Source organism: Colius striatus, chromosome 7 (genome assembly GCF_028858725.1).
Source record: "Colius striatus isolate bColStr4 chromosome 7, bColStr4.1.hap1, whole genome shotgun sequence".
Taxonomy (NCBI): Eukaryota; Metazoa; Chordata; class Aves; order Coliiformes; family Coliidae; genus Colius; species Colius striatus.
In genome coordinates, this window is record NC_084765.1 from 6,012,766 (window position 1) to 6,084,854 (window position 72,089).

General features: G+C 45.1%; 1 protein-coding gene across 2 annotated transcripts; it reads right to left on the reverse strand.

Annotated features, from left to right (window-relative positions):
* Positions 1-10,543: 10,543 nt before the first annotated feature.
* Positions 10,544-30,336, reverse strand: BDNF (brain derived neurotrophic factor). Of its 2 annotated transcripts, none has more exons than XM_061999461.1 (2): positions 30,211-30,336; positions 10,544-11,949 (listed from the first exon to the last, which is right to left on the reverse strand). In XM_061999461.1, exon 2 carries the CDS (start codon positions 11,926-11,928, stop codon positions 11,188-11,190), a length of 741 nt encoding a protein of 246 aa, XP_061855445.1. In that variant the 5' UTR covers positions 11,929-11,949; positions 30,211-30,336; the 3' UTR covers positions 10,544-11,187. The 2 variants fall into 2 exon arrangements, with proteins under 2 accessions (XP_061855445.1, XP_061855446.1); XM_061999462.1 differs by lacking the exon at positions 30,211-30,336 and adding an exon at positions 29,347-29,590.
* Positions 30,337-72,089: the final 41,753 nt, after the last annotated feature.

The window sequence follows — 72,089 nt, forward strand, 5'->3', positions numbered from 1 at the left end:
CACCAGTTATCTGAACTGATAGAAGTCTCTCCCTGTAGGGCAGCAAGGCCACAAAAGGCTTGAAAACATTTGGTAGCCACAAGAAAGGAAAAAGTTCTCCAAAACATCATTCTGATTTTTCCCTGAGACTGCAGAAAAATAGACAGTTAAAACTTCCCTGATGACAGAGATCCACCAGCTTGTACAGTACTTCATGAGAAGTACAACTTTCCACTAGCTGCTCTCAGTGCCTGAGACACGCCACTTTTTTCAGTCCCAATCCTTTGAACTGCAGTTAGTTTCTAGCATTTTGACTCAGATGCCAGACCTTTCCCACGGTCATTTGGCTCACAGGTGCCAAAGCAGCCTCTTCTTCATGCCTCCCCTTGCCTCGTGTGTGCCTGGCTGCTTCCCTGCCAGCCCCACCATCATGTGGGGCTGTTCACTGGATGCCCGGTCCCAGCAGCTGAGCAGTGGGACAAACACATGCAAAGAGGTGAGCCAGCAAAGCCAGACATGCAGCAGCCACCCCATATAGCAGCCCACCCCATTCTGCTGCCTCCCTGTCCCGTGTCACTGGTTTTGCTGTGGTGCTGAGGATGCAGTGCTGTGAGAAACTTGCCTCTCAGTGTGCAAAGGTGGGATTGGAGACAATGTTCAAAATCTGTGGTGGGATATGTGTCTGTGGGGGTCATGACATTTGGGTTATGCTGGAATGAAGCTCAGCAAGGTCCGTGGGACTGCCACATCAGCCTGACACATGCTGCTGCCATCCCACCACCCAGCTGTGGGATGCTGGTGGAGCTACACTTCCTTTTGGCTGGGAGGCTTTCCTTATACACTGTCTGGGATCAGGAAAGCTTGTCTGGGTTTGATGATATAGCATTAGAAAAAGTCAGTACTAAAAAAATCTCTCTAACTGAAGGCAGATCTGCAGTAGCCACTGAGCAGTGTGGACTCCCAGGGGAAAAGGGCCCCTGTGGGGTTTGACAGGGTGCAGTTCCCACTGCAGGTCAGGCCAGGAGCCCTCACCTGCACAGCAGGCTTGGGTAGCCTGTCCTCCCCTTCCCTCAGGGGCAGAAATAGATGTCGGATACAGACCTGAAGCAGAAGGTCTGTGCTCTGTCTGGTGGGGGATTAAAACTGCTGGGTGGAAAAAGCTCGTTTGCTTCAAAGCAAAGAGAGAATTCCTGGCCTGCCGCACAGCTGCGGGACATCTGCCCAGGCACAAGGCTCTGTGGCTAGCAACCTGCTCAAAAATATATGGGCAACAACATCCAGAGCAACAATAACAAAGACAAAACCTAATGGGAAAGCAGAGCTGGGGAGCTTGAGTGTGCCTGAGGCCATGTGTCAAGTCTGTGGCACTGCTGGAACACAGGGGTTTCTCATCCCTGCTCAGTTCCCTAGGCTAGCTCTACCTCAAATACATGTATGTAAATCGGAAACAGATCACTGGCCTGACTTCAATTTACCAGAAAGCTGAACTCAAACAATTTTGGAGCACAAAGACCAAAGTAGTAAAAAGAAGTTAGACACATGGTTGTTTTTGGGCCCCAAGGATAAGATTTTCCCTGCTGTGCCCTCGGAGCAGTCTCCCAGAACAAGCGAGGTCTCGCTTGCTCCTTCTCTGGGGTCAGTGGTCACCAGGGCTAGAAACTACACAGGCACATGACATGGTGGGGTGTGGGTCCTCCTGGCAGCACTCCTTGCCACAGGGTGTTTTCACATTACTGAGCAAGCATTAAAATGCATTTCTGTGAAAGCCCACACCAAATGAGACCCCTGGTTGGCCACCCTTACGCTCCATTAGTTGCCAAGAGCTGATGCCCACGATGAGGACAGGAACCAGGCAGTTTCACAGCAATTCCACCCAGAATACTGGTCTTCATCCTAGGGACCTCCTGAGCTGAAAACTGCTATTGTACAGAAGAACTTTTACTAGGTTTATTCTCTATCGATTTATTGAGCTGCTCTTCAATCCTCCCACTAAATTTAGTAGGCATGGTCCTTTTCAAAGGCTAAATTAGTCTGTGTGATTAAGGAGAATTTGTCCTATTTAAAGGAGAAAAAAATGAAAGCTCCAAGAAAGATTTGTAGAGGTTTCTGGGTGTGCAGCTTTGTTCTGAAATGCTCCAACACATCACTGCATAGGTGGTCATTTTGGTAGTCTGGCACCAAACTGTAAATTATACTGTAGTTACAGCCCTGTGAAATACCTGACACATACTTCATTAAAGATGTTGCACCAATTCTTAGAAACCTTAGATATCTATTGTGTTATGAAGCACGTAACAGAGTATTGTGGTTCTAAAGGGGAATTTATGATGTGACCATTGAGTAGGGTAATGGATTGCAGACCCCTAATATCATCTTGGGCTATGAGAATGCTTTGTTTCAGGATCTCCTCATAGTAACTTCCTGCCTTGAAAGTTCAAGCAAGGCTTTAGATCATCAGCCCATCCACTGTATTATTTTCAGTGACAGGCAAGGCTAATTAGCTTGTATAGCTATTGTTTGCACTACTTTATCCTCATTATTTCTCTGACTTGCCATGCAGGCAACAATTATAAAGCCGTAAGGACATGCAGAGTTATGCCTGGAATCTCTGGTTTAATTTAGAGGAGGTACAGACAAGAGGAGCACTGCTACTGCTAACCACAGATGCCTACCTGACAGATTTATGAAGAGATTTCATGTGCTCTCCTTTCCCTTGTGTCTCATGCTGTGCAAGCTGAATTTAACAGCTGGCAAATCAGGTCCTGTGGTCCCTGTGCTCACCAGGCTTACCAGAATAAAATACCTGACTATTGAGGCCTCAATTCAAACAGTCACATGAAGATTTTTAGCTTTCTGGGAAGGTAATGATAACACACATTCTAAATGTGGGAACCCACGCTTCCCCTCCACTGAGCATTTGCCCTAGTTTCCCCTCGGAAAACTTAGTTACTGTCTAGCTCTTCAGGTGATGAATTTCCATTTCACTAGGCAGCTTGTTCACAACAAGGCTTGTGAAAACAGGAATGTGTCTCATTCTTACTGAAGCACTAACAGAGATGACTGGTTGTCCGAATTTAACTATGGAGTCATCTGTACCCCATCATGGCTTGTAGTGAGCTAACAAGACAGCCGCTGTTTTGTACCTACTGCATCTCTATCTAAAAATTGTGTATGGAGGCAAGACACTGGCCCAGGCTGCCCAGGGAGGTGATGTAGTCACCATTCCTGGAGATATTTAAAAAGATACATAGCTGAGGTGCTGAGGTACACAGTTCAGTGGTGGACTTGGCAGTGTGAGGTTAAGGGTTGGACTCGATGCTCTTAAAAGGCCTTTTGATTCAATGGCAAGCTGGATGCAGGTTTCTGTGTCCTGCCTTCCTATATGCAGGGTCTCATTTTGTTTCTGAAGCCCCATCCCTGTGACACCTCTACCTGCCATGGCAGCTCCTTGTCAGAGACCTACATGGCTCAGAGGTACGTACCAGCAGCCGTTGGTGAGACTGGATGAGCATGTCTGAACTTATATCCCCTGAAATGGGAGGTGAGTACTCTACACGAGCTGGCAGCAAGGAGAGGAAATTTTAAAGGAAAAAAGTGTAAGACAATAAACCTGTTGAGAATAGTTCAGCTGGAACCAAGTTAGACTTTCTTGTGCACCCTTCAGAATTAAACAGGCAGACTATAGAGTCTCTAAGATTGACATGTCAATTAAATCCAAGTGAATAGTGGCCAAAAGATGTAACCAGATGAGATGTGACTTGATAGTAGGTGAATCATAGAATGGTAGGGGTTGGAAGGGACCTTTAGAGATCATCTAGTCCAACCCCCCTGCAGAAGCAGGTTCACCTAGATCAGGTCGCATAGGAACATGTCCAGGTAGGTCTTGAAGATCTCCAAGGAAGGAGACTCCACAACCCCTCTGGGCAGCCTGTTCCACTGCTCCTTGTTGCTGCATCCCAACACTGGCAGGTGCTTGCTGTTAGCAGAGAGATCTGCATCTTCAGCACATCCATCTGACCATACCCTCTGGAGCAGTAGCTCCAACAGGGCACCTTAATCTACAAGGTGAAGTAGTGATTTCATTTTTAAATAAATGTACTCCTGTTGCATCTGAAACAAGTGTTGTTGCTCTCTAGGTGGCTGTGCCATGTGGGCATGTCAAGGACAGCTGTTTCACTTGTCCCCAGAACAAAGCAGACCAGAGAGGAAAAGAGATGGTACAATTTGGGCAGGAGTTGTCTGTGTGCTGTATGTTCAAGTAATTGTACTTCTTGTTGCTAAACAGGACTTTAGATTGTTGCTTATTCCAGCTCCAAAAGTTGACTGGCAAAGGTTGGGATGTCCATCCTACTACAAAACAGGGCAGCAGCACGTAAGATGCAATTGTCTCGCATCACATCATCTGTATTTCTGCTTTTGACAAAGCTCACTAGATTTGTTCATGTTCTCAAAGCTCTTTGTCCTACATCCTTCCATCCAATTTTACAGCTGCACTAATCTGTGAGTAAGTGCAGAGCGTAAAACTGGGAGTGAAGTGGCCTCATTGGGCTGCTTCACGGAACTAAGTGACAAAGCTGGCAGCACTAACTACTCATGCAACACAAACATGGCCATACATACCTGATATTATCTTTAAATAACAAATTCCCAAGACTGGGGTCCAAATATAATGAAAATCATATGAAGGACCTTGCTGGTGTCAGAGCAAAAGTCTCCCAGCAGAATAGTCTTTAAAGGTCAGAAAAAAATATAATTGGAAAGCTTATTATGATAATTTTAAGCCCTCAGTGTAGGTGCCAGTTGAAGGAATATTTAATGGAGTAAGTACCTACACACTTATGTAGAGTCCAAGTAGTTTTCAAGGGTATTATAACCAACATACCACAGTAAGAGAAGATAACTTGGTTTACATGTATGAACTGCAGCTTTAACTTGGAAATTCCAGTACTTTATAGACTTAAGCTAGACCAGATTGTTTTCTCAGGGTCTTTTTTTAATAAGTGAGAGGAGGGGAGGGAGTAAGGAAAGGATTATTTTCACAAGGAGAAACATTTTTAGAGTGCAGGCGTGTGAGTTGCCATTTCTGAAAGTGCAAAACTCTGCACTCCTGGCATGATATATTCCTTCCTTGTAACCCATCCCTTTGCACATCACCCAAGAGATTACTCCTATTAAATAAATCAAGAGTTTTTGGAGTTCGTGCTCTGGCATTCTTTACTGTGATAGGAAGGGAGTTTATTCAGGTTCAGAGGAAGATAAGCAAGAGAGTTACTTCACCCTGTGCCAATGGATAAGAGTAACATCTGTACCAGGAACTCGGGTTTCTCCTCACCGCTATCAATACATACAATTTTCTTCTGCAAACATCGTCACTCAGCTTTCCTGAGCCCATTTGATTCTAGCCATCTGCCTGACTCTGTTGGAAGGGCCGCCAAGCCTTCTCTGGTTGCAAGGTGCTACCAGTCCCAGGGTGGCAGGCAGGGCAACCCACTGCGTTATCATCTTGCCACATCAAGGGTTACAGGCAGCTCCCTGCCTCTTCCCACTGCCACCCAGGTGCTTTGCCCAGTTGGGAGAGGCAGAAAGGAGAGATTTAGATGAGAAGCCTTGCAGCTCTGTGCCAAATCCTCCTCCTCATCTCCCAAAATCCCTGTGTGAACAAACTGGCAACGGTTGTGCTGATGAGATCAGCAGTGCCTGCTGCAAACGGATGCTGCAGAGGGCTCCCGGCAGCAGGGAAGCCCCCGCTGCCTGTGTAGCTTCCCAGGCACCAGGGTCCACCAGGAAATGCCATCCCTCGGGTCCCCTGCAGGTTAGTCCCATGGAGCAGGGACCTGCAGCACTAAGTGGGGTGGCTGCAGTCCTCCATGGTGTCAATGACATAGCCCCAGCCCGATCAACAGACGCAAACCAGCAGTACCATGAGCTGTCTTACATCTAATACACATCTGTGATTTCAGTAGGGACCCTCAGTGAACTGAGCAGGTTGCAGGAAGGTTTTAGAGACACACCCTCACATAGCAAAGCAAAAACATGCTATCTACATGCTGTCTCTCTCAACAGAGGGTTAAGTATAGCAAAGAGCAGCTTACTTTCAAATGTTTTCTGTTACCATTTAACAGGATAAGATTTAAAAGACTTGATTGCCAGAAGCATCTCAAACTCCACAGGTCATTCCAAATCTTGCCTGGGAAGGTTGGACTCACCCATGGCATCTCCAGGTCTTCTCCTCTCACAAGTATCAACAAAAAAGACCACTACCACTTTAACTCCACAGATTTATGTCAGCATCACAGACTTAACTACCCAAAGTGGTAGCAAGTGGTTAAAAACCAAAGTAAGCACCCACTCAAACAAAAAAAAGTTCAGAAAAATCTTCTTCTCTTTCAAACCCTCCTCCCACCATCCCCCAGACCTCCCTAACTTTCAAATTACTTCACAAAAGGAGGCCTTGGTGCTCTTTATGTTTACTCCAAACAAGTGCATCCACTCTTTTTTAATTCCCCTGCCAGAAGGTGTCTCCTCGATGAGCTCTTCACTGGGAGAAGCAGCCCACAGAAGCAGCGTATTGGATGCACCTGGGACAAAGTGAAACTGATGTGTCCCCACCCCTTGATGCACTTCAATGGAGCCTTGATATTCTCTTCAAAAACCCTCTTTTACCGCTTGCTGTTGTTTTCTGAGTTATTTAAAAATCTAGCTACATGCCTCTATTTCTGCCTCAAGTGATAAAAGCTACGGAAGTATCTTTCTTTTCCCCTTCCCAGCCAGCATTCAGTAAAGGGGATGGGCAGGTTAGCTCCCATACCTTCCTCTCTACTTCCAACACGTATTTTGAGGGTGCCCATTTCATTCCCTAGGGAGTATATTTAACCAATATTTAACAAGCTAAACCAACCTCACCCATCTCTGTCCTGCCTCAGGGAGGAGGCAGGGACTGAGGGACAGGCACATGGTGTGGTCAGAACATGGCCCCGTCCTTCCATACACCAGAGATTTTAATATCTGTTGCTGCTTCCATTGGTGTGTTTTAAGACCACAATAAAGCAAGCAATGTGCATGCATGTGTGTTTGATAGAAATGATCATCTGCAGAAGCACCATTTCCTCAGCTCTTACAGAGATGTTGCTGGCACTGGGCTCTTGGGAAATTCGCAGCACTGGAATTTTTTTAAGAGCTTGGGTTTGTACTTTCCCCTCCCCCCTTTAAGTTATATAAAAGTTTTCTATTCATCATGAAGACTGATTGATTGTTCTAGGGGCTACAGGATAATGAAATATCCAAAGGCTTGGCGGCTGTAGTAGAGAATATTCTTTGAGAAATGCTAACAATATGTTAAATCCAAGGAATTCCATTCCTAGTGCTCCAGGGGCCAAAAATAAATTCAGTGCAGGGGATATAAATCTACTTGACACCATTTTAAAATCAGGTACATGACTGGACTGTAGCTATTGAGTTTATGTCTCACTTATCCCTTAGTTACTGAGGTTTGTAACCCCTCCCCCTCACTTCCATTATGCTCATTATTTTACAGCCAAAGAAAGTAATATTTAAGTGTCATTCATGGGTTTTTTTAGTCTGATGAGGACTTACGTGCCAGAATTAAATGGAAATACGTCATTCTGCAAGTATCCCCAGCTTTTATGGAAAGGAAATTCTTGCCACCCCTCCCCTCTCCACACTAACTGTCCGGCTGGGAAACAGGGGCCTGTCTGCCCTCCGAGTGACATTTTATTGCTAAAATAAAGTAAAAATTGGTTTAAAACAAAGAACACACATCTTTATAGTAAAACTCAAGTTTGTTTTACAATTAGAGAAAAGAGTCACATGGTCCCCCAAAAAACCCCAAGTTTTTTTTTTATATATATATATATATATTTTGAAAATATATTTAAAAACATAAAAAACTCTATAGTTAAACATATATTATGTTAATCAGTACACTTAAATATAGCTTAATTATATTTACAATATGACGCAGTTGCTTTGAAATTTTAATGCCAATTTCAGTTTTTCCCAAAAACCATAAAATTATATAAATATACAATAAATATTTATGTTACACAAGGTGAATAATAAGAGAACAAGGCCACAGACATTAACTTACAGTTGCAAGAGTCTTTACTTAACACAGCACTAGGCCTGCTGACATGCATGATATACCTTTGTCACAAACAGACCACAGCAAGAGTTTAATTAAGCGACATGAAAGAAAACCAACCTCCCCCCTCCCCACCCCCCATCTCTGTTTTAACTCAAACTGCCAAGCCTGTGGTCATGGGTGTATGAGTTTAGGCAGGTGAGAGCCATGGGACTGCAGTTGAAGTGCCAATTTCATGTTAGATCAATAGGCGCAGAATTGGCGCATTGTGGGGAATGTCACTCAAGATGGAGTTACAGGACATGGTTCTTCTGCAGGTTCTCAGCTCCAGCCCTTCATCTTCATCATCATCCCCACCACCACCTCAGACTGCCCTTCTTCCTTCTCAGCCTATCCTCCCACTGCTTTAATTCTGCTGCACCAGCACCACCTTTATCCACACCAGGTGAGGATTTCAGAGCCCAAGATACAGCCACGAGTAACTCTGGGAAATGAGGAACTTTATTCCTAGCATGATTTATGCAATAACACTTCTCTTTTGGAAACTCAATTTATTTGAACTGGGAACTGTTTTATTCCTGTATCTGAATTAGATTACTGTTGTGTTTCGGTCTCCATGCATGATCTGTTTGTTATTCACTCATTAGTCTCATACTTTCTCCTTTCTAAGCAACCAACCCTGGTTTTGAGGAGAGCCTCCATTACACCATCTCTTTCCTGTGGTTTAGGAATATTGCTGAGAGGGGCTTCTGAGCTGTTTGGGTTATCCAGTGCAAAGAATTACAATAAATATACAGGTACTGGCCTGGAAATTCTCCATTATTCCTACATTTAATTTGCATGAAGAGCATTTCAGTTACGTTTTGAGACATTTCAGTAAAGTGTTTGTTTTCATTTCTGATTTCTATGTGGGAGACTGAATATCTGCAATTGATTGGGAAGGCTGAAGTTTGGAGGTCAGAAAGGGAATCACCAACTCTTCGCACTCAGGGTTCAGCATGCACGTGGCCAGTGCAGGTGGTTTTCATTACACAGTTGGGATGGTTCTTGTTTGACAGTCAGTTTTCCCAGGGAAGTGAACCCTCATACTTCAAGTAGAAGAAACTGCTGCTTTTGAAGGTGTTTCTGTTAGCTTCCAGCATGGGTTTCTACTGGTAATGATATAAGCTCAGTATTAAACATACTCTTCAAAGAGAATTATTGAGGGGGATCATATTTGAAATAAGCTTTGCCCGGTCCAGGTTTTTAATTAAGTTTAATGGCAAGGCAGACCAGTGCAGATTCTGCAGCACTCAGAAGCAGTTCTATTTTGCAGTGTTTTCCCTCTTTGTTCAGCTACTTCTCTTCATCTACAGGAATTACAAATATAGCATCTGCCCCCCTCAGTGAGCTCACTAATGAGCTATTTCTGCCTCTCTGCCCACTGTAGTCAGTACAAGTGCTACACACAGCTCACAGGCTTACAACCTGCCTTTTTAGAAATACTTCTCTCAGGGTAGTTAGAGGGGTAGCACAAGGCTAAACACATCTATTATTAGAGGGGTAGCACAGGGCTAAACACATCTATTAGAACTCAAGTAATGTTAAGCCAACTCCTCCAGCACTTGCTCTTCACTTACTTTAAGAGTATCTTTTTATGCCAATGTTTGTTTTGTTAAAAGAAGGCTGGCAGCAGAAGCAGAGCCACAGCAACATAAATACCAACTGCTCTCAGGTAAAGGCACGTTTCTTTCTGCCTTGGTCCCTCTTTCTTCCCCAGCTTCCTGGAGCAGAGATGCCACTGCAGCCCCTCATCATACTCTGTGGGCCTGGGGCTACCTGAGGTGCTCTGGAGGGTCAGGGCAGAGGTAAGCAAGGCAAAACTCACTTACAGGATGCAAAGGGCTACATTCTATACCAGCTATGCTTTGGATAGCCTCACTCAACTCCAGTTATTTGTCCTTTAACTGGCTGAGCTATTCAGTCCCAAGACCAACCTGCTTTCAGTTCCACTATCACCTGTCCAGACCCTTTTTCTAGTGACATTTTTCTTGTGCTTCACCAAGACATTTCATCCAAGCACAGAGTCTTTTATTCCATTAAAATCATTGCTAGAATCTTTCCTATGTGACAAGCTCCAGTTGTATGTTAAGTGAAATATATAGAGATCACAACCAACATCCTTCCAGAGGGAGGAACGGGGGAGGAAAAAAAGAAAACCCAAACACAAACAAACATGGTATAAGCAAATGTAGGTCTCAAAAGACAGCAAATTAAAAAGAAAAAGAAGAAAACAACCCCATATGTTGCCATACAGTTAAATAAGTGCTGTCTTTAAGCCTGAAGTTCAACAATGTGAAGTGGAACATCACCATTCTTTTTCAGTTGCCTCTTTTTTTATTAGGATTTTTTTGTCAGTAGTTGGATTGCTATTGCAGACACCTTCACAACATACAAAAAAACAAATTGGTTTTTAATCCAGAATAAGGTAATGGTTGGCGCTTTTTTTTTTTGTTGTTTCCTTTTCCAATCTGATGGGAGTTCAAAAATAAAAGAGAAACAGTAAAACTATGACAACAGCACCTTGACATTGTTTTAATTCCAACGCTATCAGAAGTTAAAAGCAGTAAACAGATATAATACTAACAGGAATAAAGATACTTACTGTCTAAAATGTAAACGGAATGTTTTGGTTCAATTGATTTTTCTGAGAGAGGACAGTTTATCATCAATTCACAACTGAAGCAGCATGCAATTTTATTCTTTTTTTTTTTTTAAACATTTTATGTTTTCAATTCTTGGCAACGGCGACAAACCACAATGTTCTCAAGGAATGGAATGCTCAACTGTTTCGTTTGCTTCTTTTTTCTCTTTTTTTTTTGGATTTTTTTTTGGTTGGGTTTTTTTTTGTTGTTTTTTTTTTTAAACTTGTGCGCAAATGACTTTTTTTGTTCCCCTTCAGATCATGGATATGTTCAATAAATAGATTGTGGAACCACTGTACTGTATAAACTTCAGTTATACATGCAGTCCATAAAATTATTTTTTTCAACCGAATAATTTACCCTGTTATGTATATATACAAATAGATAACTTTGTCTCATTATAATCTATACAACACCAATCCACTATCTTCCCCTTTTAATGGTTAATGTACATACACAGGAAGTGTCTATCCTTATAAAGCGCCAGCCAACTCTCTTCTTGTTATCCATGGTGAGAGCTCTCACGTAAGACTGGGTAGTTCGGCACTGGGAGTTCCAGTGCCTCTTGTCTATGCCCCTGCAGCCCTCCTTTGTGTACCCCTTGGGGTTGCATTTGGTCTCATAGAAGTATTGCTTCAGTTGGCCTTTGGGGACTGGGACTTTTTCCAGGACCGTGACAGTCGCCCCGGACATGTCCACTGCAGTCTTTTTCTCTGCTGCCGTCACCCACTCGCTCGTGCTGTCACACACGCTCAGCTCCCCGCGGCGAGCCGGGTCGGAGTGGCGACGGACCCTCATGGACATGTTTGCAGCATCCAAGTAGTTTTTGTACTCCTCGAGCAGAAAGAGCAGAGGGGGTTCCAAAGGCACTTGACTGCTTAGCATGACTCGGGATGTGTACAAGTCTGCATCCTTGTTTTCCTCACTGGGCTGGATGTCCTGGTCCTCATCTAGAAGCTCCTCTATGACATGTTCAAAAGTGTCCGCCAGCGATGTCAGTCCTCTTGAACCAGCACTGGGCCCATTTAGGCTCTCAAGAGTCCCGTGGGTCCGAAGACCTGGGTAAGCCAAGCTGCCTTGTCCTCTTACACTCGCTTCTTTCATCGGGGCAGCTTTCATGCAACTGAAGTATGAGATAACCATAGTAAGGAAAAGGATGGTCATCACTCTTCTCACTTGGTGGAACTGTCAAGGACAAGAACAAGGGAAAACATATTTAGCTTACAAGGAACCCAGTAATCAAGATTCACCTGACTTGTCATGAGACATGCATTTTCTGCAGAGATCTGCCATATGCAGCCGCAACTCATTACCCGTGTGTGATAAAGCACCAGGACAAGGGTGTTCTTTGATTTAGAGCTTCAGATAAAGCACGCGCCGAAGCTTGGGCAACATTGATACCAGCAAGTCAGAGTTCTGACGTGCCAAAGTCTTCCTGCAGTAAATATTAGGTTAGATCCTATGCACACTCATTATTTATCAACCAATTACACCCATTTTAAGTAACAGCAAAAGAAGAACTGTTATTTAGCAATGCAACATGTGTGCAATAAAAGGCAGCCTCACAAGCATGAAAGGCAAGTCTTCCACTTCAAGTACAAATATTTGGTTTTTATGATCTCTCTACGCCAAAGATATTTCTTTGTGCTATCTACAAAAAAAACCCCACGCCAACCCTGAATGGCACCAGGATAAATTGCATTTGCATTTTGAAAGGAATCTTCAAAACACAGGAAGAGACTACATAATTCTGAGGTCTCAGAAGGTCAGTTCCTCATCTAAAAGTAGAAGGTATGTATGCATAAATATAGAACAAGAAAATGGTCCAGGACAGCATACTAAATTGGAGCTGGACAGATTGCTTCTATCATGTGAATGCCGTGGAGAGGGCCTGCTGGATTACAGGGCTGATAGGAGCCATGCTGAAATGACAGTACCAGAACGGCCATACCGTACTTGCCTAGAGTCCCACACTACCTGCCCTCAAGCAGCCAAAGCATCTATTTAAACCCATTTAGAGCCCAGAGCCCAACATGAAAACCAGCAGCATCACCAGCCCTACTGCCATACTGAAACACAACAGTTTGCCCACTTCTGTCACATTCTGCCTCAAGTTGTGGCCTGTGTTCTGGGCCATGCTTTAAGGACTATGTGTACGCTTGGCTCTGTCCTCATGGAGTGTGGAGGGGTAGCACCAGGAGAGTGTGCTGGTAAGAAATTCCTCACCAGGCTTGGAATCAGCAGTCCCAACAGCTTGGGCTGGTATGACTGCTCCTTCTCAAGCACTTTGCTAAGTCTCTGCAGATGAATATGTTCCTCAGGATGGAAATTGTTTCCTCTTCAAAAGCAGAGGACACACTTTAGGTACTCTTACAGCAAGAACCACCCCCCAGATCCTGCAGTGACAGAGAGCTATATTTTCTGTCTGATCCCAAGTGCTACTACAACATCCATCACATCCAGTTGTTATTTTTCCTCCTTCCGATCCCTGCTCTCACCAATTCTCCTTGCTAGAAAGCAGCAATGGCATTGTTCACATTTTTGAAGAAGCAGCTAATGCTTGTTTCAGAGCTTTTGAAGTTCATTCGGAAGTACCTCATACTTGGCAGAGCTCGTTGGAGTAAGTGCTATTTCTGTTTGCCAACAGGGTGCTATGTAAAAAGCCTTACTTGATCTCCTGCAAGTATGCTGTGGGAAACTAGTACTCTTAAGACTCGAACATGGAAAGACAATCTATCATAATACATACAAAGGAAATAAAATATGTACTAGAAAGGCAGCGCCCAAAATGTAGGTCTCAAAGTTTACTTAATGAAGCGTGTGTGGAGTGGGAAGTGTTTGGGTTTGTGTCCATGCCCCTCTCAGTCCCCCTCCCCCAACACTAAACAAGACTTTGGCTAAGAAACCTCTCCACCCCAGCACAACTCTTCCTTCATTCCTCCATCTCTCTTCCTGTTTAAAAGTGTTTTTGTGGCATAGATTTATTAACATTAAACAAACCTGACATCTGTGACTCACAGGAACATAGTGTTTGCTCTAACCATGCAGAACATTAATATTTTGCAGATTTTTTCATCCTAGGATTTTGAAAACATTCTACAGGGAGGAATATCAGATTTCTTCCTCAAAGGGAAAGAAGAAAGACACTACAGAGATGATTTACAACACAAGGAAGACTGCTATCAGTCTTCCTTTATCAAACAAGGAGAGACAAGACAAGAGGGAGAAAGGGTGGCTGAGCTAGCATACAAATGCAGAGCCAGCAGAACAGGCAACAAAAATAATAATATTCATACACACTCCCTCTTGTGAGAAGTATTTTATATAAAGTTAAAGGAAAAAAAATACCCAAACAGCCACATCATATTTGTGACCACCAGAGCAGTGAACAGAACACAGATCTTCTGGCTCCTAATCAAATTCCTGTTATTTTTACTAAAGTAGTGCCCAGAGGTCCCACCCAGCATCTTGACTCTGGGGAACAGACCTTGTCTGAGTGCAGAGTACCCCAAAGGGCCTTCCAGTTCAAAAAACAGAGGGTGCAACAGGAGAGGCACCAAGACAAGCACAAAGCAAAGAGAAGCTTGCACCCATGAGTTGTGTGCACCAGGTGGAGGCAGAACATTTGCTTTTCAAGTTAGATATGTGAACAAAGAAAGGATAGAAGGATTCCTGGACCAGGCCTCATCCTTCGTTATTGTCACTGGGCTGTTTACCTCTCACAGTAGCAATGAACTTGGAGGTATGTGAAATAAGAATAATAGTGGCTGTGCAACTTTACTTGCATGGTCATTTCTCTTGCAAGGAAGGAGATAGAAAGGTGCAGAGAAACGTCACCACTTGACTTCCACAAGCCCTCAGCATTTTCTGCCAATGGCTGGGTGGTCACCAGATCTAGCAGTACTTTACATTTTTGCCTTAAATTAATCCTTCCTTAATCAACTTTGCCTTCCATGTAGGAAGGAAACTGCTATCAATTTACATCTCATCTGATGACATACAACCACCGCTATTAGGTGGGTATCAAGAGATAATGTACAACTAGGCTCTGAAAACTAACAACTTGAACAACAGCCATTATTCCCATAACATACTGATAATACCTCCCCAAAAAGGTGTCTCCTTAAAAGTCACCCCTCCGCCTCCCATTTATGACAGTAAAAGAGAAAGTCAAAGCAAGCTCTAGCAGTGCAGACACAGAGAGTATTGCTAGCAAGCAGCCACAGATCAGACATCTACTTCTTTACAGAATGAGTCCTACACTAAGCTGAACTGTGTGAGCAGGACGTGAAAAGATTCTTCTCCCTATCTTGATAGTGACTCGATCAATACACACAGTCCTTGTCTTTGGCAGCAAAATAATATCAAGTGATTTAATACGAGGAAGTAGTATTTTAACACCTAGGAGATATCTTCATTTAGGCCATAGCAATTTCTAGTAACAGCTGCTCAAAATCTACTAGTTTAACATGCTAGAGCAGAGTAAGATTTAGATCTCACTTCATGGGTAGAAACACACAACCTTTCAGTTACTGTTGAGTGACTCATGAATGCACGGTTCACCTCCTTCTTAGTGAGGCACGACTAATATCCCAATGTAGCACCAAAAAGGTCATTGGGAATGCTTTGGATGGCAGCTTGCAGTCCTTTTCTTCTGCTTCACAACTATCAAGCCTTCATCGTATTGCAAAGATTAAAGATACCGCCTGTCCTGTTACATTGAAGTGCCTTGTAAACCCTGAACCCCATACAGGTTATGGCAGTCACCATTCCACCACCCCACATGGAAGTGGAACTGGATGGGGACATGAGAGAAAGCTGTATTTTCCTGTTTTCCCAGCATACTATTACTGAGCTGGGTACTGGACCTTTGCATGCTGAGCATGGCTGCTGCTCTGAGGCCTGACATGGAGATGCCACAGCACCAGATGCCTGATGCTGTCCTGGCAGACTAAGTAGCTATTTCCCATGGAGGCTCAGCAGCGTGGAGTATTTCTTAACTGGAAAAACCTTGCTGACACCTCATGTTCTGAGTGCATCAGTGCAACTGAATGCCAGACCAAATGGAGTAGCCACAGCCAGTTTGAGTCAGACATGCAGCTAGAAAAATACACAATAAAATCACTGATGACAGGGCATCAAACTGTAGTTCTATCTTGTATTCATCCTCTCACTTCTCAGTTGGAGGAAGATCAGATCTCTACTCACCACTTTCTAGGAACAACCACTAAAAGCTGCAGCCTGTTTGCACTCCTCCTGTTCAGCTATGTCACTTGGCATTAAAGATCACAGACTTCTCTAGGAGAGAGAATCTTGGTTCAATTGCTGTTCCATAAACTGTTGTGTACACCCTCTAAGTTGTATAACAGATCTATGGTAGCCTCTTTCAGACCTAGCCTGAAACAACTCCCCCAGGACACACAAGATGTCTGGCAGAAATCACCTCTGAGACCAGCTTCCCAAATGTCATCCATTCTCATGGCTGCAAGAACATCCCTCTCTCATGCAGCATAGCAAAGCAATGAAAAGAGGTCACCCACCACAGACCAGATCTCAGGAAGACATGACCCAGTTTGTACGTCAGTGAAGTCCACACAATTACAGCTAGAATAAGGGCGCATAATTGTGGCACTCGTCTCCACTAATGAGAAGGAGGCTCATTAAATGAAGGTCATGTCAATTATCTACAGCTAGTTTACATATGCAGTCAATTACTCAGCTCTGCTATTTATTTCAGTATTTGTATTTAATGAGGATTCACGAGTCAATTGTTTTATTTCATTATTCTAAGTTATTTAAGGCAGAAGGCCGGGAGCTTAACAGGTTGCATTTCCAGCAGAGGCACCTGAGGAACAGCTATGAACCTGCACTTGCTTTTCTGCATCCCGATATGTGCTGTGACAGTTGAAATAACTTTCAGTAGTGAATAGACTCAAAACGCTTTAATCTCCAGAAAGGAGTGTGCCGTAGAAGATAAAATTAGCAGCAAGAAGACATTCATTTTCTGCCTTGCCATTTTCTAAGACCTTTATACAAAAGTTCAATTTACTAAATAGTACTGAATGGCACAGGCATGGGTTCCTGCTCTACGCATCATTACCGGAGTGTGTGAACAGATACTGAGATGGGATACATGTCAGCACACGATTTGCAAAGACTAAATGTACTGAGAACAAACAGTATTAACCTTTAACACATGCATAACTGGATGTCTGACACACTCTGGTTATCCTTGCAGCTATTTATGCAGCAAACTATATAATTACTTTTTATTACTGAAAATAAAGCGCCCCCCCCCCCCCCCCAAATACACACACATACACACACATACACCCACAGCCAATTTGTATTCTTGTAAGTCAGTGCTTCATGTCGGGAAGCAGCAGCCCATTTCATTTTTATTCTCACATTGGTTTTCCCTGAGGTAATAAAATCTACTTAGACATAATGCCAGAGATGGCAGAGACTAAGAACCGTTCTGAAGACTAAGATAAATAGCAAGCAAATTCACGAGTAGTTTGTAAACTACAACTTCAACATGAGAAATTTGCTTTCATCTTATGTTGCTAAATATTGCCTATGGTGCAGCTTCTGAGGGTGAGGAAACTCCAGCAATGCCTACGTTGGCTCTGGAGGAGTACACACCTGTATAAAGCATTACAAGGGGGTTTTGCGGGGTTCCATGGTTTTATCACACTCTTTTTCCCAACACATGCAAAAATCATAACCTCTCCTGTCAAATAGAGGTGGGAAAGAACATGTCCTCACCAAAATAAGGCAAAATAACAATGCCATAATATCACATCCCTAATCTTTTACTGAGCTATGTAGTGGTTTCCTACAGACTTTCATCATACCTTTCTGGACACTCAAACAGCCATGCAAAGGGCATGCTTGCTTCAAAGCTCCGAGAGGGAATTCATCTTCTCCAATGGGTGCAGACCAGACAGTCTCCTTGTTACAAGTATTCTGATAATTAAATTGGCCAAGTGCAGGACTGCAAGGAGTTCCCAGAAGAATTTCTGTTGCACAGATCTCAAACCCATTCTGCCCATACCAGGAAAGAGGCAGGACGAGTTTTGGCAGTATACGCAAGCGAAGGAATAGCAGGCCAGGCTCACAGATGGTATTAGAGCTTTCAGAGAGGCAACATCCATGGAACAGAACAGATGTGCACTATTTTTATACTTTGACAATGGGAACTGGTTGTTGAGCCAGTGACACACATTCCGCCTTCCCAGCGGTTTATGCGGCATCCTGTGCACACAGGGCACTCACATGGCACAGGGGATAAACAAAGGAACTCAGCTCCAAAAAGGGACTGGTGGACATGCCACCATACTTTGCCAAACATGTTATGCTTTACCACAATGTCTTTTTGCTAACATTTCATGTTGAAATACCAAGGCACGCAGTGAAAGCCTTCCCCAAATAAGAAGCGCTACCAGCAGGTTCATTGGTGCTCATCAGGAGTAGCGTGGCTAAGGTAATGTGCCACAGTTCTGTTGCCATGCCAGAAATACTTTGCAGTAGGGACAAGACTTCCAAGCCTAAATCCCAAGCGTTAGCAATTCCCTCCTCAAAATTGACCTCGGGCTTCGAAAACCATATTAATCTGTTTTAATGTCAAGATACATTTGTGCCATTACCGTAAGCACTCAGATGTGACATTAGGCAATCTCTGTGAAAGTTCACCTATAGAACAGACTACCTAAAATCCCCCACAAAACAAGAGAAGCAACCACAAAACCGTTCCATGATACAATTACTCTGTGCCAAGATACTATCTGGTTCCTCCACAGAGGCAGATAATTACCGTTCTCTGAAACAGTTTGCTCCGATAGCCACTAGAGCTTTATATCACGCCAACTCAACTTGTGCATGGAAGAACGTCAGGGCAGAACCTCAGACCTTTGAGCAGCATCTGTGGTTTGTCTTCCATTTCACCGCGGCTCTTTGGTGTGAAATATCTGTGCTGAATCGTTACAGGACTAAGCTATTCTGCCAAGGACACACATGAAGCTCCTGCTGAAGTCAAGGATAATTGGCACCCGAGAGCAGGAACAGAACAGAGCACGTTGCGTGCAAACTAGTGTGAGTTGGATCCCTTGTGCTGTGATATGTGTCCAGCAGCCCTGGAACAACCCAGAAGCTGCTGTACCACTTGAGCTTGGATCTTACGAGTGCCTATAAACTATTGAACAGCATGTAAAACATCCTACGCACCCATCGGTTCTGCTGCAAGTGGCAAGCTTCCTAGGACCTATAGAACATTATGCACTCAACAAGAACAGAAGCTTAGCCAAGGAAAATCAATGGTTAAAAAGCATAAGCATCAGATGGAGCAGTTACCCATGGGTTTGGGTAGGCAGTGCTTTCTGTAGGGTAAGGGAGGACAGCAAGTGCTACACTTTTGTTGCAAGACTCTTACCTTTGCCGAGACCCTGACTGTGTGTGGCATTGCTGTAAGAGAATATCTTGCTTTGAGCCATAGCCAGTCCTTGAAACGAAGCAGATCAGTACGTTGTGATGCGCGTGAACCAGAAACTGGAAATGCCTGTTGTCAGAGCCCTGACAGGTATTAACAATATGCCTGCATTTGCTAGCGGTGTTATCAGTCATCTTTTGGCTGCCCGCCCTCGTGTGCAGATTTCTCTCAACACATGCTCAGTCCAGTTGTTAGCACGGTGTCTTCATGGAAATATGTTCCCTGGATGGGGCAAGGGATAACAGCTTACACTATGCTGAGGTGCCAGAGTAGCTTCTGGGAGTATTCGAGTCCAAAGTTACGTGGGAACAACCAGACCAGGAGCAGAAATTTAAGTTTACAGAGCGACTTCAATCTACATTAATGGAATAATGATGGGTTTGTATTGAACAATTAAATAGTATAAATCTAACTCACCTCACCGGGCAGCCAGCCCTGCCTGTGTCTTGCTGTGACAACAGCTTTATCTTTCGAGATAACATATACTTTTCATAGAATCACAGAATCATTGTGGTTGGAAAAAAATCTTTAAGATCACCAAGTCCTACCAGTCACCTCATACTGTCAAGCCCATCACTAAACTCTGTTTTCCAACAGTGTTAACAGAGCTGTACTGAAACACTTTGCAAGAAGAGCTGTTCCACCACTGATACTTCACTATGACAATGAAACACGGTATGGATTTTAAAGCATTATAGATTCCAGCCTTTTTCCTCCACCTTCTAGGCAGTTTCACGCTGAAACAAGACTTTTGTGATCACTATGCCTGGTTCTCCATCCCTAACCTATCTCAAAAATCTGGGGAGCAACTTCAACTGGATTCAATAGAATGATACAAATTTGACAGGCAGCACTATTTCCGAGTCACAGGTTGTAGCTAGCATGCAAGTTGCCAAGACCCACTCAAATAATCTACTCCCCCCCACTCCCTCCATCCTTAGTCAGACAAATGCCAGGGTAATGGCTTACCCACTTACAGATTTACAACACTGGGTATTGTTGCTTTCATTTCACAAGCCCCACGGAGGAAAAGGGTTTGGAATTGCTAGAAGGGGTGAGGAGGTGGATCTGGCAAAGAAGCAAGTGTCTGAAAATAAGCTTCATTAGTTGTACTGCTCAAGGTGCAAACATTTCATGGGACATAAAGAAAAACTTGCAGCCTTACAGGACAAATTAATTTGTCAAGCTCCTGCCTTCTCCCAAGAGTACAATGGTGTAATTTCTTTCACAGAGGAGTGTTACATTGCAGTTTCTGTGAATTACTCAGACATTGGGTCCTTTTCCTGCCCAATTAAAAATTAAGTTTACCTGGGTCATGACTTTTCATACTTGCCACCAGCTACAAGCAGATTGAAGCATCATGGGATGTGATTTCCACAGAAACTGTTGAGGTTCACTGAAGCTGCATATTCCAGTGAGCCTAATTCTGGTGGACACAGTCACTGTCTGCTGCAAATCCATAGTGCTCTGTTCATAGATTTATACCAGCTGCATAAGTGACTGAGTATTTATGTGGTCATAAAATCAGATGGGGGCAACACTTAAACTATGGCTAATAGATGCATCAGAAGAAAAATGTGACAGGTTTCAGCAAAACAGCTTCCTCACACTTGGGGCTCCTGAGGGATGGATGCATATTTGTTAATAATGACACTTTAAAGAGGAAGAAACAAGCTTTCTAGGTGTAGCAGACTAATTCCTCCCTTCCCCCATTGATATAAGCACATAAATAGCCCAGACATGCCTATAAACAGAAGTATGCAAAATTCAGCCCAACACCACCTAACCTTCCTCCCTCCACACTTGGGTGTCTTGTTTCAGACACACCACCCCCCCGCTTAGGAAAGTGGCTTTACTGCCAGTGTACTGTTCTCACTGTAAGAGCCCTTGAACTCCAAAGGGGAGGTTTGTATACAGGATTTCAGTCATTAAATAAACACTTCTCTAGAAAAACTTCAATACCTGTCCCTTCACATAGCAGATCCCACTGCCCTGCAGGGAAGGAGAGTCTCTCTTCAAATAGCTGGGAGTGGGAGGAGGAAAGAGAAAGTTGCAGTAAGAAACATTAAATTACCTAATTAGTCTGGTGAAAACAGCTCCCAAATCTCTGCATGACACGATTATCTAGAAATCACTATCCTATTCAAAACCAAAAGCAGAGCTGTCTTATCACAGATAATTAGTAGTTCTGTAGAGGAAAAAACACACTTAGACGCTGCAAGAGCAGAGAGACCTGGTACTTTTGCTGCTGTGACTTTCCACTTGTATGTTTCTAGGAGAAAATGCTATCAAAGCTTCCAAAATGCTTTGCAAATACTGAATCTCAACATAATTCAGTGGAGAAGCAGTGCCTAAGAAATCCCATTTTCCCCTTTTGGGTATGCTGAAGCCCAGAAAGAGGTTTCAACAACTTAGCCCTGATTTCACTGCAAGTCACTGTTGATGATGAGGATGAGAGCCCTGTTCCCAATCCCTCCCCTCAGCCACCACACAAGGCTGCCTTAACCATGTCTATCACACACATACTTTGCAAATCTCTCTATGGTAACTTAGATGTCTAATCCAGAAAGAGGCAGGGCAGCTGATTAAAACCTTAGGGGTATTATTTTGAATACATATGCTAGCTCACTTCCATCTGTGTTGTTAATTAGTTCCTGACTGTAGGTTAAATGTAGGGCATGTTGTCACGAGCCTAAGGTGGGGTGGCAGGACCTCCTGCTATTGCCATATGGCTTTTTGTTTCTTCCTTCATTCTTCAGCTTTTAGCCTCATGCTTCTAATTTGTGGGCTCAACCATTATATAACAAAGAAGAACAAGAAATGCAGAACTAGTGTTAAAATAGAAACATTCTTCACCATTAAAACCTCCAGGAGGTTTGATTTGAAACTCAACCCAACTTCCTGTGTCATCCAGGGGCGGCTGTTACCCGCAGCAAATTTGCTAAAAAATTCAGGAAAGCCCTATTCCCATGGAGAACTACTACTACACAAGTAGGTATTTACCAGCCCTATAAACACAAACCAGGCAGTGTGCCAGGGACCAGAGGTCAGCCTTAATTTGTATGAAATGGAGAAGAGCAAAACTGTGCCTACTTGGAATATGGATGGATGGTCAGTGCCCACAGGGGATTAAGCCAGTGTGGCAGCACCATCCCCAGCAAAGCAATAAAAGGAAAAAAAAGATAATTGAGTTTTGGTCATCTTTTTTTCCTAATGCATCTATCCACAGATGCATCTTTTTTGTTTAAACACAAATGGCTCAGGACTTCCCTCAACAAAGCTACAGGTCATGTTTCAGAGTATGTCTGAACATGACTAATCACAAGATATGCAGAGCATCAGCACTTCCCCTGCAGTCATTTACTAGTGAGCATGACCTGCATACTAACAGGTCTGGTGGTGATTTGTGATTGAAAGCTTGCTCCAAAGCGTTTCACTTCCAGTGGACATGGAAGGCTTTTGTGTTTTCTAGCTCTCACAGCATCTCTATCCTTAAAATGATTCCCTATATCTCCAAAAGTAAGGTTCTATAATGTTCATAACAGCTACAGGAATCAAAGTAAGGAAAAAAAGCACATACAATGTAAAGCAAAAATGGAAAAAATATTGAAAATATCCACATCGAACAAAACTGACTAAGAATCAGGTGATATGAGTTCACGCTTGAGGCTATGCAATTCACGAGGTTGCATCTAGGTCCAGCCTAGGAAGACTTCTTCAGAGGCTTGCGCCACCAAGCACTTTATTCTTAAACCTTATTTCTGCCCTTTTTTTGTTTGGTTGGTTTAATGGATATACATGGAATTGACTTACCCCTTTGCAACATCCTCAATCATCCTTAACTTTCCTGCTAGTTTTGCAGTTACAATGCCAGAAAGTTTTGCACAGAAGGCAGCAAAATTAACCATTAGTGCAAAACTGAGAGAGAAAAGGGCCTAAAATGAGTCTTCCAAGGAAGTCACCTTTGTTCTTTGTTTTGAATTCAGGTGACAATCATTAGCTTTTATGGGGAAAACTCATTTGCTAGTCATTATACAAAATCTGTATTTCTGCAAGAAGATGTAAAGAAGCACCTGCTTTTCCTCACAGCAACTTGCCATTGCCATATCAGAAAGTATCCTGCTGTTGTAATGAGATGTGAAACATCCTTCTTTGCCTCTCATAAAATAAAAACTGTTCTTCATCAGTCTGCAGGACATGAGCTGCCAGCAAAAAGAAGTCGTGACATTGACATAAACTGTAATGTTTATATCTGGAAAACTGGAGAACTTCAGATTGTGTTTATTTCTAGTTTTGGTTCAACCCATTATAAAGATAAAAGGTGGTCATGATGTTCAGCAGCAAATTCATACTTCACCACAGTTTCCTGGCATGGGTTCTGGTTAAGTTACCGCTGCCAGCTTGAACTTGTTAGTGGCTTTGCTTCCCCCTTGGATTCACACTGGCTTTCAGTACAAATTCTATCAAATAGCATTTCTCTCTTGGCATTTACGGCTCAGTCAAACTGGATTATCAACTCAAAAGGAATGTAAATAGCAAGTGAAGATCCAAGCCTTAATGCAGGCAGCCAGCAGGCACAATTATCTAGAAATACTGCAAAACAAGTCCTGTCGCTCATCCCAGCAGTGTCCGTACGCTTCTGCCACAGTGACAGCTATGACTAAGGGGAGGTTGGTTTACTTACTAATCCATCTCTTGAATAAAGTTTAGGTTTCATTTCTTTTCATCTCAGTATATCAAGTACTGAACACTCACTGAGAGCGCCATGGCCAGTGTAAAGAAAGGTCAACTAAACCATATGGATACTAAATGTTGCACCAAGCTTAGAAAGTAAATGGCACAACTGACTAAGGAATCCAGAGATCACAGCCTTTAATTCCTTGGCCTAGACAAAACTGCATTTCTCCAGGAGCTGTTATGTTTAAAGAAAGCAGTTTTGATCACGTTAGATAAGGCACAACACGCCATTAGACGTAACACAAGATTAAGCTTAACTCTCTCAAAAGATATGTACTACAGGATTCTGGGGAAGAAAAAATATAATAGAGGAACTCAGTCCTGTCCTTATTGATACAGCCTTAACTCCAGTTACATCCTAGAGTCTAAGTCTTTTCAATGCTGAGTTAATAAAGAACATAAAATAGTATTTTACTCAAGACCTTACCTAGTTTGATCTTTTTCCAGACTCCTCCTGCTCTGCTACATGCCTGCAAAGACTGCAGGACTACCTGTAGCCTGGTGCATGTACTGGAAAGGCTGAGTTTGGATGGGAAACTCCAAGTGAGCCAAGGGTAGTTTTTCAAACTCTAGATCAGTCCAACAGCTCTCACACACTCCGATATGGTACAAACAGTTTGCAGTTGCCTCCAGATCGAATGGCAAATATCCCTGTATCACAGCTTCTTGGTTTCCTGCAGGGAAACACTGTTCCCTCAGAAGCTGCACACATTAAGCATTTACCTTGATATACTTTACGATTTTAAACATCTCAAGAAACCACCACCTGGAACCATCCAAACCACCATGTGCAAAGACATGCAGTACATGCGATCAGCTGGTGTCTTGTGTTTTCAAGGCTCTGTGAGATGAAAGTTTACTCCCACTGAGGTTTAGTTGTGTTGGGTTTCTTATCTCACCAGGCATTTGACAGCCATAAACTAGAAGCTATTAGAAAAGCCCCTGAAACATACTGTGTAAGAGTCAAACCGAAGTAATTGTACACGAGATTATGAGTTCAGTGGGTAAAAAGGGCACATTGTTTCTCTTTATAAGCAAGACTTTCCAAATTAAATAGGGAACAGTGCTTATTCTTCTCTCTCAAATGCCAAGGAAGAACCTGCTATAGCCAAACACTGATGTAAAAAAAACGAAAATCAGAAGATGTGAGCTCAAAAATAAAACAGGAAATATTACCCTAAGAACCAAGGGCCAGAAATAGGGAGTGTATTCCATACTAATAGATTTGGGGTAGCACCAAATACCCAGCTTAATTTCAATATTCAGTTTTGAAACTGGGAAAAATAAAGTCTAGTGAAACCAAGCTAAAAGCTGTTGAGTTCAATACAACAAGAAAATCAGACTTTATTTTCTATTCCACCAAATATCTACTAAAGGACAGCCCCTACCAAGTAGACTTCAATGACAGGATGGGGAACACCCCCAGCCACCTCAACTCAAATCCTCAAGGAATTGGTTCCACACTGCATTTTTTTTGGTGCAAGCTTTGGACACTCTTATCAAGTCTCACCGACAAGGCAGTATAAATTTGACTTGCAAATATTTCTTTAGGTGTAGCCAAAAGTTCAGTTAGCACATGACTTACCAAAAGTTATGCTTCCCGTTTACCAGCATAAACCACACACGGAAGACTTCAGAAAGGATTAGTTACGTGCATCGCATGAACAAAATTGGCAGGTCCCACCTCAGTTGTGAGATGAGAAAAAAAAAAAAAACCAACCCTTACGCTAAATTGACTGCTGCGGAGTGAGACCGACTGGGATTAGCAGCCTGACTTGCCAGAGCCAGCCACCGCAGCATGTTTGGTTCGGGCATCTCTAGGTGGCGGTAGCTGCTCAGATTTTGAGATACCGAGAGATGCTTATCTCAAATTTAGCAACCAAAATTCCTCCCATCCTCCTAGAATTGCCTTTCCTAATTTGAAATGTGACCCTGCCCTCCCCCATTTCTTCATAATTTATAGTAGTCTGAAGCTGAGTCACAAGGATTTCTGCATTTTCCTAACCAAGTACACAAGAAAAGAAATGAACTGCCAAAGTATTGAGGTAATTTATAGCGTAAAGCATCGAGAGCTTCGAGTCGATCAAAGGACTCGGAGCAACAAACATAAGAACAATCATGCCTTCTGTTCTGTACAAATGCCATGGCCAGAAATAACTGTTCTAATTAACTGGTTTCAAAAAAAATGACTTCTCGGAAAGATACAATATTCTTACCAAGGAGAGTATACAACAGCCTTACGGCAGCTGTCACCAGGGCATGAAAATGCACTAAGTGAAGGTTCCTTTTGCTTCCTCTGGTTGTCCATGGTACTCATCTTCAGACAGCTGTATCCATTCCTAATGCTTAAATTTTGCTGCAATGGGACTTTTGCTACCACCAGTATCAATGTTCCTAAAGGATTATCATCGCATCAAAACAGTATCAACGCAGCCAAACCTCTGTTGGCAATTTATAAAGGGTAGAAATTGTGCCTGAGATGAGGTTGGCGGTTTTTTTTGGTAAGATTGTTGCTTATTCAGTCAGGTCCGTAGCATCTTCAGTGTTTCAGACTGCCCCATGTCGATTGTTACGATCAGGTAGAGCAGCTAAACTCCACCAGTCTATTGTTACCTAACAGTTGGATCCTGAATGTTGAAAAGGAGGAAAAGATGTGCCTGACCCTACAGATCACCTGCACTTTAAACATATGACTGTTCCATTCTTCACAGACAACTCCTAGAAACAGCATTCCTCCTTGGAGTGCTCAGAGCCTGGAATTGGAAGCAACATGGCCATAGTAAGACAGTATCAGAGGACACAGGCCATAGTATCATGGTTACTCCTAGTAACTTCATTCTTCTGACATTGTCTATTGTAGTGTTTTCAAATCACGTAGCAGGATTTACGTTGATAACGTGCAAGTTTCAGGCACCATGGCAGAGTTCCCTGTATACACTGCATAGTAAAATCTGTTATTTATTGTTTGTTTTACAAGAGCACTGAGGAGTCCTTGTCAGTTATCGGGAACTGAAGACAATCTGCCCCAAAGAAGTCACTCACAGAGAAGACTTGAATAATGGGTATGGATAAAGAAAGGGAACCAGTAAGATCTGTGAGCTGACTGATAGTGGGTACCAGCCCAATATCAGCTGCTCTGCCAGGCAGTTTGCTCAGTACATACCTGTAGTGCTTCCTAATGCTGTAGCTCAGGGAACAAAGCAGTTGTTACACACAGCACCTTCCTAGCTGGAACTGAAGGTAGTAGTTTGAGTTACCACTTCATTTTGGCAATACACAAAAATAGCTTAGCTTCGTTGCTTTTAAAAGCTTCCTTTTAAAGGGTGTTCACAGCTACGCATTACCAAGAATGCCAGTTTATGAACTGATCTAAGAAATGATTGAGAGTTGCCTAATTAAGCAGCGTTTTAGCTATTTAGGAGAACCAAGCGCTCACAACATATGCCTGAAAACAGGTCAAGACAAGTTAGCAATTAGCCTATTAAAAGCATATATCCTCTTCTCCTGGAGCCTCCACCAATTCACACAATGCCTAACGTGAGACTTCTAGTGTAGGCACAGGGCACATTCTTAACACAACATTTCAGCCTTTTATACAAATGATGAAGGCAGAGATGGGAAATACTTTCTTCTTTATTTATTTTTAAATAGAACCACATTTATTACACAACTCAAGTGAAATGTTTCTCATCTTTGTGCAGGCTTACCCACAGAAGGGATGAGAGAGTCTCCTGCTCCCAAATTTCTTGTGACCCGTACCTATACCCTGGCAGAGAACTGTTATCAGAGCTAAACATTGTGTTTTCTTCACTGTAACAGGAAAATAACAGTTGCAGAAAATGCTACAGATACGGTAATGAGTTCTAACTGCAGCTACTTTCAGCTCAGCGCTGTTCCTATAAGCAAAGCTTTTAAGCAAAAACACAGATCCTTGTTTTCCACGATATTCTTCCACATTTTAATGAGGCTTTAAAACCCTTTGCATCTGTGCACTACATTTCGTAGTATTCCAACATATTGTAGTACTCTCATAGCACTACACTACAACATAATGCCTTCGTCTTTAAAAGCACACTGCCTGAAATTAAACTTCTTTTTATTCCCTTTAGCCCTGCTCCCTCCAAGATAAGAGTCCTTTCCCATTTTCTTCCACTGTTATATCTGGATTATTCAGATAAAGTGTTCTTGATCCTTCTGACCCGGTTTACCCTGATTTCACAGCCACATAACGACAGGATCTACCCTGCAGCTCTGGAAAGCAGCGAGCACTGGCAACGTGAACAGAAGGCACACTACTTACAAATGGGTTTTCCCAGCTGAGGTTCAGTGAAGCTGAACATTAAGTGGTAGTACTACAGCAGAAAATTGTTGCGAGTTACAGAGCCCTGTGGAAAAGCTCCTGTTATCTGGTCGTGTCAAATAAATAGCTGAAAGGTCTAACGGCTCCTTCAAGGTATTTTAGTTGAAATTGAGCCATTGCTTTGCCCTGAGATTCAGGTGAGGAACAGCACTCTATCCTGCTGCTCCCAGGGCAGGCAGGGGGATGTCAAGGTTTGCCTTCTCCCTTGTCCCTGGCCTGGGCTGGTTTACAGAGGCAGTGCCCCGCTGCTCCGCACACAGGGAGCCACAACATCCCCTGATAGCCACTGCCTCCACTCACATGCCAACCCACAGAGTCACAGCCTGGACAGAGACACAAGCATCTCTCCTGCTTCTGTTCTGCCACACCTGGACTAACTTTGGGCACCACTGAGGTCAAGTTTTCTTTGCTCTGCAAGCAGAGACATTGATTTGCATCAAGGCGCTATCAGACACAATCTAGCAGGATGATACCATGACCTTCTCATTTGGAGCATGCACAGAGGGAACCCTTTGCTTCTGCCACCCAACAGCCACTCAAACATAGTGACGCAAAAGCTGCCTCTGTCCGTGAGCAGGTGACTTGTTGCCTGGCACTTTGCCTGTGTCTGAAGATGACCAAGGAAACTCATTTTATGTACTTATCACACCATGCATTAAAGATTACAGAAACACTTGCTGAAAAAAATGTATCACCAGGATAGATTCTTTGCATTCATTAGAACCGTGTTACTAGAAACATAAATAAGTAATGATTATTGATCTCGCAATAGTCATAACCTCAGAACAGCCAACTACAGTAAACTGAAAGGAAAAGTACGTATTTTAACCATAACGTGCAAACCAAGATACTAATAGCATCTCTTAAAAATAAAGCAGCAAAGCCAGTCTGCCCCATAGTTCTAACATTTTATGAGTTTAATCCTATAAAAGAAAAAAATACATCAGTGGGATGATGTATCCGGAGTATTAATTAAACCCTTGCCAACTGCATTTACCGTCTAACGCCAGTTCCTCTCTGGCTGGAGGATGTTTTCCACACCACCACGGAATCAAAGCCGCGGGCGGGACCGAGCCTCTCCCCTCGCATCGCCGAGCGCGGACGCACGACCCCGCGCCGCTCCCGCCGCTGAGCTCCTGCTCTCCACCCTCCGAGACGCACACGGTGGGAGAGGTGGAGGACAAAGTCGCCGCGGCAGCGGAATCCCGGTGAGAGTGCCCGGCGTGTTTCGCATTCCAGCCCCGGCTGAGCTTCAACAAGTGCATCGCTCCCTTCCCTGACGGCAGCGCGCCCGGCCACGGCCCTCTCCACGCCTACCGCTGCCGCTGCCCGGAGCCCGTCCCTCTGCGCGCCCGCCCGACCCACGGCGGGGCCCCGCCGCCCGCGCCGCGACCCCCGCCCGCCGCGGGAGCCCCGCCGCTAAGGGACCGGGGCCGGGGCCGCAGCCCCGCCGCACGCCCGCCGCCAGGGGGCGCCGCCCGCCGCCCAGCGGCCGCCCGCCGCGCCCCGCGCAGGACGCCGCCACGCGGACAAAGCGCCCTGCGCTCGCCCCGCGCCGCCGTCGGGGGGAAGCGCCACCGCCGCCAAGCACCGGCTCGGCGCCGCGCTGCCCCTCACGCCGACGGGCGGGCAGCTCCTGCCCCCGAGGGCACCGGCCCGACCCCAACAAAAGCCCCGCTGGGCACCGGCCGGACCGACAGGTGTGGGAATAAAACGGTGCGGAGCGCCCGCCAGCCCTCCCCGCCCCGCCATCGCCGACCTTCCCGCTCGCCGGACGCCTCTCGCCGGCCCGCGCCCACTCAAGCCCCGCAGCCGCCCGCTCGCCCGACCCCTTAAGTTTCTCGGCGGGGTTTCCGCGTACCTCGTCGTCCACACAAAGCCTGTCCGGGTCCCCTCCGGGAAGTCACATCCTCTCCCGGGCGCCCAGTCCCACCGGCCGCCTCCCGCCGCCCCGGCAACACAGGCGGCGGCTCAAGTGTCTCATCAAAGCTTTATGAAGGGCGGGAGGGCAGCGGAGATGGATCCCCCACACCCGCCGCCCAACGGGAGCTTCCCGGCCCGGCCCCGCCGCCTCCCCACCGAGCGGCTTCGCCCCCCGCGCGGGCGCCTCCGGCCAGCGGCTGCGGCGGCCGCAGGCACCGCGCCCGCCCCGCGCTGTCCCGCTTAAAGCGTCCGCGCCCGCCTCCCCAGCCCCAGCCCCAGCCCCGGCCCCGCCGCCACCGCCCCCGCCCCGCCCGCCCGGCCCGGCCCCCGCTCCCCCGGCGCCCCCCGAGCAGCGGGCAGGGCGCGGAGGGGCCGGGCAGGGTGCAGAGGGGCCGGGCCGGGCCGGGTGGGGAGCGGGGAGGGGGAGGTTGGAGGGGATCGGTCCGCCCGCCCGCCGCGGGATATTGGTTTACTCCGGCGGGTATTAAGCAAGCCCGATCCATTTAAATATCGCTCCCGCGCTGACCTCTCCGTAGTTTGCCTATTAAGAATGCAATCAAGATAATAACAGGCATTGCTTATTAATGAGCGCCCCAGGTAACGTTACACCGGTGACTTTCTGGAGGCGCGCAGCGGGCGCGGGTGCTCAATCCAGGCTGCTCGGAGGCGGCTCTGCCCGGCCGGGGCTCGGGGCTCGGGCCCGGGCCCGCCCGCCGGAGCCGCCCGTCGCGCCAGCGCCTGCCGGTGCATTCCGGGGCGGCCTCGGTGCCCGAGGGATCCCGGGCGAAACGCCTGGCTCGGCTCCGCCCGGCTGCTACGGGGTGGTTTTCCGTCCCCCGCCCTGTCAAAAATCAGTCTTGCCGTTTCCCCCTTCTGCCTGTGCAGCAAATACAGTAAATTATTGATAGTGGAAATTGCATGGTGCAGGCAATAATGGCATCCCCTGATTGAGTAGCTCCATTTGATCTTGGTAAAGACAGAGAGATGGCATGCTCCCCGGCTGGGCAGGCTGCTGTGAGCAAGAGCACATGCGTGTATCGGAGGAGCATTGCACCCCGTGCCGTGTCCCACTTCGAGAGGCAGCCATGGAGAGGCACACGCTTTGCTCCAGCCTGGTAGGGGCTGCTGTGGCCTCACCTCAAACCTCCCCGGTCCCCTCACTGGTAAAATGGGAAGCAGTCGATCTTCAGAAGAAGATTTTCCATCTTTTTTTTTAATGAGTCAGTTGAAACAAGTCTCTCTGTACACTTTAAAGCCTGACTGCTACCTAATTGCAATTAATGCCAAAGGCCCATGTACTTCAGTGCACTTGTGGCTGTTTACACCAGGAGAAATGTGTGCAACCCATTGCTGCCTTCAGACAGGCTGATTCCCTCTGTGCTTTTCCTATGAAACACCTGCATCTATTAGATCAGTAAAGTAATAAAATGTGCCAGGCGTTTGAAATCTGAGTACACCTAAGGCCTTCCATATAAAACAGCTTTTAATATATATTAAGGGAAGCAATCCTGGTGGTTAATATCCTTTGCAGCTTTAAGAAGTTCTTTAAAAATCATGTTCAAGTACCACATTACCATCCTTCTTGCACTTGGGGGTTTGGTTTCACGTGTTTCAACTAAAAGTGTCTCTGAGCTGTTGAAGACAAGGTTCTACCTCTTTTATCCCAGAGATTTCCAGTCCAAATCTACTCAATTTACAAGCAAGCAGATGGTTTTTCAAAGTCCTTGTTACCAGGCTGGGCCTGAGGAATGGTACCCAGCTCTTGCTGTTAGATGGATCGGTGCTGATAAAGGTCGCTCTTCAGGCCAGCTCCTGCTTGACTATTTCCACAATACTCAAATTTTGCCATTAGGAATCCATCAGCCATTTCTTTTCCCACTCTAATATACTTTTATCTCTTGGCAACACTGCCGAGTGGATGTTTGAGTGTGGCTTCAAACACAAGGATCATAACCAGAACTTGCTCAGTTACCTTGTGCATTTTATTTCACTGTTTTGGACTTCTCTACACAACAGTGTTCAGCTTTCCAGGTACAACTGGGCGAGAGTCAGTGCCTGATTCCATCAGGATGGCATGTTTTCAACAGCCCTTTTTTTTTCTTGCATAGTGATAAGACAGCACAGTTTCAATATCTGTATTCATAAGATGATGTCTGCAAATATTTGGATGATCTACCAGTCAAGTTTCACAGTTGCAGCAGAGGCTACTTTAATTAGCTGTAATGTAATACATGACACACATGTTGTTCCTGGAAGAAGGACTCTTCTCCTGGTACACTAGACATGCAGATGAGCAGCAGCGAGTATCAGGCTTTAGAAACACTGAAGCATCTGCTGGTTGGTTCTCAGGAGCAAAGGAGAAGGCACATGTTCTGAAAAAAGTCTGCTTGCAATCAGAGCCAGTCTTTTCATTTTGGAAGGGAAGCGTGTTACAGACCACCTGACAAATGCTCGCTCTATGGTACATGCTTTCAGCTCTGCTCTGCTAAGAATGTGTGAACCATCAATTCCAGTGTGCTGAAATTCTCATTTTGCTCTGCCTTTTGCCCCGCTGTGGAGATTTTCCTGGGGAAGAGGTGTGGCCAGAGAGCTGCTGTATCTTGCTGGTATAATCAGCCCTTTGGGGATTATTACCAGCCCAGTGCTTGATTACTGGGAAAACGAAAAAGTAGTGTAAATAATGATCTGTTTGGATTTTTAATGCATATACAAGTTGGGCTCCATATTTTTCAATCAGACCCTGACTTCAAGGATAATTTTTTATGAATGAGCCCCAAAAGACTGGGCCCATGAGGTATTTGCAAAGCAACTGAGAGTCATCACACGGAGACTGCCCTGGCCGGAGCTTCACTCCTTTGTCCGCAAGATGTACCGTGAGCTTGGAGGTACATATAAACCCTCACCTTCAAAACTTGTGGGATATGTAGGATGGAATGATCAGATATCCTGATGTTTCCCAGGTGACCTCAGGAAAAGGACACTGTGCCTGAAAAAGGACATCTTCCAGCTTGTCTCAAGGGCAGCTGTGTTTTCCCCACTTGCATTGTATGGGCGTCACTCCTCTTGGTGGACATGGTGGTGTTGGGTTAATGACTGTGATTCTGTTAGAAATGAGTGGCACTCAAGAGGAAAGCTGCATGGGGAAGAAATGGGCAGGCCCTTTTCTGGAGATTTTGGGTTGGTTAATTCAGCAAACTGAGCCTCTTGGTGCCATTGTCACTGCATACCTGCCTCACTGCACACCTACCTCACCGCATGTACCTTGAAATTGAGTTCTCTTTTTCCCACTGATTAATTTCCTACCAATTAAAGGGATTTTTTTTGCATTCACAAATCACACTCCACCCTTTTCCATACAGCAACAAGAAAGGAGTAAGAAAGAGCATGAGTTGTCAATCAGCAAAATGTTGATTTATGCCTGCAGCAATATCAGATTGCTTCCAGGGAGGTAAGACCATTGCTTTTTGCTGAATTCAATTTGAACTGTAGCATAGGCACTAATGATGCTGTATATACCATATAGAAGAAAGCAGAAGCACGCACATCTGGTTTCTGTCTCGGTGGAGGTTATGCATTATAGTGATTGATGTAAGAGGTCAAAATTTACTGATAAACTAATTATATGATAAAGTATTTTGTGGGGCTCTTAAATTCCCCCATTGCAATTGTAAGAGAGGCAATAAAAAAGTCAATATTTGAAAAGAGTAACATTCTTAAAAGATCCATAGTTAGCTGATATGTAACTAGTGACTCAGTCTCTCCCCACAACCGTGTCTTTACACTCTCTGTTTTACTCATGTAGTATCTCAACCTCTTTTTGAATGAGCAAAAGGTCAAGAAATTACAATTTGGACTGCCTCTCACTCGGTTGTCAGGAAATGTAAACTAAACCTGATTACAGAAATGAGAATGCTGTGGATGTACTCAGGTTTTGACACTAGAGTATTTTTTCTATTAATAATTTTAATTGGTTGAGGTCAGTTCTTCTATCACTACAACCATTTTATGTTTAATTATGTTTATTCATGTTCCCTAGTTACCTATCTTTGCTATTTTTTCATGTTAAAGAGCTGAAAAGTTCATGGAAATAAACTTTTCCAACTCAAGTAATGCTAAAAATTGCAATGGATTATAAACACAATTGAAGGTTGCAGGCACGTTGCATTTGTAAGGAGATGACTGGGCTGTGACGCCACTCTCCGATGATTCAGAGATCGCAGCACACACAGAGGAGCCACTCATGCTCTACAGTCACATCAGCACGACTAGAAAACCCTCAGCATCTTTGAGGACCAAACCCAACTTCTGCTCAGCTATGTAAAGCCTTTGCAACTGGCCAGGCTGTGTCTGAGCGAGATGAAGAGAGAAGGAAGATGGTGAGTGCTTCTCCAGCCCACCCCTTGCAACCAGGGGTCACCCAAACTGTGGCCACAGCCTTTCCTGGGTGTCCATGTTGCATGTTAATGCCTTGGGGATGGTGGCAATTGGATCTCACAGCTTCAAGGTTTACCTTGCGTCCAGCCCACAATGAGTTTCTGTGGTTCTGGGCCCCAAGTAGCTTGCTGGGTGGCTGGAATATACCTTGTGCCTTCAATAGCATTGGGTTCAGTGAACAACATCCCCTGAGAGGCCTTTCAGCTTCATTTTAGTGGGCAAAGCATTATGTGAAGCAGCAAAGACGGGAATACAATCCCAAAGATCTTTCATTAGACATAGTTTGTAGGCTGCATGTGTACAGGATAAAGTGGTGAAACCTACTCTTTCCGTCACAGGCACCAAAACCACAGCATTTTTGCTGGAGAAAATATCACCTAGTAGCTCAGAATCATCACCCTGCAGCTACAGCAAAAGTGAATTTAAAATTCCAACAAACAATTAAAATAATTGGTCTCTTCTCATGTCTGCTAGAGGTACGCCAGCTTTCCGTCACATGGGGAATCTGCATCCTGGATCTTGTCCCATGCCTTCTAGTCAGGGATTTCAGCACAATTTATGTGTTCCCTGCTTCTATAACAGAGCTCTGTGGTAGGTGCAGATTAGTCTTTTGCAAATGAGGAAATACATGTGTCTATTACATATAAATTTACTAAGCTGCTCATGAACATACTTGTTTGGCGAGCACACCCCTTCTGTGTTTGTTCCCTGCCACCACTCATGTAGTTGTCTCTACTGGCATCAACTGTCATAGAAATGGAATATGAGTCATACGTGACAATTACCACATACACTGAGTGATGAACACACACACACACACACACATACACACACACACACACTTTCCCCCAACCAAACCTCTAGGCTTCCCTTTTGGACTTTTGCATGAACTCCACATGCTGCTTGGGCAGTGAGACTCCTAAATCAGACACAAAATGCCTCTTCCCCATGCAGGATAGATGGGGGTTGCCAGGAGGATAACTCAGCGTTTTGTCCTGAGCACTCCCTCCCGCAGCCAGTGTGGAGCCGTGCCAGGATGGCCCCATGCTGGAGGATGGATGGTGTCTCTTGAGAATGGTGGCCAAAATAGTGAGACCCAGAAAAAAAAGAAAGGAGGAAAATAATCCAACCCAGCAGCAAAATTAAAAGTTGAGTATATCTTTCCCTGATGCTTTGAGACTAGCTAAAACTGAGAATTCACATACAGAGCGTCTCCGCCTTACTGCTGTCATTTTGGAGGCATTAAACAGCCGGCACCTGAGCAAAGAGCGAAGTATCTGGGTTGTGCCTGAGAGTATCCAGTGTACCGGCTGTCTGGCATTTGGTGCCTGAGCCCTTTCCCCCTTGCCCCGACCTCCTCACTAACAGCTCGGCCACAGCTTTGTCATGGCAGACAGGAAAGAGGGCATGAAACAACAGCAACAAAAAAAAACAGGCTCTGAGCAAGCCACAGACATAGAAAGGGAAAAGAAAAATCCCCTCTCCCCCAAAGAGGTTGTGTGTGATTCCTCGGGACGGGGGAAACCTGAGCCGAGTGCAGAAAGATTAGATGGCTGGAGATGCACTCCTGTGACGAATCCGGCCATTGGAGCTCTATGATTAAAGAAGATCAGAAAACTGTTGGTGCACTTGTGGGTGAAAGGTGTTGGGATTGACTCATCTCTCCTTTCCTCTAAGTATTCAGTGGGTTTCAATTAGATGCAATATAGTGAATTATTTTTAATATTTAAAGGGATCAGATTCCAGGGGTTTAATAAACTCAGCCAGGCATCTTGTCAGAGTAGGTATGTACCTTACCTAACCCTCCTCAGTGCAGAACTGTGGAGAGCTTATTTTGGGTATGTCCCACAAATAAGTAAGCCCCCAAACCCCAAGTTTTAAGCCTTGCACATTTTTCTTTGTACTTTGTTACTATTTAAACACTTAAAATCCCCTCTGACATCAAGCTCCAGCATTTGCTTTGCCAGGTGCGGCCGCTCAGCAATATTGCCTGGAGGGTGATGGTCGATAAAGAGATCTAAAACAGTCAGGGAGGGGAGATGGAGGATGGCATTTGGCATCGGGAGCTGTTAGCTGTGCTGAGGTGCCCACCAGCCATGGGGCCCCACTCCAGCCTGGAGCTGGCAGGAGGGATCTTCCTCGGGTACGTGGAGATCCTTGGGAATGAAAAGCATGCGTAAACATCGAATAGTTCTTCCAGCTCTCCTGCTCTGTGCTGCTTTCATAGTAAGGCATTTCATGCTGCACTTAGATAGCTGTCTTCATCTTCCCAAAGAGGTTAAGGTGCTTTGGCTCCATCTCTCTTTAAAGCACAACCACGTCAATACTTTTAATGAGCTGATATGTTTAAAGATGAATTCAAGGTATTTTTATTTTAAATAGAGTATTGAGCTGTTTTACCCAAGAAGCAACTTTAGGGTTCAAAACATTTTCCATCTTAACCACCTAAAGCGTTACAGAGAGAAGTATCTGAGGAACAGTAGGTATTTTTGTTAATTGCAAACTAAAATTATCTCTTCAGCAATAAAAATGAAATAGAGTCCTCAAACTGAAACCCAGACCACATTATGTTCTCCTCCTCCAATTGCTGTGACTTGTGGCTCAAGAAACAAGTACTGGATTAGCCGTGTTGAAGCCAAAATTTCCCTTGACTAACACATTTCATTTGTTTGCTGTCTTTTCTGTTTATTGAACACTTGGGATTGTTAATCTTTCGCTAATTTAATGACTGGAACCACGTTGTGTATAAACGTTACTACATTCCACTTTGAAGATTAATAGGCAGTCATGTGTCAGTCCGGCAGTTTTCACTTGTCTGGATAAAAGGGATGGTGTGTTTATCCACGGTGGAGGAGTGCCCAGGCAGTGTGCAAGCACTGACAGTGGCAAAGGAGCCGAGATTTGAGCCACCATCAGGCTGTGTGCTCTCCCACTCCTTGAGGCATCTTAACGCACAGCAAAAGATGCCAACAGAGAGGGTGCCATGTCTCTCCCTCTTTCCTTCCACCGCAATACACAGACTAGCCCTCAGGAGAGGGATTTGCACGGTGGCCTTTATCTCCCCTGCATTGGCTGGATGGAAGGATTTAATTGACTTGCATTGCAGAATTGCTTTAAATAGTAATTAATACTGTTATTGTTGTATTTGTGGTGTTCCTGTTAAAACAGTGCTTTCCTCCTCATGAGTGCAGTACAGGAGTAATCGGATGCACAGCCAGTTCTGTCTCTGCGGCACGTGATGTGCTCAGACTATCACTTATAGATGCAGAGACATGGGAACAGACGAATGGCTGCTCTGGAATTCAAAAATCCTCAAATATTGATTCAGAAAAATCAATACAAATTTTGATATTTTAAAATAACTTCCCTCAGGTTCTACACTATTTCCCAAAAGGGAAAATGTTATCGATTTCTCTTTCTCAGCCTGCACAAGGACAAGGCAGCTCTCGAGAGGTGGCAGAGGGGTAGGAGCACTCAACGGTGGGGATATGGCCACCACATGACCAGGACTTCAAGCATAAGGAAAGGAACCATGCACTCAACATGCCCAAAGCCCCTCTGTTTTTAGGGCTGGATCTGACTCAAAGACTACTCAAGTTAAATCCACCCCTGGCTTTGGTGAGACATTTCATGGGGCCTTCTCCTGGTGGTTCAGAACGTGTGCCATTGGAGTATAAATTTATACACAACATTATCTACATTTATTTCCTGGGCACTGTTTATTTTTCCTGTAGTTTATACAGCTGAAACATAAATGCTTACAAGGAAGTGGTGGCTTTAAACACCTCTTTGTATTTCATTAGTTAGACTGTTTAATCTGCTATAATTTATTGCGACTCACAGTTGTTCTGTATGGCCTTATAGTGCCTTTACTTATTTGAATATAAACACTGCTGAAGTCAACAGGAATGCAAAGCATTTAAATCAGAAGAGAAGTGAGTGCTAGATTATCAGCAAAGACTCTGCAGGAAGGCATTTAAACCCTCATTTTAGACTTTTGTTACATTTCTGTTTGATGCTTTACCCTGCTACGCGCTCTGAGCAGAATTGCTTTCCCTTCCAGGCATCTATAGCTTCTTCCCCTTTGGTTTCTTAATTTGGGTTAGATCCCATAATGTGAAAAATATACTCTGATATTGCACCTAGAGCACATTGATGAAGGGCCTAAAGAGCCCTTCTGTGATGGGAATTAAGATCAAAAAGGATATGGATTTTAAATATTCAACATTTCTTCTCGGATATGAAACAGAAAAATTGTTTTGATGCAAAAGTCATTGCGACAGAATATGTTACTTAGACTCTGGGACCACATTAGGGTAAAATGGCTTTTTAGATAGGAATTACACTGAGAGAAACTCCTTCATATGGAAATCATGACATTTTGTCTATTGCCTCTTACTACAAATGTTTAAAAGATCTGTTAAAAATCCTCTTCTAAGAAGCTGTATCAAGATAAAAGAAAGTAAATAAGAGCCAGTATAATTTAGAGGCTCTTTTCTGATTAGTTTCTTAATTTAGACCCTTTTAACTGACAGAAAATTGCATCAGTTACCAGAGCTGGGGAAGGGCAACTGGTAACACAGTTTATTTTGTAGCTGGTGTTTGCTGTGCTTTTGTCAGGCCCTCACCCTGGCAGTAAATGAACTTTGTGTTAAATACTGATGGGCTTAGAGAGACTCAGGGAAAGTCTGAGCCTGAGTACTAACACAAAGAAAACACAAGGGTATGAAAACCACACTCTCACTGTCTGACAAACTGATCCTAGACTTCCATACGAATTTAGCCTTTTTTTTTTTTAGCTAACCATTGATCTTTATTAACATCTTCCAAAATGCACAAACTCAGCAGGTGGTCAGTTTCCCCCAGCAAGGTTTTGGATACAGCCAGGCAGGTCATGCTCACAGATAGCCAAAGGACTGCTAAGCTGGCTTGATCAGAAGTGGGACCTCTCCACTCACATTCCTCCATACTGGGCAAGCCACACCATTAGTTCTTACCATGGAATCATAGAGTCACAAAATAGTAGGGGTTGGAAGGGGTTGCTAAAGCAGGTTCCCCTTGATCAGGTCATACAGGAACGCATCCAGGCAGGTTTGGAAACCTCCAGAAAAGGAGACTCCACACTCTCCCTGGGTAGGCTGTGCCAGGGCTCCTTCACCATTACAGTAGTCTTCCCCTGTGTTTAAGTGGAAGTTTTCGTGTTCCAGCTTACATCCATCACCTCTAGTCCTGTCACTGGACACTACAGGAAAAAAGTGTTGCCCCATCCTCCTGACAGCCACCCTTTATGTACTTATAAATGTTGAAGAGATCCGCCTTTGTCATCTCTTCTCCAGCTTAATCAGGCCCAGTTCTCACAGTCTTTCCTCATAAGAAAGATGCTCCACTCCCCTGATCATCTTGGTGGCCCTGTGCTGGCCTCTCTCCATCAGTTCTCTGGAGTCCTGTGTCCAGTTCTGGGAGCCCAGAACTGAACACAGGACTCCAGATGAGGCCTCACCAGGGCAGAGCAGAGAGGGAGAAGAACCTCCCTTGACCTGAAGGCCACACTCTTCTTAATACATCCCCAGAATGCTACTGGCCTTGTACATTGGAAGGCTGCTCCCCCAGCCTGGGCCAGTCTGGGCGTGCTGGGGCTCCAGTGCTATTCACCTCCATTTCTGATTGCTCATCACCTCTCAGTGCTCCCACACCTCCTCACTGGCAAGGGCTCCATGGTGGTCCCCAGGAACCCCCCAGGCTCACCCTCTGGCCACACAAACAGCCCAGGGGCCTGTTGTGGGCCAGGGCTAATCCAGAAGGCACAAGGATGGGCATTTAAACTGGTTTAAAGTGCCTATGTAAATGCATTACAGGTTCCTGATCTGGTTCTCAGAGAGGTTCATTACAAATAATCTTTATAAATAAGCTGGTAGAATCTTCAGATAAATGTTAATATCTTTCCATCACTTTTCTTTGCATTGGTATAACAAAGAGGGATTTGGGAGCTTTTTCAGGCACCTAAAACACATCCCTTCTGTACATGCTTGAACCATACAACCTTAGAATCTTCCTTCCCTATCATTTGCCCATTTGTGTTACTACAGCTCCATCTAATCTCTGCCTTGCCAAGTGGTGACAGAGCCTATGAGAACAGATAACGGAAAATTAACTCAGCCATGGCCCAGGTGCCTCTTCCCCAAGGGTACAACTGGGCTGACACTGTGGAAGCAGTGCTTGGGGGCACAAGGAGGGATCCTGCCCATGGCTTGATCCCACAACAGCAGTGCTGCTGTGTCCTGGCCCAAAGTCTCTGAACACTTATGTCTGACTACACTGCCTTTTTCTAGGAGACTCCTTCACAGGGCTTCTTCCCTCACATCACACAACTCATCTCTTCTTTCAGAAGCTCTCCATGTCCTACCTGACCCTTCCCCACAGCTGCTCGTATCAGGGGCTGTGTGTGCTCTGAATCATCTTCTTGTACAGTCTCCCATCCCTCTTATCTCTATGTCTTTGGCTGTAAGAACAGCATGTGGCTTGTTACTACTTACAGGTCTGAAACAAGGGTGAGCAGGGGGCTATTGCTATGCAGGGAGCTATTAATGACAGACCATAATTAGCTCTGTGACCTTGGAGGTTATGGCTGATCCTATGCACAAGGTCTTGGGGGTTACCTTAAGCCTGCATGCCACACTGGAAATCCAAACTGAGAGAGTTAAAAAGACAAACTGATCGAAATGAAACTCAGGTTCGTGGCTGCAGCATCCCCAGCGTGTCCTGGGGGAGCGCGAGCTGAAGTTTGCCCGACTGTTTCTGAGAGGGAACTGGCAAAACACAGAGCATCATCGTCATGTTTACAGCCCTGGCAGAGGTGAGCTGGGAAGTTCTGCTGCTAATCAGAGCCCCAGGCAGCTGTCACACACAAGCAGCAGCTGGTGAAATGGCCTCTGGTGATCAAGGAGGCGAATCAGTACATTGCCTTGGTCTTGCCCTATTGCTCTTGGACAGGCTGACTTGCTAGGGGACGGTACAGACCCAAAAGAAAACAATTCTGAAAGGTCCATCATCTTTGGCTTTCCTCCTGGCCTGAAGTGTATGCCTCACATTAGACTGAATTTCCTCTCTGCTTTGTCTGGAAAATCCCTACAGTTAAATGAATATGAAATTGTGGCCATTTCAAATTAAGTTTCTAGCTTTGCCTTAAAAAGGGCTGAGCCTTCTTCTCAGATATTTTGGTTTCCTTAAAATCTGGGAGTCAGCAAAATTTTCTTCAGGGAATGCTGCAGGAAGCCTTTGATGGGAAAGTAGATTATAAAAATAACTATTTGGTGCCAAAGACAGTAGATTGGGGATTAGAAGCCCCTCTGAAGTCAAAGACATTTGGGTCATTGAAAGAGCTCAAAAAAAGAGGCCAGCAAAGCACTAGGTACCCTGGGCTATGACTATGGTTGGGCAGCTGATGACTGAGTCTGGGTGAAGGATTTGGGAAGAGGAAAACAACAGGTGGTGGGCGGAAAAAGACGAGAATCAGATCTGCCTGGGGAATAGATGGTGGATAGAGTGACCGACTGCTGATGCAGGAGCGAATACCACTGAGAGAGAGGAATCAGGTGAACTATTGGTTAAACTCTTACCTCTTGTGACACCAGGACCCTCGTGGAAGACTTACTCACAACAACAACAACAAACCCTAAGGAAAAACCCTAGACTTCAGTACTTGTTCCCTTGGGAGAGGATGAGAGCAAAACATGTGGCTGATATTAGTCATGTCACTTACAAAGGTGTTCAAATACCACGATGACTGATGAGTGTGGTGTAAGGATTTAGAATAACTTAGTCAATAAACCAAATTTGGGACATGAACAAAGATTCATATGGGAAATACTCTGAGACTCACTCCTTGTGTGGATGACTCTATAACCAACAGATACTTTTTTTTTCCTGCTCTCAGCACTAGAATAAGGGCAACCACACTTCAGGCTACAGCAAGCAGCCTCTACAGAAGCAAAAGACAGTTGAAATGTACCATCATCCGCTGGAAAACTCCAATCCCAGAATTTAGCCTCACTTAAAAATGGCTAGGGCTTTTTGTTTTCCTGGCCAATACTATTTTATCGGATATCTGTTCACAAAATTCAGCCAAATATCCTCTCAGACAGTTTTATAAAGTTTTGGCAGATATGAATGAATGTGTATTTGACAGAGCCAGCTAACCACCTAAGCAGCTCCAGTCTCCTGACCCCTGCTCATGACTCTCACTGCATCCCATTCTCAGTGGAGCTGGTCAGGTTTCAAAAGGTATTTGCTGTTCAGAAATCAGCTTTTCTTTTTCATTTGGTAACCACCTGTTTCCCTGAAATCCATTGTCTTTTCATCATATATTTTGTTTTGAATCTGAATATTTTATCAAATGTCATTGTCAGACTTTTGATGATAGCTTTAGAGGGAAATATTGAGAGCCTCTTTGAACACCCCATAAAACAACACATAACTGAATTTGTGTTGAAACCACTGGGAAAAAAAGAGACAATTTTGAAATGTCAAATATTTTTGCAACTCTGTCTTCCTTGTCAACGTGTGGCCTTTTCTGGTTCCTCAGAGAAAATCTGAATGGGAGTTAAGTGAGAGGTGCAGAATGACCATACAATTTTCTTCCACTGGTGTTTTAAGGAGTGAAACATGTAACAGAGTAAAAGCTGAATGCAGGATCAGGGCTGAAATCAATACTTTGATGTTTCCATAGCTGTACAGGTTTGGTGTTGCTTAAAAAAGTGTTTCTTAAAAAAAATAAATCTAAAGAAGCTTAAATGTAAATTTGAGGTTTTTTTAATTTATGGTATTTTTTACCTTATTCAGTGCTCAGAGGAGAGTTTGGTAACATGTCTGTGTTGTTGATGAAGAAATGGAGGTAAAAGAGTTGGAAAGATCTGCCAGACAACACATAAGCTGTATAGGAACCAGACTTTACGCCCTGTGTGTTGTTAATGGAAGCAGTTGGGGAACTAGCCTCACTGGTCTTCCAGTCTGGCTTTAAAGAGGGTGTATGACCACATGTACAAAGCAAATCCGCTAAACGCTGCCCGTGTTCTTCTGCTCTCACCAAAAAAGATGAGAGAAGGGTTAATCCTGAAGCCTTCCCACTGCCAGAATCCCTTCCTCCTCAACATCCCTCAACTTTTGGTTTTTTTAAACCTCTTCAGTTTGTATTTTACCATTTGTTACAATAATGGGAGTCTGGTGAGAAGCTTGTGGCCCCATAAACTTTAGACATAATTTTAACTGTGTCAGCTTTAAAAAGTCAGTATCTGCCTCAATCAAAGGGCAATCATGTCCAATGTGGGTGTCTGTGCCAATTGTGTTTTGAACTGCAGCAATAATCCAACGAAACCATGCAAAGAGCTTTTCTACACCCACATTTCATAATTATCATCATGAGACTGAGGTAGCTGAGACCAGATCTATAATGTTTTCTGGATGTCAAAATGCCCACACACCTTCTGTAATCCTAGTACTACCAGCCCCCTTTCATATTGCTTTTAGCTGGTCCATCTAATTATCTATTACCACAACTGTTTACTGCATTATCCCTGAGTCCCACAAAGGTTTGTCAGGAGGAAGAGGCTGTGTTTAAGATAAAGGAAACAACTTGTCTGATGAGACCTCCTTAGCTGCACAACCCTATAAACATTTTCTTTTGTGATAAACCCCTTCTCATGCCTTTCAGAAATGAGACTTTTTCTTTCACAGTCAGGTAAGACCTATGGCTTTAAAAGTCTCTGCACATATTGCATATGTAAACAATCCATTTTCTTGGGAGGTTTGGGGTCTACTGCTAGTTTGGAGCATAAATAAGTTCATTATTTTTGCGTGTGCTACAGTCAATAAGGATCTGGAATGGGAAAGCAGTAAAAATGTTATGACTTAATGAACGTGTTGCGTAATCATTCTTGCCAAATGTCAAAATAAATTGGAGGCCAGAGTGTATGGTTTACGCTTGTTAAATTGGGGTTTTGTGTGCTATTTTGGGAAGGAAAAAGACAGACCAGAGCACGAAAAGGTAGGGGGAAAATAAAGTAAAAACTTGGCCACTTACAGCAAGACCTTGGTCCACCACTAATAATCCCCATGGGAGACCATACGGCAGCCTGGGACTCTAGGGAAACCACTTACTGACAGTAGAAGTGGCTCTATGGCAAATGCTCTGGCTCTCCACTAGCTAAGGAGGAGCAAAGGCCAACCTCCCACAGCCCAGTTTGCGCCACAGACGGGACCTGGCTAATCCCTGCCTCCCTAGGAAGCATCAAGCTGCGCCAGCATGAAAATCAGTCACATCCACTAGCAACTCAAAAAACATTTTTTGTCAGGAGACTATGAGTTTGTGCTCTGCCATGAAGTTCAAAAGACAAAAGGATTAAAGCCACCAGAGACAGATTTCTCTTTTGCTGGAGGCTGTTGTGAAATATCTGCTCACTTCTATGGATATCCCATCAAGTCCAGCTTTGGCACAGAGGTACTGAGAAATGAAGGATTTGGTTATGTTTGTCCAAGCAATTAGTACCTTGAAAGCTCTGAGATTGGAAGTATCCACACAGCTGAGGACCCAATCCTTTGAACACTGAAACAGCTATTTTCCCTTTGAGACTGCCTCAGGAAAAGACCAATTGGGATTACGTGATAAGTAAAATTACTCCCATACTTACATGATTAGGAAAATAGGTCTCTCAGACTGCATGTTCAAAAGGAGATCAAAGCAATGCGGTTCTTTTGCGGTTAGATTTTGACTTATCTATGGTTTTCCCCATTGAGCACATGTCCTAGCAGCACCAAGAGCACAGGCACGTGCTTCTTTCTCCACCTCTGCTTCTAGTAATGGGAGTACCATGAAGGTGCCTGTACTTCTTGCTGCCTGCATGAAATGCGTGGATACGTGTATGTAGCTTTCATTTATTTTGTTTCATGACACAGGGAGGGGGGAAAAGTCCTTTTCATACACCTACATCTATCACATAGCAACTAAGAATAGAAGCAATATTGAGACAGATGGAAATGTTAACGGTGACAGCTCACAAGCACAAATCACACATTTGTGAAATAATGAAATGGGTGGGCAGTTGTTACATGAACTCCATGTCAGTCGGTATGTTTTCCTGGCTATAATTTTGCAAGAGTATGTCTAGGAGATATTTTGGGTTAATTGGAGAAGCCGGTGCCCTGCCCTGCACCTTCCTGGCACGTGGGTGTAGGGATTCACTGAAGCTGGCGAGTGGATTGCACGTCAAACTGCTCACCACACACCCCGGGTGCTGTGGGACGTCCCTTGACATTTCTCTGCTGGGGCATTTTAGTATTCCTAACAATGTGGTGGGAGAGTTGCAGAAAGGAGGTGTAAAAATGTTTGGAAACCCAAACACACAGGAAACATGGGATACTCACACTTGTTTCAAAACTCATTCCTTCCAGACACACAATCCTCTTTTTTTTTTTTTTGTTTTGTTTTGTTTTACATATCATTTGCCCATATTCTGGGGTTCCTATTACTAGCTGGATTTACCCACCAGGAATGACAATGAGGATTACAAGACCAGTTTCTCAGTTCTTTCTAGTTCTTCATGCCCCAAAAGCCATCATCTCCATTTTAAGGACCGCTTTGACAGGCTTGTTTTTGCTAGCCCCAGTTTCTTAGCCCCAGTTTCTTAGCCCCAATCTAATGTTAGCTCAAAGGGGAGGGAGCTGTGAAACTGTCTGTCCATATGTATTTTACCTTGTGCTACCTGACGCTTTCCCAGGTCTACAGAACCTACTGATTTTCAGCAACTTGGAGAGGTACCGTTTGTTATGGATGCTGTTTACAGCACTTGACATGACTATTTTTTGCTAGAGGAATGAACTAGATCTCCTGAAATCTTATAGATGCTCTGTTTGTGTATCTGATTAAAAAAATCTAGCAGCTACATCTTTGAGTGCTCAGTGGTGATTTACTACAGTGATTCATGGTAAGACTTACAGCTCTGAGGAAAATTTGTCCCTTGGGATTCATCCACCTTTCCGGACTTTCTCTCATGGCAAGGCAACCGTATGCCACTGTATTTAGGAAGCGAGGCATGGTTACTAAATGGCATCCAGTCTGCCTTTTCTTTGGGCATTTCTGAGAGCACAAGAATATTGGTGTGATAAAGAAACAAATCAAAGGACTTTCTGTACACAGGAAAACGTGCACATCCAGTCACCTCAGATCAGTGAAATGCTAGGTGTAATCCTCCAGCGTACATGCCAGGGAATTGCGGCCACTAAAAGTAAACAGTGAGAACTATTTGAAATGGGAAATTATTGAACGATGCTGAAAATCAAGTGGTTATCCAAATGGAGAGGTGCTGAAAAAATACCACGTCAAATACCACATTACAAAAGAAAATCACCTCGTGCTGCACACCGACACCTGACAGGCACCAGACCACTGAAGACAACACTCATGGTATCAGGTAAAATAAAAGGTAAGCTATAAAAAAAAAAAAGAGCATGAAAGGCTGCCACGTCAAAAGCTGACGGGATGAAGAGACACTCAAAGGAGATGGGATGGTTTACAGTATCATAACCATAAGAGATGAAAGGTAGTGACAAACCACCACCAAAGCGGTGACAGCTCTTGGAGAAATAGGAGATACTAAAATCAATAAAGCTACTTGCAGATTAAGGTATGAGTCACCATGAGCAAATGTGACCAAATATGGCCCAGTGTCATTTGTTAGCAGCTGGCTGTCCCATGTGTCTCTACAGAGAACGATTAGAATTCGACACAAACATGGAAGAAAGGGAAATATTGGAACCAAGAGGTTTTTTAAGAGCTGACAATGAATGAAAAATTAAAATACACAAAGATATACAACATTCACCATGGAGTGGAAGATCCATATGAATAGAAGCTCCTTGGCAACCCCCTGGATAACACACCCATTTATTTGGGGAAGTGCATGGGTTTTAGTAGGGCTCATGACTACTAGATCCCAGTAGATGTGTTCAAATATTATCTCTGTCACCTGACTTGTTCCTAAGTGAACAAAGGTCAGATGATGATGAAACCCATCCAGCAAACTAGGTATATCTGAGTTTCATCCAGCCTGCCAATGACGGATGCTTCTGAGATGCATCTCTTCTCGTGCTAGTTTCTCCTTGCCTTAAGAGCTCTCGAGAAACGCCTCTCATCGCACACAGACAAGCATCCCCAGCAAACGCAAGTTCTCCAAGTGGAAATGGAAAAATACACGGAGGGTTCCAGCCCGGCCCCTTCTCTGGGCTCGCAGCCGGTGGCGCGGCCGAGCCCGGGGGCGGACGGCAGGCGCGGAGCCCAGGCCGCGGGTAGCTAGCTTATCTCCAGGAGAGGAGGGCGGTTGTTTTTCTTTAATGATAAAAGAAAACCCCAACACCTCCCGCCTCCCCCCTCATAGATACGAACGCAGAAGAGACGCCAGGTGACCGACTTTCGTGGGAGCTCCGCGCCGGCGCCCCCTCGGTGCCGTCCTGCAGCACCTCCATTTTGGCTGTGCTCGCCGGTGCCCGGCCCGGCTCCGGTGCTGCGTGCGGCACCGTCCGGGGGGGGGCTGTTGACGACGGAGGGGGCGGGAGGGGGGCGGCATCCCCGCCCCCCCTCCCTCCCCGCAGCACCGCATCTCCGCAGGACGGTGCCCCTGGAGGGAGGCGGTCGCCGTAGCAACCGCGGCGGGGGCGAGAGGGGACCCACGGGCAGGGGGAGCCCGGCGCCGGCCCGGCCCGTCCGGGGCGCGCAGTGCTCGGCGCAGCGGCTCCGCCCGGCTGCGAGCCGGGGACACCGCCCCCTCCCCCGCGGCGGGCGGCCCCGGCCCCCCGCCTGCCGGGGGGTTTCCCTCCTCGGCGGCGCTACGTGCGAGCCGGAGCGGGAGCCCGGCGGGAGGCGGGGGCGGCGGGATCCTCCCTCCCTCCTTCCTCCCCTCCTTCCTCCGCCCGCTACCTCCCCGGAGGGGACCGGCGCCGCTGCGGTGCCGGCCGCGGGGCTCTGCCGCAGGGAGCGACCTCCGCTTTCGCGCCGTGTGGAGGGGCTGGGGGGTGCCGGAGCTGCCCGGCTCGGCCGCCCGCCCCTCGGCTTCGTCGGGGCGGAGAGGAGGGGTGGCTGTCGGCGGCCGGGATCCCCCCCGAGCGGGAAGGCGCACTCTGGCTGGAGCGGGGCGGCGGAGGCAGCGCGGACCCCTCCTCCGCGGGAGCGCACCCCTCCCCGGCAGCGCGGGGTGGTGGGGGGAGGATTAATGCACAGTCCTCTGTGCAGCGCCGGAGACCCCCAGAGCTGCTCTACCTGCGAGCACTGCTGCTACAGCCGCTGCTCCGCCAAACTGCTGACTTTCCAGAGCTTATTTTTAGCCCGGAGACTAAATATTATTAGCTACATTTCTACGTAGGAAGAATCGGAAGGGGGGGGGGGGGGGTGGAGGCACTAGAGAGAGAGATGAGCAGAAAGCTTATCCGAACGGTCTCCAGGTGGGGGGGCTGCTTTTAGGTTTCAGGATTGTCAAACATCTCTCTCCCCCTTTTAATTATAGCAAAGTAGATGCGGATATTGGATCATCAGCAATACATGCACGGCTCCCCCGTTCAGTCGTAGGTTGCGTACACAGAGGGGCCATCAGTGATCTCTCAAACTGGGGTCCAGATAATCTCCATGTAGGTAAAGATCAGCTGCGTCTCTTTATCTATGAAAGATCAGTTGTGCACAGTGCCAGCTAGAGCTCAGCTGCATCCCTTTAGCTATGCAAAATCAACTTGCATCCTTAGCTAAGAAAAAAATAATCCGTCGCATCTGCTTATCTAGGTAAAGATCAGTTGCATCTCTGCCCAAAGCATGCACACGCACATAGAGAAACGAGATTCCCAGATTAAATCAGGCACAACTTAACTCGTAGTGCAAATCTCATCAAGCTTCTCCTACCTTTTCTAGCCTTCACACACCGAGCAGCCACCAAGGTAACAAAACTAGGCAAAGAGTAGGCACCTATCCCCGCGCCAGGGAGAGAGGGGCCGCCGGGGGGGGTCACCCCTCCGCTTACCTTAGTCACAGCTAACACCACGAGCAGTGGCTAGATCGCGTAGATAAACACTGGCATTTCCCAAAGTTGACACCGTCAAACCAACCCCCGGAGCTTGCAGGACTCTGGTGGTTTGTTGGTCTGGGTTTTTTTTTTTTTCCTCCTTTCCCTATTCCAGCCCGCACCGCTACCAATTCAACTTCGCCCAGCTCCAGCGGGGCGAGAGGGCGGTGAGCAGGGAGGGGAGGGGAAGGGCCGGGAAGAGGGGTGGGGGGGGAAGTCGGTACCGAGAGCCGGCGGTTCCCCGAGTCCGCAGGAGCGCGGTGCGGGGCCGCCGCCGCCCCCCCGCGGGCCGCTCCCCCCGCCGCCGCCTCTGTCCAAGGTGCTGCCGCCGCTCCCCGCCGCGCTCCCGGGCCGCTCCTCGCCCCCGGCCCCGCGCTGTCACGTGCCGCAGCCGCGCCGCTCCGCACCCCCCCCCGGGCAATGCCAGTTCCTCGCTCCGCGGCGGGGCGCGGAGGTGCCCTCCCCCCCTTACCCCCCCGCGCATTCCCCTTCTCCTCCACCCCCCACCGCCGGGCCCGCCGAGGGAATGGGCCGGAGGGAGCCGGGAGCGGCGGGCGCCCGGCCGCGGCCAAGTCTCCGGCATCTCCAAGTTTCTCAAGCGCGGTGTTTCCAGCGCAGCCTTAAATCAAAGAGCGTTGCAATTAAAGTTACACTGTCTAAAGCACAATTCTCCCGGCCTCCGCGGGCTGCATGCTTTAGTATACTAAGTACTAGAAAGCCGAGCCCGTGATATTAGATACTGTCGTTAAGCAACATCTCCGGCTTTGCTTCACCCCCCCCCCCCCCCCCAGTTATAAAAATAGTCTTTTTTTATTGGTACTCACCATTGTTTCTTTGCTGTCCTGGAGACAGAAGTGTCTTAAAATCCAGTCTCTCCAACAGATGCTGGAAGGTAATGTGTCTTGTTTGAAGTCATCATGTGAGAACTTCTGCTTTGCTCAGTGGATCGCCCACCAGTTGGTGTGACTTATGAATCTAATAACCCTTTGCAATATCCGCAAGCTTAAACTCTCCACCACCTTGGTGCCTACAGAAGACAGAAAGCAACTGGCAGGGAGTTTTTAAAACCTATAGATTTACGCAAACGCCTTAGCTCAGAGTCACGTTTCCCTTTGAGTTCTTACGTGATCTTAATGAATGAGAGGGGTTACCAACTAACACGGTATAAAACGTGATGGCAGCCGCCTCCCAGGAAACCGAAGCGGGACAGAAAGTTCCCGAGGAAAGTCCTTCCCGGCCGGGCGGGCTGGGTAATGAGCCCTGACTCCCAGCCGCTCTCCTTCCACCTCCCGGCTCGCACCTGGGGCCGTGCAAGACGAGCTGGCTCTGGAGATTTGCATTGGTGACAGGTAAGTAAACATTTGGCCTTTTTTTTTTTTTTTTAAAATGTCACGTTCACTCTGGCTCACACGGGAAGTGCTCCAGGGACTTGTTGCATACTAGCTCCTGCCACAAGAGGAACACGGCACAGTTGCCAAGACGAGCTCCTTTCGGAAACCCCTGCCTTAACTTCCCAGCACACTTTGCCTCCCCCTCCTCGCTCTGCCCTCGCCGGGAGGCGCAGCCCCGGGGGCGGGCTGGGCGGCCGGCTACGCACCGAGCCCCCGCCGCCGAGGAGGAGGGAAGGGGAGCGCGTCCCAGGGTCCTGCCTTCCCCCTCTCCCCTTCCCGGTGCCCTGCCGCCTACCCCCGAGCTCGCCTCCCACCGTCGCGGCCCCTCGCCGCACTCACGGCCCATGTTTCTATCTCTCGGTCCGTTCCGCCCCGCTTGTGATGTAGAAACACCCGCCTGAATGCAACTGAGGTGTCTCTTCCCCAGAGAGGTGGCCGAGCACCGCTATTATTCTCTCCAAGTCGCACAACGTCTTGCTCCCCCATTTTGTCTCTGTATCTCGAATTTATTTCTCAGTGGCTTCCTCTCCCGGCTGTGAAAACATCGGCGCGGGGTTTTGGGGCGGGGAGGGGGTGCCAGTGAAGCGGGTTTCTCTGCCTTTGGAGGCAACTGAACCTGAACTCTACGAAGTTAGTGGGTGCTGCCTCTCATAACGAGAAAAAGCAAGACCAAGAGCCAGAAGCTCCTTTCCCGCTCTCGTTCTCTCCTGATCAACTGTCACAATTGCATTTAAGTGTGATGTTTCTTTAGAGCCCATATCCCCCTCCGCCCCCCCCCCCCCCCCCTTCCCCCGCCCCGAGTCCTAGGTACCTCTGCTTGGGAGCCAAAGCAAGCAGCCTCTTCCATGACAACCACTTATGTTGATCCATGCAATAACCAGCAGATGCTGCCCTAGGACTGGTACAGCTGGTACTTCCCTGCCTCGGCTGTCCTGGGGGCAAGGTGTTAGGAGAAAAGTCCAGTGGTCTCCAGCAAAGCTGCCCTGAACAGAACTACTGAATCCCTTTACCGACATTGCATCCTTGCCGTTTGACAGGTAACGGGAAGACAATTAGAAAGGCTGTTGGTGATGTAAGGCTGCACCCAACAGATCATCCTATCAGTTGTAACCTGAGCTCCATGCTAAAGTATCCACCTTCAGTTAGGAAGCTGAAGTTTTTCTTCCAACAGTTGGAAGTACTCAGTGTGAATCCTAGTTGGAATGCTACTTTTAAAATTACATTAAAGAAAAAAAAGTTGCACAAGTGTTTCAAAAAGTTGGTTTGCAGCAAGTTCTGCTTTCTCCCAGTCTTTTAAGCAAATACCTACCGCCTCACACTCAGGGGGGTGAAATAACTATGGTAGTATCCACCTTGGGTAGTAAGTCACGTGATTAATATTTGGACTACACAAATATGTATCTAAGTTTTAAAACTTTCTGACTCCAGGGAATCCTCAGTGGTTATGGATGGAGATAACTTTATAAAGGTGCATTATCAATTAAAAAAAAAGTTTTAATGTACTTATGTCATAGCTGAAGAAACACAGTCTTTCATTGAGAGAGCAATTCCATCTGGATCACTTGTAAGAAAGGGTTTTTTTTGTCTACAGTACTGTTCCCCCCCTACTTCTCATTTCATTAATTTCTAGGTATTTTCATTTTCTAGTGAAGGTCTCAATCGTTAGAGATGCACAGAAGAAACCTTTGCTGGGACACAGCATTGTATCGACGTAGTAATGTTAAACTCACAAAATAAACCTTCCATGAAAGCATCTCAGGAGATCCACAGCAGGAGCTAGACATGTTATCATTTCAGTCCTGTCCAGCTTTATTTTCCAGAGCAAATTGATGGGGTTTGCCAGTAATACTGAGGCAGGGTCATGCTAGCAGAACCACAAAGCTGCTCCTTTAGAGAGCTGACTGGAAGAGCTCTTGATTGGGACTTTTGCCTAAGGTAACACAACATGGCTCCACCCACTTCACTGGGGACAGGCGACGGCTGATAACCCATCTCATGCTCCTTAGACCAATTTAAGCACGTGTTTGCTGAGGGGATAGTTTCTTTACATTGCTTCAATCACATTAGTCTGAAGGAATTAATGATAAAAGCCAGGCATCAGTAATCAAGAGAATGGTACCAAAGTGTGTGTAAGAACAAAAAAGTCATTGGTAGGGTAATACAAGATGCTTTAGAGCATGGGAATTATCTGGCAGAGGAGGAGTAGGAGGTGGCATAAAGTGCCACCTTTCCGTGTAGTGCTATTCTGTAGGCTGGTCAGAGAACAGCCCGAGTTCTTTCTGACTGACCAGAGCTGAAGATGGAATATCAGTCAATGCACAAAAATGATGGAGGAGAGTAACTGACAGACAGCCTAGAGAGATTCCTGCAAGAAAGGCATCAGAAAGGGGATGGAGCAGAATTAAACCCAGATATCTTTTGAGTTTCCAACCAGTTCCTTTCCTGATATCTTGTTTGCAATGATGGTTGTTCTCTCTAGGAGGGTTGATCTTGATCTCCAGGTCATGGGAGACCCAGCCATGAGAAACCACTTGATGTGAGTAGGTGCAGAGGATTATTTTTCCTTATTGCTGTAGAGGGGCACTCAAAGTTACTCATTTGACAAGTCACACACAGTTCAGTAAAAGTCAGTTTGGTCCACTGTTGAAAACTCATAATCAGGTGATACGTTTACAGGGTGTTGAAACAAGATAGCTGTTAGCTTTTCCAGAATGACATGGCACAGCATTTGCTATATTCAGGTAGTTCATACATATAAGGCAATGTACATCTCTTGTTCCAAGTCTGTTTAGCTTGGATTTTACATTGTTACTAGATGAAGTATACAGCTGTAAGACTTGACTTCAGTGGGACTACTCATATGTAAATAGTGACATAACTGTTTAGCAGATGAGGCCTAATTAAGTGGGAATCAGTCGTTTACTCTTTTCTCTTAGACAAAAGAATGTGAAGAATACAGCAGGAATGCTGCTAGAAAGTCACCATGCCTTGAACCAACCACACAGACACCCTAACAAGACAATGTTCATTCTCTGCCTTAAAACATCTTTGAAAGCAATGGGCTATTACTGGCTGGCTTTTGCACATATGTGAAAGGCTACCAAAATGTGTGGATGACTACTAAGCACATGCTAAAAGACACCTTATATTTATTATGTACAGGCTGCTCCTTTAGTTATCACTGAAAACCCTCCCCAGACAACTTTACCAATCCCAGCAGAATCAGACAATAACAGTAGCTGTCAACTTTATGGAGACACTCTTGAAATAAGAGCTAGATTACATCATTGCTGGTGTGAAACAGGGCTGCCAACTTCACTCCATGCCAGCAATCTAATGGTGTGTTTGAAAGAAAGGTCCCCCGGGGTCATTGTGTGCTAGTTTGGCTGGTAACCTCCTGGTTCTTCAACAAGCAGGTTTGGCACCTGCCCTGCTACTGCCCAGAGGGTAAATACCATCCTCCCAGTACATATTTAGGGTAGCGTCCCATCTAGTGTTGATTTTCTGTACCCGATCTCCTCCTCCTGGAGATTATCTCACTCTGCTATCTCCATCTTTCCCCCCTCCCTGTTCTTCCTGCTGCAAGAATTAGCAGTCTTTCACTCTGCCTCCTCCCTCCCTGGAAGAGTATTCCTTTCTTTCTGAGCCTACTCATCTTCAACTGCTCCCAACTGCGTATATTCCATGCTGGTAACATGCAGATGAACATCGTAGTCATGATCCCACTCAGATACTAAACAAGCCTCCCACCATTGCCTAGTCTTCCTTTAAAGTGCTAGAACGTTTCAGCTTGCCTTCAGTCTCCTAAAAGCACCAGGAAATCCTCTGGAGTAGGCAGGCAGCAGCAAGTGTGCTTGCTGTGTTTGTGCCTCAGAGGACAGCCTGGCATGGACTTGCATCCAAGTGTGTGTTGGAGGGAAGAGAGGATGAGACCCCTGAAGCAGGGTGGTGGGTCCATAGCCAGCCCCGAACCTTGGCTCCTGCCCACTTCAGCTCGGTGCTCTAGGAAAGGGACTTTGGCATGAACGTGAGGCATTTTGCACGTTGTCTGCTTTTAACGTCACAAGTTGTGCCAAGCTCATGTTCATGCTTGGTAAAACCAAGAGAGAGACCCAAGGGTGGCTCAAGCTCAGTATGCTTAAGGAAACCCAGACCCAATATAAGTCAGGATAGCATCAGGATTTCCAGCATCCAAGGTGTTTTGAGCAAACACCTTGAGACAGGCACCTTGGCCAGTGCTGCAGCACTGCAGAGGCAACAGTGCAGGATAGCGTAGGAGGGTACATGGCAGAGGTAAGAGCGGGTCTGCCGGCATTGTATCAGCCGGCATTGTATCAGCTCATGCTGGGGAAAGCCTTCCCTCTGCATTTCTGGCTGGCTGTAGGTGCCCCCACATAGCTCTCACGGCACACACTGGGGCTGTACCAAGGGTTTGAGAACAGGTCTGAGAGCTCTGCATTAAGTATTTATTTGCGATCCACTATTGTAAAAAACTTTGCTTAAACTATTTTTGCTATTTGTTAAAAAGTGTGATTCAGGAAAAAAAATGTAGAATTAAGATGTTGTTTTTCTCAAACTGCCACTGATGAAAATGTAGTTCAGACCATATCTTATCTGCTTGTGTGGCACTCATTTAGGTTAGCTGCAAAAGACAGGAGACGAGATCCATGTAATGGAAACTATTGGCCCATGTAAGTTCTCCTGGATGACCTGAGCAAAATGAGCCACCGGGTATCTCTTACTAGAAGAAAACCAGAGATAGGGAGAGAAATCAGAACCTGGAGAAAAAAAGAAACATGACAGCCGTAATCTGTTACTTTTGCAATCTGATTACGGGATTTGTTGACATGGAGGGGGGACCCTTTCTTACCTATAAAGACTATGTCTTGCTTCATGTAACTACAGGGAAACTATTTACAGACCTACCAACCTGTAAAACTGTTTCTTTCTTCAATTTTCTTTAAAAAGAGCAAACATACAACATGATGGTGAACAAAATGAGCTGTACCACCACCTCATCACGCTTTAAAATGCTGTTCTGTACAGTCCTGAGTTAGTAAAGAACTCCAGCACTTCTAGTACAGAAATACCCTTATAAAACTAAAGGGGATTAGCCGTAATTGTACTTATGAGTGAAAAGTAAACACATATTTTAGTTCCTTTCTACGTTAATGTTTAAAAGGAAACTATCACCCAAACCTTATTAATCTACTTGTCGACAGTCAAATACCCTATCAACTTCCACAGTAACAGCTGTGTATGTGAACCTCATTGAGCAAGATGGAAACATGTTATTGTTAAGAACAACATATCTGTTGGAGAAATTATACACCGAGTTAGCAGAGAGCAGGAGAAACTGGGTGCATATCATGTAAGGCTTATTAAGGGATGCTGGCGAGCTCTGAGTAACAGCAACCCTTGACTTTGTCTCGGCAGTTCTATGATGAACTCTTTCAAATATAACTGTGTTCTCTTTAAGTCCTTTGTGTAAAAAGAGGGAGAAGGTGAGATGACAAGAAGAAGAGGGGAACAGGGAAATAGTAATGCAGGAGAAAAACACTCAAGGAAAGTACAAATACAGAGAAATTCTTATGAGGCTACCACTGAACTGAGGGCATTTAGTAAAATAATAACCTCCATCCAGGCTCTTGCATTGAGTTAACTGGAAAAACAATATATCATCTGTGTTTGTAACTGTCCAGTGTATTTTTATCCTGTCATTTTCTGACTAAAATGACAAACAAATTCTCCCATGAGACAGTATTCACCACAGCCCGGAAATAGTGCTAATGTTGACCTAAATAAATAAAACTTCTCCTGCGTAAGAATTCCTGCAAGGATTCTTTAACACAAGTTACTTTGAAAACGTTTACTGCAAAATGCATATGAAACCCCGGGGGAGCAAAAACCTGCTAGACACCATGGTCTCACTATCCCAACTTGGCAAGAGAGGCCAAGAAAACTACTGGAGAAAACAGTGGTGCTCAGGATAAGATTTCTGTTGCCAAATCAGAAGGTCCTTGGTGCTATTGATAGACCTTTCAGTTAGAGCTCAGATGAATTTTCACAGATAAAAAAAATATCGCAGAATTGTACACATGGGTTTGAGTGAAGAGATGTTGGCACACACAGAGCTTTACCTGTCTTGTCTTAGGCAGGTAATGATTTTCTCTGGCTCAGATGGTGCTATTACTCCTGCTTGAGTTTTTGTTAGGGTCATTCGTTGCTGTTAATGAGAGCAGTTTCACACTTAACAAAGTAGATCTCTGTAGATGTGCTGTTCATTGAAGTGAATTAGATCTGTTCTTAATCAATATGAAGCTGTAGAGCTGAGATCTCTTTCCAAAAATTAAACTGCCCAGAGATAGGTGCAAGTCTGGAGGAAAATTTTGTGGAGGCTTATTTAGGACTTTATTGTAAATGCATCAAACTCAGCAGCGTTAGAGGCTGTTGGTAAAAATGTTATTGCTACTCCTACTTTTTTATTTGCATCATGGATTTGAAGCTGATTTTGTTCCATTTGCAGCCCACATACTGCTGCAGCATCCTTCCTTTTGCTCTACCTGATAACCCGTCAGAAAGGTGGCCTGTTAGTAAAACCTCTGCAGAGGGGAGCTTAGCAAGTCGTTTTTTTTTTCCAGAAGAGATGACACAACTGGCATTTGTTTTTCCAAGACTTGAAGCTAGAGTAGCAAAGAAGAGCCATTATTTTAACGTAGTGCTGCGTGCTTTGCCTTAGAGATGTTCTGCATGGGCTCCCTCCTTCCTTACATGCAACGCACATACTAAGCCTTTAGGTGCACTGATGTCATTGTGAGTTAAATCCACTTCAGCTACCCAGGTCCTGTCTGCCTCTCATTACCTCTATTGGAGTTGGACTACATATCATCTATATGTTTTCCCTTCCACTTTCTTTTCTGATGCACTCTCCTAATTGCCCCTCATAAGAGCCGAGGTAACTTTTGTTTGTGACCCGGGGAACTTTATTGAATAAGTGTATCTACAAGTGTTTCTAACACTGAACAGCACACAAACTGCATGATTACTTTCAGTGTCTCTTATTGAACAGAAAATATTTTAATAACCTGAAAGATTCTCAGTGAACAGTGCTAGATCTGTGCAATTTATGGCATATTTAAATATTTTTACATTGGTACCCAAGATTGAATTCCAATATTTCTCTTTTGTATCTCTGAGCATTTTAATACACTTCTGGGAACACTTACCTTTTATGATGAAAACAATATTTTCTAACATAAAGTGGTGATTTCAGCTTAAGTGCAACCATATGTATCTTAGGGCAAGGGCTTTTGGTTCTAAATAACTGTTTAATGTTAAGGATCTTTCACAATGGAAACGTCACAAACTACCATGTACCAGCTTACTTGGAGAAACAAAGGTAAAATGCAGAACAGTACAGACTCTACAGCTAAGAATAAATAAGTAAATACTTTGAAGCACAACTGCAAGTTGAGGTTTGTTTGTTTTTTTTTTTTTCTTTTTCAATGAAAACTGTGTAACTACAGTGATATGGGAAAAACACAAACCAAATCTACCTGATTTAATGAGCCAGTCTCTCTTGGTATGGGTTAGATCATATCCTATCGTAGTTTACTTTTCTGATTACTAATGGGTAATAACACTGCTAAACCTCATTCCACAAAACTCAGCAAATGACTTGTCCTCAGGTCTGTACAGCACATAGCTCTCATCAATAGAAACATCACATTCTATTACTTTGTTTTGGGCAGAGATCTCCAATCTGTCAGGAACCCAAATTAATCTTTACATCTTTGAGGGACATTTTTTGCATCCATTTTACCAAAAGAAAAACTGAGGCAGAAAACTTTTAAACTGCCAGTAAATTACTCTGATATTGCAGCTCAGTCCCTAAGCAGTTTGCCCACAATAATAATGCCGGTCAAGATTTGGCAGTCCCAACACTTTTCTCTAAGAAGTATGTAATGATTCTTTTCTGGTGCCCACTGGGTATATTACTTTGGCACTGGGAAAAGATCCATGTGAAAATATTTGTATCGTAATATAAAGGATATACACACATTCCATTGCCTAACAGCAAAGCACTATTGAGGAGCAATTATTAATTTGGGGATAAAACGACTTTGGTTGTTCAACTTGTACATAAATCAGAAGAAAAAGCAGAGGACTTGGACAAACAGTGAGAGAATAGCAATCAGATTTTCTGTCTCTTAAGCCTTCTGGGACTCACACTGTCTGACCTAAAAGTTAATATTCAGCTGTGGGTCACAACACGTTTCTTGTGGACTGCACCTTGGGCTGGTGAATTTGAAAGAAGTTTTATGGAAGAGCTGTGAAATCATAGAACAGAATCATAGAATCTTTTAGGTTGGAAAAGACCCTTAAGATCATCAAGTCCAATTGTTAACCAATCACTGCCAAGCTCATCACTAAACCATATCCCTCAGCATCACATGTCTTTTAAATATCTCCAGAGAGGTGAATCAACCACTTCCCTGGGCAGCCTGTTCCCGTGCTTGATAACACTTCATGTAGAATTTTTTCCTAATATCCAACTCAACCTCCCCCGACACTGATGAGAGGCCATTTCCTCTCATCCTGTCACTTGTTACTTGAGAGACCTACCTCACTACAGCCTCCTTTCAGGTAGTTGTAGAATGATCAGGTCTCTCCTTGGCCTCCTTTTCTCCAGGCTAAACAATCTCAGGCCCCTCAGCTGCTCCTTTGTCTCCAGACTCATCACCAGCTTTGTTGCCCATCTCTGGACAGGCTCCTACACCTTAATGTCTTTCTTTTAGTGCGGGGTACAAAACAGAACACAGCACTCAAGGTGCAGCCTCACCAGTGCTGACTACAGGGGGACAATCACTGCCCTGGTCCTGTTTGTCACGGTCTTTCTAATACAGGCCAGAAGGCTATTGACCTTCTTGGCCACCTGGGCACACTACTGGCTCATATTCAACTGACTGTCAATTAACACCCTCAGGTCTTTTTCCACAGGACAGCTCTCCATCCACACAACCCTAAGCCTGTAGCATTGCATGGGGCTATTGTGGCCCAAGTGCAGGATCCAGTGCTTGGCCTTGTTGAACCTCATACAGTTGGCCTCAGCCCATTGATCCTGCCTGCCTGGGTCCCTTGGAAGAGCTACCCTCAAGAATATCAACAGTCCTGCTCAGCTGGATGCCTCTCCAAACTTAATGAGGGTGCACTCAATCACCCTGTCCAGATAATTGATAACAATATTAAAGAAAACAGTCTTCAACCCTGTAGAATACCACTGGTGACCAGCTACCAACTGGATTTACCTCCATTCCCCACCACTCTCTGGGCCCGGCCATCCAGCTGGTTTTCCACCCAATGAAGAATAAGCTATGAGCACACACAATTTCTCCAGGAGAATGCTGTGCGCAACAGTGTCAAAGGCAAACAAACCCAAAGTCCAGGTAGACCACATCCATGGCCTTTCTCTCACTCACTAAGCAAGTCACCTTGTCATAGAAAAAGATCAGATTAGTTAAATGCTATAGGAACACCAGTCTGCGGGGGCAGGGGATGTCACTACTTGTAAGCCAGCAGCTGTTGCTCTCCTTGCCTGGTTCTTGTTCCCCGTTCATGGCTGGGTACCCTTCCAAGCCCTACTTTGCCTCAGAACTACAGGAGCTGGCTAGCAAAGCGAGCAAGTGGCTGGTCCTGAGCCCCCGTGGTTCTGGGAGTGCCGTGGTGGGGCAGCTGGAAGCACACGTGTCCGGGCGGGCGCTGGCAGGGAGCCTCACCCGCACGCCCCGTGATGCCGGGGGCCCTCCATGCCGCAGCAGCCACCCTGTGCTGTGCTGTGCCGTGCCGCCAGCCTTTCCTCTCTAATCAGACTTTTAATCAATCAGCACTTGGGACAAAGCACAGGCCTGAAGAGCAGATGATGTATGCCAGTGTTTTCTGATCTTTTGTGGGTGACTCACTTTTTGTGCAGCCTGTTTTCCATAAGGTGGAGAAGGCAACCCAGATACTACCAGGGAAGGGAGGTGTGAAGATTCAGATAACTACAATAAAGATTAATTCCAAGTTCTTTGTTGGGAAAACTCAAGATGGCTATCATTAATAATTTCAGCCTCTGTGGTCTGTGCAGTTACGTGAGACTGAAATGAAACTTGGCCTAAGGTTTCCCTGCTTTTCAGTGGGTTCGATTGTTGGCGTAAAGATGTAGTTGCTGTGAAGATGCTGTCTTTCGTAATCTTGCATATATCTTTTTCCCATGTTTCTCACAAATCTTTCGACATTCATTGCTTGGGAGTAATTCCATCTACATCTAAACTATGTGGCAGTACTCCGAAGGAGAGAAATCTGAGAGTAAAATCTAGAAGGAAAACCATAGGCTGGAAAACAAATGATTAATCGCAAGTAAGTAGGTGAGAAGAAAGTCATAGAATATCAGTACTTCTCAATTATTTAAACTTAATCAGGAGCGTATAAATCACCGTATCTTAATGTGACATCTTCCTGTAACACTAAACCTCTCTCAAAAAATGTATTTTGGGTATTGGCCTAAAGAGTGTTCTCAGAGAGTAGAGCAACAGAAGCAAAAACAGTGGTGAAGTGAACCAGTTCAAACAAAAGTTACATAGTTAACTGAAAAAATAAAGATACCTAAAAAGCCTTGAATGTGATTTGAAAAGTGCAGATTAGATTCTTAGCTGCTTAAATTGACATAGCCCCATGGCTTTGTGGAGCTGTGCCACCTTACACCAGAGCAGGATCTGTTTTGCATGCCTTGGGCCTCTTGGAGAAACAGCAAAGAAGAAAAACAGACAAAACCTGTTCAAATCACCCTAATGATTGCTTGTCTATATTAATAACTAAATGAAGCTAGTTAAAAAACTGTCTTTCAAGCTAATTCATTGTTACGAGAAAGGTTTTTTCTTGTGCAAACTCATTAGTTGAGCTTATTCTCTGTCATTTACATTTACTAATACATGTAGCCAAAAAATGCTGATGAATAAGCCACTGGATCTGAAATCCAACATTATGTGCTCATAGTCACGTGAAGTAAATAAGTACAATGTGTTATCTTCTGTCATTAACATTTCCCATCCTTATATGTGCCATTTTATACATTTGATGTTGTAAGTTATTCTTCCTGTTGCAGCCACATAGGCACCATTGAAAGCAAGAAGCACCTGAAATAATTGTACCCCAATGTTAGGGTGCATGCTGAGCCCTGGGAAGTGGTGCTGTTTTATGAAGGGAAGTAGGAAAGCAGTATTTGCTGGACCATCCAGAGGAGCCAGTGGGAGCATGCAGGCTCTCTCTAGCACAACATAGGGTTGGAGCAAATGGAGGGATTAGATGCAGGCGCCACCCGCTCAGCATGTTTCTGGCTGCAAAGCAGGAATTGCTCATAAGTGAGGAGGTATTTGTTGGGGTTGAGGAGCAGAGAGTGCAGCGATGGGGCCCAGAAGAGATGGTAGTAAGAAGGCCATGATGGGAAAGGCCATGCCAGTCTGGTCCAGCAGCACGTGGGCAGGTGCTGGTGCCACAAAGTCATGAGAGCTCACATGTCTCAGGTGCACCTGGACTGCAGGCAAGAGGAGACATCTCCAGGTGTTACCTCCAGTGCAGACTGAAATTCTTAGGAAGAGATCAGAATCAAAGCCTCTTACTTGGATCTCAGCCCTTACAACCTGCTTCTCCCAAATCAGCCAAGGCTGGAGTTCTGACAAGAGATTTTCAAGTTTGCCTTATGGAGACCTGGCTGGTGGTCATGCATCATGCTCTGGTGGGTCCTACAACCTGTTTATGGGAAGGGAGGCAGGCAGGGAATGGCCACTGTTCACCACTGCACATCCTCATCAGTGCCAGGGATGCTGGGAGAGGAGAGGATGAGCTAACAACTGTGGAGATGGCAGAAGACTCACTATAAATGAGAATGGAAACATGTCAGTTTAGAGAAATAAACCCTAGAGAATGACTGAGAGCAATGGCATGAGAATCATTTTTCCTTAGTTCCTGATGCCCTGTGATTTTGAATGAGATGTCTGAAGCCTTTTCTCTGGAGGTACACTGGAGGGGGGGTGCTGGCAGGGGTCCTATGGTATGAACATGTCAGGGAAGATTATTTGTATGATACAGAGTGAAGAAAGTCAGGAGGACTTCAAGTTTCTGCCATGCTTTCCTATGGATATGACCCTTTCACATGCAGAGCTCTTGGTTTACAGGAGTGAGACTGCGAGAGCAGGATCTGAAATGCATGGGCAGTATTTTTTCTCAGTCTTATCAAAAGCAAAGTAACATCAAAATACTGAAGTTGATATAAATGATATTAATACGTAATAATTGTTTCCCACACTTAATTTACAGATAGATTGACAAAAGCATTCTTACTTAACCACTCTCATGGACAATTCACGGTTCAGTAGCCAAGTACTAAGAAGTTCCACTGCATCTCCCAGTAAACTTAGAGAAGTACAGAGTGTAAAAGCCATTGTAGCTATGCAGATCTCAGACTGCCTCACCTTTGCCTCCTACGCGTACATGGTCTACGGAAGACACAGCTATCAATGAGATAGGTGGGAGCATATATAGTGAGCCCGAACACCCCAGGAAAACTTTAAACCCATCCTACTTGACAGTTCCCCATGACAAGCCACCCTCCACCTCATCCTACCTCTGAGAAGACATGAAGAGCCACATGAGCCCCTTACCCAGAGACATGAGGATGGGATCCTCCTTCTGCAGGGCACGTGGGTCCCACCGCTGGGGGGTTTTCCAGGCAGAGGCACTGGAGCAAATGCTCCTGTGAGCAAACAGACCAACAAATTTGTACAGATATTGAGGTAGCAGTTGTGTAACAGCCACAGTGATTTACATTTGCTATCTGCAGATAGGGATGAAAGGCGGGTTGCCTGCAGTGTGCTTGCACGCTCATACATGCACACCCCGGAGGGAGAGCAAAGCAGAGCCCTTGGATCACAGTCAAGGCAGTGATTCAGAGGCAGAGCAGCACGCGCGGGATGGGTAGCTGCTAGCTTGCTACTTGTTGGGTGGGCTTGGGCTAATTAAGCTGTCTGATTGGAGAAAGGAATCAAGGATTCAGGAGTGAGAAGAGAACAAAAGTGCAGCGTCCGTTAGCTTGACGTGTAATTTCATGACAGTTTACAGACCTGTGCAGGAGAACAAAGTGGAAAGCACCTATTTATGTGTCATGGAGGGATGCTGAGCTGAAGGTAAGACTTAGTTCACGAAACAAAGACTTTGGCTTCTTTTTAGTCTTAATCCACCTCCTGCTATACACTCCTCTGTTCAAAACAGTACACGTTGTCATAACATCACTTGCATGTGGGGTAGCCTTGTTTTGTTACAGGACTGGTTTCAGGGAGGAAATTGGTTTCTGATGCTCTGAATGGCTTTGTAAATGAATGATGAATGAAGATGTGGGCAAAGCAGGAGATACAGGGAAGAAATTGATAAATAGGAGAACGCTGTGGAAAAAAACCAAGGAGATCTAAATTACTTACGCAAGACCAGTAGCAATTTGTGTGCTTGATATTAGGTATTAATGGTATCTCTCTCCCTACTGCACCAAAACACATTTGATATGCTCAAGTAAAGGAAACTGCCAACCATCCTGGTGTTTGTGTTAGTTTTAGAGAATTCCCACATTTAATTTCCAAGCTTAAAGCGAAATAAGAAAACTGGAGCTCTGAAGATCATTGCTGTTTCCTTCCAGAGCAATTCTACATGTTTGACATCTTATCTATTGTTTATGTCAGGCAAACAGTGCCTGGCCAACACACAGAGTGGGCTGCAGCGGTAACACGGCGAGCGAATACCTATGAGTATCAGTGATTCATCGCTCCAAGGAGCTCTTGCTTTAATCACGGAGGCCTGGCAGATGAGGAGGACCATCAGGATTTATGACTTTAGGGCAGAGTGACAGCTGTCCCAGGTATTCCAACCCAAATCTACAAATCAATGCTTTTATTAGAAAGTGACAGCAGTAATGGTGAAGGGTTGAGCAACCAGCCATCCCCCAGAACGAAACAGCCATGTGAGAGAGTAACCCTCCTGCACCCACAGAAAAATCAATCTGAAATGAAAGCTTTTGGATGGTTGAGGGATCCATCTTGTAAGCTCATCTCTAGCTAAAGTAATCCCACCTTTCTGAGGTTGGGCTGCCTATTTAGTCACAGGCATGAAGGGAAATGGACTTTAGAGACAGTACCTTGTTAAGCAGCATTTAGCCATGGAGTACCCCCCCAGCCCTACTAGCATTCCTGTGTGGTCACCACATTTCACTGTTCAACTTTCACAGAGACCTTGTTAAATCCACTCTGCTGTTCTAAGTGAACAGTTCAGTAACTGCATCATGTTTTACGTAACAGACCTATGCAGCTGCACAGCTGCACTTCTCCTGTACCACAAACAACTGGGTCCTATCTGAGGTCAGCAGTCCCTACAGGTCATGGAGAAATGAAAACTTCCCTTCAGAACCTGTGGCTGGAGTGATAAGCAGAAATTCAGAAACCTGGGCTCTATCATCCCTTACAACGCAGACACGTACAGGTGAATAGTTTTCTTATCTACATGACTCAGTTTCTCCATCTCCAAAACAGAAAAGCTGCCTCTCAGGAGTGTTTATTCACAAAAATGGATTTGAGGCTTTCAGCTGGGTGGAGGCATAACAATGCAAAGTGCTAGTATGGGCAGCAGCTGTCGCCAGCTTATGCCCAGAAGGAACTAAAGGAGGGTCATAGTGAATGCTTTTAACACACAATCCTCTGTACAAATCAAGAAATGCACTTTATTTTAGAGGAGGGGCCTGCCCTGTGGCTGCTGTGGCCTGGTAAAGCAGGGAAGAACAAGAGACCCTTATGCAGAGCCTGCTCCCAGACTGAACTGCTCCAGCAGAGGTGATACCTGCCTTCTAGCCTCAAATAAATTCCATGCCCTCTTTGAATCAGTTAAAGCTGCAAGCCTTTCCAGCCTGCAAGCACTTGATTAATCAAGATGTGTCAGCCCATACCTGCTGCGAGGACTGTACCATGTGGCTGCTGAGGTGGCCATTACATTGTCCCATCAGGGTAGTTTAGAACTGGTTGATTTGTCTGTTTGATTTCATTTTTAGTAGCTGTAAAAACAGAACAAATAATCAAAAAGGGGAAAACCAAAAAAAGCTCCAATGCTTGTGTTCTGACTGTACGTCCTGCAGTTCTTTGCAGAAAACAAAGTCAAAAGTTCATAAGCTGATGCTTGTTTTGTCATTGCAAACCTTACAGACAACACTTTTAATTTAGAACTGCCACCTGTGGAGCTGAGGGCCTGTACAGGATAACAGTCACCAAGTGCTGCAAAAGCAAACACCAAGATATTTGTCTACAGAGAGGACATGAAATCCTACATGAAGCCCATTATGCTACCACGGTGTCTGCATTCTATCTGTGAGGAGGGCTTGGGAAGATGAGGGTCACCACTCCCTGAGCTGCTGGAGGCTGCCACTTCTTACTCAGTAATAATTGACAGGGCTATCGTTAATTGGTAGTAGATAAAGCAGCAAGCCCACCTCTTTCTGAGAAAGGGCAACTCATTCAGAGTTTTAGAGTTGTTTGTAATAACATTCTCCTACCAGTCTCCATTTGCTTTCGTGGGTGATCAGAAATGTAGCTTTTTGTGGGGAAAAGAGAGAGACTTTGTTGCATCTTCATGGTATACATTTACCATTTTGTTAGGGAATAATGCTATTTTTCCTCTAGCTTTAATGTTTTGGAGAGGCAGCATCTGTAGCCAGAACCACCATTGAAGTTTCTGGATGGAATCATTGATACCTGAAACTTTAGGTGTTGTCATAACATTTTCCTACTTCTACTATCACTTCTCCAATGGGTCAGTTCTACTCACCACATAAGCAAGACTGAATGTTAGTTCTGAGGACAGTACCCTAGGGATGTGATTTTTTTTCCCCTGTCGTTGCCAAGAGAGATGAGAACTATCTTCCCAGTCATTACTATGGCTATAGTCAGTCACCAGAGACAAACATTAAAGATATTTTGGCACTTAAGTAAATTAGAACAGTATCAAACAAATCCTTATAAATTAGGAGAAAGTAAAACTTATAAGCCAATAAGCATCTTTGAAGTTCCTACAGTAACATGAAACTTTGCTCTGTTTTCTTCAGAAAAAGGTTTCCTGTGGTGTTACTCTGTATGTGCAAGATGACTGTTTACGCAGCTAGTTTCTGAGGTCTATACATTTCCAACTGAAAGATCAGAAAAAAAGTGGAAAAGTTACCTCAGCTGGCATTTTTGATCATAGAGGACTCTTAGTAATGACAATAGTTCCCAGAATAAGTCATTGGAGCATTTGAAAAAGAGAAAAAAAAGTAATGATATTGTCAATGTATTGCCTGGTGACTGGAGGAGAGTTTTGCAAAGCTACAACAAAGATGACAGTACTGTGGGCTATTATGCTCCAAAACCACCTATCAGCTTAGCATTTCTCTTCTGGAGAAACTCTGAATTTTGCCTATTTTCCCCCTTTCCAGAAGGGGACAAATAAGCAGCTTTGTAAAAGAACACATCCTGAGATCTGCAGTAAGAGTATGTCTAACAATTTAATGACCTGGGAGCCAGAGATGTTTTTGGGTTTGGTTAGTATTTCAGGAACATGCCTCAGATGTTTTGCTTCACTTCTTAATCTTGAGCGTGGTACAGCATAGCCAGACGCTTGCAATATGCAGCGTCACGGACAGGCACCAAAACAGTGCTGCATATACAATGGAAAAAATGCAGCAGTGACACATACACATTTACAGCTAAATATATGCACACTTACTGCCTTTCAGGTGAGCACAGGCAGCCTGGATTTTCCAAGATGACATGTTATTTACTCTTCTCCCAGCCTTGGAAGAATTTCCCTAGATCTCAAACTGCTCTGCTCCGACAGGGCTTGGGCTAGGAAATGAACCCACCTCAAGTCTCTTCCTACAGCCTCCTTTCTCAGCTGATGTTAAGTAAACACTGGCTTTTAACCCCTACGGTATTATACTTGACCTTTGTACCCACTGAAAATACCTTCATAAATAAATGCTTTAGTAAAGAAGAAGGAGGAGATGGAAGGATTCAGGGGAAATCTAGCATGTGCCAAGCTTGATTGAGCTATCTGGACACTACATCCTGATACAAAGGTGATTAGGGATGTTTAGTGATGGATGACATGTCATTCGCAAGAGCTCTGTCTGTAGTTGCCAACACAGAAAAAGGTCCTTAAAATTCCAGCAGCTGAAGCCCTGCCATCCGTCAGGGAGCAGAACACAGCCATCCACCCACCCACTTGGCCGGCGCAGGAGCCCAAACGATGAGCATAAGTCACAATGATTTTGTTTGTGCAAAACTCTTGGACATGAAGTATCAGGCAGTGCCTGGCTTACTGTGTGTGCCACTCCGATTTTTAGTGACAAGTGCATCTGCATACAGGAGCCCCCAACCTCCTGGTGTGCAGGGCTCTTGCTACTTGGCAGCAAAGAGGTCAGATGGGGAGATGCTGCTGCTCACCCTGGGATTACTCAGTCAGGGGCATACAGTGCATTTCTACCCGTGAGAATGATCGATCTCATAAAACAGCTTGGAAATGAGGTCAGTGCTGGTTAGGCTTCCATTTCTAGGCATTCAAACATTATTGTAACCCAATTCATCATTTGGTTTCTTTTTTTCCTTTTGACTGTCACCCATCACAAAGGTTGCAAAACGGAAGTGGTTTTTGTCTGCTTTTGTTTAGATCTCAACAACGTTAATTTTTAATTGAAAGCCACACTCTTACATCACAAAGCCAGATGGATTTAATTCAAGCTTCACTCAAGCATCCTTTGACTGAGCTTTGAGTACTTTGTGTTAGTTTAGACTAAAGTGAAAAGTAGTCTATGCAATTCACTCCCTATTCAAAATGTTTGGGGAATTTTGCAGATAAGACTCACCTTTTTCCCCCTGCAGCTCTTGGTTACTTGGTCAGGTTCCCACATTGCTCACAGTGGCTAAACACAGACTCATTTCCAGTAAAATAAATAGTTTCTTAGTTGGTACAAAAGCTTGTCACTTCTTTGCCCAAATTATAAGTTCCCCACAGTTTACACCTGTGGCAAATAGGGCCTGAGGGTGTGCAATATGAAAGCAAGTCATTATTTGAGTAAACATGAGATGATGCCATGAGGAAGTATTTGGCTCATCAGGTGGTGGAGAAAAACAGCAGTGTTTGTCCGCTTTTCTCTCTTTCTCCATCCAGGCAGGCACCACAGCCCATTTTTCACAACACAACTGTCCTCCCCCATCTCCATGGTTTAAGGAATAATGTAATCAGGGCAAGATGTGGGGCTCAATAGCTTTTTCCCCACCCATTTAAGGCACCAGCTGAGGAACACCTGTGATTAATGCCACCAGCATTTTCATATAGACAACACAGGGCAGCTGGCAGAGGACAGTACATATCATCCCCAGTTTACACAGGGGAAGCTGAGGTGTAGATGTGCAATTAAGGCAGACCTATTGCTTCAGCTGAGAGTTACTATCCTTTAATCTTGCTGATTCTAGGCTGAAGGGAAGCTACCCGATGAAGGGAGAGAGTATGGGGTTGATCCTTGGTTCCCTTCTTGCAGCCAGCCCCCGGGCTGGCAGGATCCACTCACTAACCTTTCCAGGAGCAGGGCTGCGTGTCTGAGCGAAGACTCACTCAGGACCAACCCCCGTGACTCTGGGTAAACGAAACACTTCGCCGTCTGGCATATCACTCCGTTTCCCACGAACGGCACAAATAGTCACCGCGGCACGTACAAACACAAGGAGTCTATTATTGGCACTTCTCCTTGGCTCGCCGGCGTGACGTCCAACCTGGAGGCAAGCGTTAATGCCCTTATAAGGCTCCTCACACACATTTAAATGTGTTATCCTTTGGCCGATGATACAAACTGCTATCTCAGTAGCATACGGCATGGGGAGGTGGGAGATTTTCTTGGCTCTGTGGTGAGAGAGAGAAATTAAAAAGGAGCCTACAATGCTGAGTCACTGTGACAAATAACTTACTATGGAATACATTCAGGCTTTAGCAAGGAGGCAGCTGATAGTGAGTCAGTGACTGACTAGTGCCTCCTAGATTTTCCTCCTTGGGAAAGATTCAATTTAGTGGGGTGAAGCCCCAACAGAAAAAAAACCAACCTCCCAAAACCATTCCCAGTGTTACCAAATCAATATCACTAATTATACACGTGGCTAAAACTGTCAGGTTACATTATATGTTGTGCAATATGTGCATTTTGTTTAATCTGTGGCACCCTCATCCATTATGAAGCTGTTCAATATGTCCCATTAAAAACACCAATTTCCAGGTGCTGGAAATTTTGGCCAAACTTCAGATATTTATGTGCATCAATTCAAGCATCTCCTCTCTTTTGGTTGCTCAACTTTGCAGCCTTATGACTGTCCTATTTAGTGTTCTAGTTTAGAACTTCATAGCACAATTTAAGCCAAATGAGATAGTTTTGTTTTTAAAAAAACCCAAACCCTTCCAAGTGCAAAATGAGTACAATTTTGAGGCAGAAAGTAGAAGGTGGTCACAATTCATCCAGACATGCGGTATTAGTGAGGCCAAATGTGCACATGCTCAATTCCCACTCCTGTCTGACAGATCTATGCTTAGAGAGGGAAACAAGATCTCACCCTGACAAGTACCTCACTCAGGACAATGGACCAAGTGGGGAGAAGCAGAAAGCAGGTGAGAGCAACTTTGTTCTGGTTCCCTTCCCTTGGTCTCCACATCACATAGCTGTCAGACAGACAGCAGAAACATGAAGAAACAAAGCATCCTAATGGCTGAAGAGCTGCAGTCAAGCCCTTTCCTATTCACACAACTGCTTTTGTGTTTAGACTGCCTGGCACAGATACCAATGAAATGCTCAGATATTCACACAACCTCCTACGGCCACCTGACTGACACTGCTCCCTTTAGGAGACAACTTGATGTCTCGCTGAATATAAACAACATGGAAAAAGTTAAAAGGCAATTCTGTCACCCCAGAACCAAGCGTTGAAGCCTTTTCAGCAAGCCATGGCAGCAGGGGATCGAGGGGCCTGAGCAAGGTGATACCTCCCGTGTTCTCCCCAGGCTGCTCACCCAGCTGATGTCCCTTTCATCTCTGCCTGTGCTCTTGCCTCCAGAGAGGCCCAATAGCATCAACCCTGAAATTCCTAAGATACCATGTTAACTATTACATTATGGGGAAGATTATAACTATTCCTGAGCAGATCATAACCAGGTGGAAAGAATTTCCTATCTTTCTCTTCCACCTGCACTCTGGGAGGAGACATGAGGTTCATCCTGGGAAGGGATAATGTTTTCCCTCAAGTAATTCCAGCTGGGACACTGCAGTCATGCTGCCCTTTCTGAACACAGCTATCTCAATAGAGCATAGAACAATCCACTGTTTGCATGAACTGTTAATTAGTGAGCTATACTAATGCTGTTCCTGTCTAAAGACTTGGCTGCTAAAGAAGTGTAATTAGTTATTCACATCTACTGTACAACTCACATGGACTACAATGGTCCAGTTGATAGTGAATGGGGTTCATAAAGCTGGTCAAATATTTTTGCACGATGCTTTTGTTTGTTTCTTGGACAAGAGTGTCTCTTTTTCCCCTAAAACAAAGCTTTTCTTGACAAATGGTGATATCATCAACAATTTTGCTGTCTTTTTTTAGCCTAGTGGGTCTCTCTGCATCATGGCCGGTGGGACAAAGAGCTTCCTTATTTCCTCCACAGCTCTACTAAATAGTATTACAAATCCCACTGTTAAAGCAACTGGTGTTCCAAAGGATGATGGAATGGGAGGGAAACCCAAGGGCTTTTCCAGGCCAGGGAACAAGCAA

Excerpts from the sequence above, each read along its gene's own strand:
- BDNF (XM_061999461.1), bottom strand. The coding sequence starts at position 11,928 with ATGACCATCCTTTTCCTTACTATGGTTATCTCATACTTCAGTTGCATG.